Source organism: Scardinius erythrophthalmus (genome assembly GCF_964197995.2).
Source record: "Scardinius erythrophthalmus genome assembly, chromosome: 10".
In the NCBI taxonomy this organism is placed as follows: Eukaryota; Metazoa; Chordata; class Actinopteri; order Cypriniformes; family Leuciscidae; genus Scardinius; species Scardinius erythrophthalmus.
Window position 1 is genome coordinate 31237326 of NC_138230.1, and position 72089 is coordinate 31309414.

The 72089-nt window shown below is 38.7% G+C and overlaps 2 protein-coding genes across 4 annotated transcripts; both read left to right on the forward strand.

Annotated features, from left to right (window-relative positions):
* Positions 1-4345: 4345 nt before the first annotated feature.
* On the forward strand, positions 4346-39690 carry eya3 (EYA transcriptional coactivator and phosphatase 3). 3 transcript variants are annotated; one of them, XM_081377541.1, is made up of 19 exons: positions 4346-4532; positions 22759-22882; positions 23500-23549; positions 24657-24760; positions 26277-26363; positions 26463-26532; positions 28530-28639; positions 28863-29000; positions 29242-29321; positions 29825-30005; positions 30790-30959; positions 31886-31969; positions 32081-32170; positions 32251-32309; positions 32499-32659; positions 34194-34308; positions 35114-35235; positions 35788-35888; positions 36963-39690. In XM_081377541.1, exons 2-19 carry the CDS (start codon positions 22850-22852, stop codon positions 37041-37043), a joined length of 1836 nt encoding a protein of 611 aa, XP_081233667.1. In that variant the 5' UTR covers positions 4346-4532; positions 22759-22849; the 3' UTR covers positions 37044-39690. The 3 variants fall into 3 exon arrangements, with proteins under 3 accessions (XP_081233667.1, XP_081233668.1, XP_081233669.1); XM_081377542.1 differs by having other exon boundaries at positions 26280-26363; XM_081377543.1 differs by lacking the exon at positions 28863-29000.
* A 7636-nt stretch (positions 39691-47326) lies between these two features.
* On the forward strand, positions 47327-50906 carry LOC308697366 (XK-related protein 8-like; the record flags this gene model as incomplete). The annotated part of the gene is made up of 3 exons (XM_081376545.1): positions 47327-47688; positions 48781-48974; positions 50179-50906. The coding sequence occupies 3 exons, from the start codon at positions 47327-47329 to the stop codon at positions 50904-50906; spliced, it is 1284 nt and encodes a 427-aa protein (XP_081232671.1).
* Between the last annotated feature and the right edge of the window lie 21183 nt (positions 50907-72089).

Sequence of the window (72089 nt, forward strand, 5' to 3'; positions counted from 1 at the left end):
AATTACACCGTCTGTCAGACTTATAGATCAATAGCCACAGCAATCAGGAAGCCCTGCCTCCCTTTCTTCCCCATGAAGATTGTGGAAGCTGTACACATTGACACATTATTGTATTTCCTGCTGAAAGGTTTACAGACAAAGATTGCTGATGACATCGCAAACACTGTAAATCTTATATTGTTTTTAGCTGGGTGCATTTTGCTAAAGTGGGAAAACGTCCACGTCAAGGTGAGTTTTTCCATACCAAAGAGAATAAACAGCCTTATTTCCCGATCGAATACAATTTAGTTCATACTGAATACAGGGATATAAGAGTTTATTTTCAGAAATAATTCTGTATAGCACCGCTCCGGGGTAGTAAACCTACACATCACGGTGAGAGTTTACTGATCAAAGAGAGCGAATAGAGTTATGGCCACTTCTAGAAGTGCAGAGCATGGATGATGCTCCCTGCCACATGTGCTTGTGCGGTCGGGCTGCCACCTGGAAGCAGGTTCTCCTGACCAAGCTCTTTGGGTGGAGATTTGTGTGATAGCAGATCTGAATTTCCGGATGTCACATAGGGTGGTCAAGAGCTGCAGCAGGAGTATGGGGCTAACAGTGGTGGGAGAAAGAGCGCTATGGCTCAGACTCTCAGGCCTTTCTGAAAATGTGGAGTTTCTTGATGACCCCATGGATCCCAAGGCACTGTTAGGCTTTACAGTCATGGCCATACACCAACAGTGTCTTGGGGATGAATCATCTCGTTGGGTTTTCTGCTCCACCGCCCTTGGAGTTCAAAACTTTTCTTCCTTCCCCAGGCAAACGAAGAAGGTTGTTAATTGTAGATGGTCCCATTTCAAAAATTTTAAGGGCCAGTTCAGCAGGTTCACTTACCAATATAGGAGGGACAGTGGCACAAGTTCCCATGGTGCCCCCTGCGACTATTCCCCTAACGCAGTTGATCACACCTGAGGCATTCCCATAGTGAGATACATCACTTCTGTTATCAGAGAACAGAGGCTATGCAAGTAATCTAACGTTTATTTAAAAACAGATGCACGTAAGTAGATTCGTCCAGAGTTTTAATCATCAATCTGTGACACTTTCGGTGACAGTGATCTGATTTAGATGCAGGATAGAAATGGTGGCTAGCAAACAAAAACAAACAAGCGTTAATTTTGATAATGGCTTGTCTTGAAAAGAAAATGGAACAAAACAAAGACGATGTGTGTGGAGCAGGTGGTTGGTTATTTTTGTCACACTTATTGCATAACCAGCCAGGTTCTGTGATCCTATTGGTTTCTGATTTGACGGTCGTCGTAGGAGAAGTCACACTGCAGGACTGTGCTGCGTCAGGACTGACACTGGCAGAATTTCATCAGAGGTCAAATATGATGGCAATGGTCATTAATCGGCCATTGGCGAACATGTCAAACTAGCGATCAAAGATTCTCCATTGTCTGTTCTCCATCATTGATTCTCCATGGTCAATTCTCCAATGGTTCTCCCCTGTGACTACCTGTACTGAATGTCAATTTGCACAAATTTCCATGATCGATCATCATTTACATGAATTATCAATTAATCGATTAAAGGTCCCGTTCTTCGTGATCCCATGTTTCAAACTTTAGTTAGTGTGTAATGTTGTTGTTAGAGTATAAATGATATCTGTAAAATTATAAAGCTTAAAGTTCAATGCCAAGCGAGATATTTTATTTAACAGAAGTTGACTACAAAAAACGGCTAGATTGGACTACATCCCTCTACTTCCTTCTTTAATGACGTCATTAAAACCGTGTTTTGACTAACCTCCACCCACAGGAACACAGGCGTATTGATGGCGAAATGTCAACAGACATGGTTGATGTTTATCTATAATCGGGTACCGCAAAAGTTTAATTCGAAGTTGTTAGTTTGCTCTGTCCATCTCACCACGGACTGTTTTTCTAACCTGGGATAATATCAAGCAGGCTTCTCTCAGCGTTTCATACTGACGAAGGGGACAATTTCAACTATATTCCAGCAAGCGGTAAGTAATGATTCATTATGGAAGTAGCGATTAACTTCACATCGTTTCTCTTAGTAGGATGAAAATAATCTTACTTAAACTGTGATTAATATACAGAAAGCGATCAAAGAACAATCCCTTTCCAATCGCCCAAGCTGTCAATCACACAGCGCGAGTTTATCTGGACACTTGCCAAAACTCATTATAAAAATCAATGACGCTGTTACACTGCACAACGAATCTCTTACTGTATTTATATACCTCATGTTTGCATTGGTGAAATCATTAGTGAGTGCAGAAACTGCGTTGCAATGATAAGATCTTTTTTCCCGCGATCAACAGGCTGTCATCTGCTCAATGCTCATCACTGCAACCTCTTATGTGATGAGAATAGATCTAAATACCTAAAAAACTTCACACGATTCGTTAATCCAGATAGCTGTAATAGTAAAAACGTATAATAGCTGTAATAGTAAAAGTTTTCCAGATAGTTCCACATGTAATGCCAGATATTTCATATGAAGCATGTCAGCCAATCACAGCAGTGGGCGTTTACATTGAAGTCTCACAGCAGACACGCCCCTTCAAACAGAGCGTTCAAACCAGGGAATGAAATCAGGCTAGGAAATATGCCTTTTATTTTTAAATTATAACAATTTTTGATCTAAAAAACATACTAACATTATAAGGGCACCCCTGGAAACATTATAAAATAATAAAAATAATCCATGGAATGGGACCTTTAATCGTTAGTTAGCCTTAATATAGCCAACAGCATGACAAGTTGCAATGCTTCTCAAAACGCTATGTTCTTCACCAAATGAATGTGAAGGGTTTTTAGTCTAAATAAAGGGCTAGTAGGATTGTAAAATGAGTCGATGTGATTGATCCTTTAATTAAAATACTTATTTAATAATCAAATGACGACTAATACAACTGTCACCAACGCCACCTCAGATGCCTGCTAGTCAGAATGTGTAACTCCTGTTGTGGGAGTTAGTTGCTCCACGGCAACTAAACCCAATGAATTCACAATGATTTATTAAAATAGTGTTGTCATTATAATATAATGTAACATGATAGTCCCAATCATAGTTATTATAAGTCGTGCATTGCTGTTTGAGCTGTGCACACTGAAACTGAAGTGGTAAACACTGGTAAACTAAAGCCCTTTGCTAGTGGGTTATTTCAACGAAAACACATCCTATATTTGATTAATCAGATATATACAAAATAAACACAATATTATAACTTTCATTTCCACAAAACAACAAGGCTGCGAATGCACAAGCAAACTTGTAGTCATGAAGGTGTAACTATAGCCTTTTAAAAGTAAAATGATCCCAAACATAACACCGGCGAGTGTGTCGCGGTTGACCTGAATCGATGATCGATAAGTTTTATTGATCGCCGATTAATCGTTAGCACCCTAATTCCTACCACTCACCAAACTTTCAAAAAACCCTGCATGAGTTCTTCTTCCGTCTTCCCGTGACAATAATATAGGCTACATTTTAATAAAAAGTATAGGCTACTGTCAATGGTTTTTAAGGGCTTACATGGACTCGCACTAGACATGGACTTGCACTAGGGTATATTTCTGGCCTTTTACATCATTATCAAACTACTAGACCTTTAAGATCTGCTCAGAGTTTCCTTTTAATTGTCCTCAAGAAACATCTGAAATCCAAAGGAGATTGTGCCTTCGCTGTTGCAGCTCTTTGCCTCTAAAACAGCCTCCCTCTCCACATTAGATCTTGACACTTGTGCTTAACTTCTCATTTGAAGACTTTTCTCTACTCTGTTGCTTATAACTGTCATTGGACTGTCAATATAATGTTATATTGTACTGTACATGTGTTATATTGTGTGTTTAAATGTGCCTGTATGGTAATTTTGGTAGTGTAAGGCTGATAAATATACATAATTTATTATAACATTATAAATGTATTTACTGTCACTTTTACACTTTTACTGAATGAAAGTGTTTTTTTTTTTTTTTTTTTAAATCTTACTGACCCCAAATGTTAGTAAGTTTGTTATTTGCCAAGTTTGTTATTTGTACACACACACACACACACACACACACGCACACGCACGCACGCGCACACACACACACACACACACACACACACACACATAATAACAAACTTAGCTTGGCTTTAAGGATCTTTCTGTCATTTCCGTTCTCTCTCTTATTTTTATTTTTTTTTTAACAAAAATACTTCTTTAATTAAACTGCATTTTAAATATATGATGTTCTGGGGGAGCTTACAAAGTAAAGTCTAACCCCCATCTCTATGGTAGTTTACGAATCAGTAGTAACAGAAATGCTTACCTCAGCTCTCAGCAGTCATCACATTTTTGCAAGGGTTTACCGTTTTATGATTCGAAGGAGCGCTTGTCGTTTCTGCGCATGCGCGTCGGGAATTTTAGCGACTTCCTGCCAAATAGTCGTCCCTAACACTACACGGCGCCCCACCGAGGGAATTTCAGTTCAAGGAAACATAAAGTTTCCTCGAAAGTAGCACTTGGTGAGATGGTAAGAGTTTCTTTCCCATTTGAGTGTCATGCACTGTGAATTTGAGTGCTTTAATGAGCGGTTTAGTGTGAAATGGTAAGGTCAGTGAGCCGCGAGCTAAATAACACACGTTGGCTAACTGCTCAAACTGTGCTTAACGCTAACGTTCCATGAACACAGCGACCACTGGAAAACAGTTTATATTTCTCCTCCTATAGTATGTGCACCAGCAGTGATAACGTTATGCGTGTTTCCGAACATGGTCACATTTAATGTGTGTGGTATGTGGACATCTCCGGTGAAATAGTCACAGTTTTGGAGAGAAACACTGGCTGTGTCTCAGATCCTTTTGATCTTCCTAGCGTTACCTAGGCAGCACTTTTCGGCGTCATGGGAGCAAAACGTTTTTGTAACGAAATCCTAAGTAAGATGTGAGATCCAAATCTTCAATGATCAGCCGTCCTTGAGTCAGTCCTGTTTAGTGTATGTTGAGGATGCCTTTAAACTTACATTACTTAAGCTTCCTGCCATTGTGATCCTCCTGTGATTCTATCTGAACTGATCTAATGTTATATATATTTGTTTCAAACTAAAACTATATATAAAAATAAAATAGGCCTACATAAAAACAAGATTCAAAAATACAAATTGCTTTTTGTCATAATTTCTAAATGCAGGTGAAGTTTTAACATTTATTTAAGGTCAGTAAGACTTTTTTTAATTATTACTTTTGTTCAGCAAGGATGAAAAGAAACTGTAAAATAATTTATAATGTTACAAAAAAAAAATATATATAAATATATATATATATTAACAAATAAATGCTTTTATTCACCAAAGAATCCTAAAATAAATGCATCACGGTTTCCACAAAAATACTAAGCAGCACAGCACAGCTGTTTTCAACATTGACTATAATGAGAAATGGGGCTGGGTGTCAAATCAGATGTCCCAATTCGATTTCGATTCAAAATTCGATTTTCGATTTCGATTCCCTATTCGATTCTCAAATCGACTCAATGAATATAGATTTAATACAAATCTTATATTTATAAAAAACAAGAGTGAACACAAGTGTTAATTAATAAAAAGAAATTAAGAGCCACAAACCTGTTTATTAAACTCTTTTTATTTTAGGTACACTTGGGTACATTAAAACTGAACCCAACTCTATATTTCAAATGCATACAATGAATAGACAGGATTTTGATTTTGTAACATGGAGGCTGCAAGCCTATGAACAGTGTAGGAAAACTAATACTGGCTTTTGTGTGATACACGGCTTTTGGGTGATACAACTAATACACGGCCTTTGAGAATCGATTTTGAATCGACCACATTTTTAAGAAACGATTAATCGAAAAAGTTTTTTTTTTTTTTTTTTTTTTGGGCCCAGCCCTTATAAAAAATGTTTCTTGAGCAGCAAATCAGCATATTACAATGATTTCTGAAGGATCATGTGACACTAAAGACTGGAATAATGACTGCTGACAATTTAGGAATAACTAATCACAGGAATATATTACTTTATAAAAAAATATTAAAATAGAAATTATATAGCCTATATTTTTTTAATCAGATTTTTTTCAGATTCTTGATCAAATAAATAACACATGACACAAAAATGTTACTGATCTCAAAAGGTAGTGTAAAGGACTACTTGCACAACTACTTCCGCATTCTACTTATAGAGAGCCTAAGTCCCGCCCCTCCGCTTCCGGCTCATGGGACCTTAGTTCGGAAAAAATATGTATGGAAGTCAATGGCGAGAGATAACTTATCTTTTTATTCCGTCTGAACTGTGCCCTGAACTACACATATGATGTTTGTCAATTTAAAAGGTAATTATGAAAGTCAAGAAAGTCGCAGTTTGTCATAAAACAGAAGAGTAACGTTTAGTTTTATGTGAAAATCGCTCATTGAACTACATCTCTCGTCTCGCACTATGTACGTCACAAGATCCGTTGCTTGTATGTGTGTATTCTGGCTCAAAACACTCAGGCATGACGGCGTTACGTTACGATTATAATGTAAGACTATAGAAAAAATGACAGCCGTTAGCTTCAGTAAAGTTAGCTTCATTCATTGAGAGAAAAGGTATGATGTCGCATGTGCGCCTTCTGGGTTTGTAGTCTTTGTAATTACGTATTTTCACAGTCTTATACCTCAACAGTTTTACATCAAACTGCGACTTTCTTGACTTTAAAATGTATCTTTTAAATTGACAAACATCATATGTGTAAATCAGGGCACAATTCAAACGAGATCAAAATATTTGTTGTCTCTCGCCATTGACTACCATACAATATTTTTCCGAAATAAGGTCCCATGGTGGTCGACCGGAAGGGGAGGGACTTAGGCTCTCTATTAGGCCCTACATATCGGGAGTTTCCGGTATGCTGGGTACACACCAAAAGATAATCGGGCTGATTTTGGGCCGATTTCCCCCCTTCCGACAATCCTAGCTATGTCACGATTATCTTGATGCTTCTACAGATTATTTTAGCAGATTTTCCCTTGGTGTGAGGTGTGTTAAGAGTGTCCGAACCTGATCGGAAGAACGTCGGAGCCGCCCCGATCACGAATCGTAAATATTCAACATGTTTAATATTTACGATCAGAAATCCTGATGTGTGGGGGGGACCCCGAGGACAAACGCGTGTAAAAGCAATTTTTATCTCACTTGGAAAAACAGCATCACAGGTGTAAGACAACACTCAAAAAGGCAAAATTGTAATAAAGAAGAAAAAGGCTTTATTCTTTGAGGAATCTTTTCGCAACCGCAGCCACCCAGATGTGAAACAGAAAGCCTACTGACATAATAAAACTGAGACATTTTATACAGGTTTCTGACATTCTTGACTCCTCCTTTCCCAGTCTCTGTAATTTCCTTAAAGACATTCAGTATGGACTGGTTCTACCCCCCCCCCCGGGCAGGTCATGCTGTTCTTTGTCCCTGAGAAGCCAAAAGGCCTTCATTTACAGTCTAAATGACCTCCTGCTTTCCTCAGGAGGGGGCCTGGGACCCTACTATATGACATCCTGTATTCTTCGACTAAGATTCTTTCTCGTGCCTAGGTGTTTGTTATCTCCCCGGGCTATCTGGTTTATTACATCTGCTCTTTCCTACCCCCAATTCAGCTGTTAGAAATGCTTTTACACACACTCAAATGAAATCAACAAGTTTTAAATGAATGGACACAAGAACAATGAATTTTTCATTAACATCTCCCCCCTGTTTATCATTCTCTGATAACCAATAAAATAATAAAAATTCATTTCTGTTTTCTAATCAAACCCATTATACTATTAAATCTTTAAGAATAGAATTAATTCAAGTCTTAATTCAAGAACAGTTATACCCTTCATGTATATCAATACTAAGCCCTAATTTGATTCAATCAAATAAAATCGCAAAACTTTTCTTCAACCATTAATTGGTCAACATTTTCTCCAGATATGTTGATCATCTCGTTGCCTCATGGACGTTCCATCTTCACCAATATGACACTTTGCATGCCGTAGAGAGGATTTTTTCCAACGTTGGCAGGGGAGATTTGTTTCTAGCACATATCATTGATCCCCTACTTTATTCTTTGCGCTGGCGTGTGAGGTTGTTGATGTTGGTTGGTATAGTTTAGGTCAGATGCTTGGACCCAGGTCTAACATCCTTCAGTCATTTTCAAATCCTTACAAGATTTTCCCTTAGATCACGATCGCACCCCCACTGGAATGAGTCGTTTACTGTCTGCTGTCACCTGTGAAGGCAGACCTTAAGTGATTTTGTTAGTGACCGCTTGTCTTGTCGTGCCTTTGGTGTGACCTGTGGATTCAACAGCCTGAAACATTATTGTCACCAGATAATTTTTGCTCATTGAATAGCACTCAGGGTCCTTGTTCCCACAGGGTTAGGCACTGTTTCTTCACTTTGCTCATGCCATGCGCAAAAGTCTGCATCTTCTGTAAAGAAAAACAAATGTTGAGGTTATTGTCACATAGTTTTCTTTTGTCTGCTGTGCTGCCACATCTGCTCCGGCGTTTCCTGTCAAAACAATTCTTGTTATTAGCACACTTAAAATACAAACAATGCACACAATTAAACCCAATGTCCTCCCAACATTTATCTTCCCACCTGTGCGATGGCTTTCAGCAAATGTGAACCCCTTAGTAAACCAGATCTAGCTGGTTAATACAAATAAAGTTCTTCAAATAAACCCCTCCTGGACTTTTACTGTCCTCATATACCGATGAGGTCAAAGCTAGATAACCTCTCAGCCTGCTGTGAAGACAATGGGTTTAGCCCTTCCCCCCTGGATTTACTGTTTTTCCCACCTGTGAGGCCGAAATGTCTTTGTTTGTGGCCTGAATACAAATTATCCATACTAAAAAGTTCAAAGACTCATCTGACCACTTGTTTTACTGTGCGTTCTCCTGTTCCCGCCATGAGCATATTCATCCTCCTCTTGATGCACGACACCCATCTTGTGCATAAATTTAACATAATAAAATTCTCTTACTTTTATCAGACGCTTTTATCCATAGTGACTTCCATTTCAAAGTACACATTTACATTCTTATCAGTTCTTGCTTTCCCTCGGAAATTGAACCCATGACTTTGGCGTTACAAGCGCTAACGCTCTACTGTTTGAGCTATAGAAAACTGCAATATTTGTTCATATTTATTTGGTAACATTTGTTTGGATAAAGTTTGCTAACCCAAACGTTGTCCTTCAGCCAAATTTCCCATCTTTCTCGGCCTCTGAAATAAAAATATTACTTAAAGCCACAATTTCATCTTCTTATCAAATTATTTTTTAAGGCAACGGCCCCTAGTCTCACAGCGTTTTTTGATTTTCAGGCCTATTGTTTGGTCTCTTAATCAACTGTCATCTACGAACATTCTCCAGGTCATCAATTGGTCAGGTCAGGTCGTGTACACTTTGTCAACGTCACTACACTTCGTCAACGTCAGTCGAATAACAATCTTCCCCTTTTTACAATACATAACTGTTAAGGGCTCTCTGGATAATCTGATATTTACTTAGCCTACTGTACGTGTTTGTTGCTGTCAAATTTATAACTTTTTCTCAAAACATGACTGACGGCTATCTACGACTTCACAATTCTAATTTATCAATACTTAAACCTGTCCAGAGAGTAATTCAAATCTACTGCACATCATGAATGACCAAAATAATAATTAATAGACAGAGCTCGATGATCAATCAACTTAAAGCTCATCCTGTTCTGTGTTGCCTTCTCATCAGATTGACTCACAATCCTCAGCTTTGTGAAATTTCAATTTCAAAAATTTCAAATTTGTCATTCGCCTTAACCCATCTATAATGCTAAAACACTCTTTCCAGAGGTTAATGACAAATTTATACACACTATTCAGACAGAATAGTTGTCCTAAACTAACACATACTGTACAAAACATGAATTCACACTCACACTCTTCCCTGACTATGAACCGCTCATATTTCTTATTAATATCTTTTATCTAAAAGGATTCAAATTTTAAATGACATTTTAACCTTACATTTTCCTGTATCTTTTATCTAATGTTTTTATGGCCTCTTAACCAGTTTCAAAGCATGTCTGTTCATTATCCATCTGATTTTAGAAAAGTCAGCTGGATTGTTTTGGTTCATTATCTTATTTTGCTCCAGCTTTCTTTGGCTGACTGATAACAGAAGAACAGACAGAGTACCATCCTCTTCCTCCACTCAAGCAGTCTCTTTCTCTCTCATTATAAGCAAATAATCTTTTCAACAGCCTCCTAGGACTGTAACTAAAATAATCATAGTCATATTCAATCGTTCTATGATCTTTTCTAAGGTTATCTTTAGTTTAAATACTCAATTTACCTAACCTTTGTTTTCCAGAAAATTCTCTTGAGTCATCTTTAGCCACCACCATGTCTTATAGTGGTCCTTTGTCATGTCTAAATGATCTACAGGAGTCAGAACTGACACATTAGTTCAGCATCGACACAAATCTCTGTGTTTTCCTTGCTCATCAGGCAACTAACATTACAACTTTTTTTTTTTTTTTTTTTTTTTTTTTTTTCAAGCTGTCTCCACAACAGATAACCACTAGTTCAATGGTCTCTGCTGGCTCCTGAATGCCCATTCAGATCAGCTCTTAACCTATAATTGTCTTTTCTTCAGGGTGTTGTCCCCTGGCATAGTTGCAGACACTTGTCAGAAAAACAAGCCATTCAATCAACGCGGTTTCTGGTGAGTGGTATATAGAGGAACTCACATTTTCTGGGTCAGACGGCCGTAACTTCTTACAGCTCATCTCGCCTCTCAATGGTTTGCTGATGCTGCTGGCCTCACAGTCACCGCTCAACTCTAATACCTTTCTCACATAAAAAAAACACCTCCATCAGGAAATGCCCAGTGTTTTTGCGTGACCCTTCTGTCTTAGGTTGTCCTTTTGGCCTAAAAGATCGTACCCGTCGTTGAAGTAATCACTCGTACACACTGGTAACCGCTTTTTCCCATCACAGAATCTGTGACCGTTTTCTTCAACATAATCTGTTGTTTTCTGGAGCTTAGGAAAAGGCGCATTCAAGAGTCATCAGAGCCATTCTGACCTAATAGTGTTCACAGGGAGACAGGTTAATAACAACAGTATTTAATCACTTAAATTCATTAATCATCTTAAAGGTAGCAACCTGCTTAGATTATGGTCAGTGAATTTAGATCACAATCGTACATTCAGTGTACTGTTACTTCTGTAGCCGGAGCCATCAGCCCTGTTTTATGGTGGAGGCTAAAATCAGACAAAGAAGCGGTCCTAAAATAAACTAGTCAAAAATGTCACTTCTATCATTTAAGGTCTGCATTATTATTTTAAAGACTTCTTTAAAATCATTCAGTTTTACCTTTAAAACATTTACAAATTGTCCTCTAAATTTGTCAAATCTGAACTGCCTGTAGCATGATTTGTTTTAGCTCTTCCGCATCTATGAATCTGTTCAACTGAAACACTGTGCTTTACACAGCCTCAGACAACAGTTTTCAGCTGACATTGAATGAGAGAGAGACTCTTGAGGCATCAGGACTGGTACACTGCATTCTCATAAACCTTTAACTTCAGACTTTATCTGCCATCTTTTCTTTAACTGTAGCCCATCTTAAGGCATCTTTTCCATAAATTACATGTATTGTAATTTAGACATTACAAATATCCACTCCGAATGAGTCTCTGTTGCACTGAAACTGTGGCAGTTTCAGTTACAGCACATGCCAGATTTAGATAAGCAAACCTGTTTTGGCCAAATCACATTCTTATCTTTTAAAATCAACATTAACAAGCCTTTGTTTTTAATCAAATGCCTTTTACACATTTTACATTTAGCAACTGTTAATCCTGTAACACTGCTTCTGTTTATTTTATCTTAAAGAAATAATACGAATTATTCTAGTTCTTAATAACAATTTCATTTCAATTTTACTTCAATGTTTTCTCTAGGAGTTTATCAATCTGCTTCTATGATTCACTTTTGAGGCTGCTCCCTGCTTGTGATACATTTTTTTTTTTGATTATCATTATAAATCATTCATTAGATTTGTCTCTCCATATCATCTAAAACCTTATCAAAGCATTTCATTCAAAAACACAATCATCCTTTTAGTGACCGGTACTTTTAAAATATTTTGCAACTCATTTAGTCTTATCCGTAATTTTATGTCAACCGGTACTTTTTATAGTTCTTTCCTTTCAAAAGGAATTCCTTACACTTAAATCTTTCAATCTTCTTACAACTTTCAAAAGTTCCAACTATCAACTTTATTTCTCCCTCATTTACTTTTACAGTCATACAGTGCGCATACAGTCACTGAATGACCCAGCTGACTGCAATAAAACACTCTCTGTTATTCTGCCTTTTATCTTTCTAACAGCTTCACCCTATTTTGCACTTCTGAAACATTGTGTTGTATTCAGGAAATGCAAACAGAGCCACTGATAAGTTCTCTGCATTCTCCCCCACTGTCCCAGCTGCAAATTCAATTACAATAGCCGAATTATAATCTTCATCATATTAACATTGATCTACTTTCTAACCCATATTAACACAGACTTTTCTTCAAATTTGTGTCATTTTGGCACTTTCTTTCTTTGGAGCCAGTTAAGTTATTGTTTATCTTTCTAATTACAATCAAACCTTTACTAAACATCATTTGCAAATCTCTTCAGAGCGTGAGCAGAACTGCTTACAGCATTTGCTCTTTTTTATCTCACTATTTATCAGGACTGTTCAGTTACTCTTCATACAGTATTAAAACTTTAACGTGTCATTAATTTCATCAACACTGGTTTTTAAAAGCTTATTCTTCTATCAAATGGTTAGTTTGCAGATTCAACATAAATCACAAGATTGTATTATAATTATTCAGTCCTACTTATCTCTACTGTTTCACAGAGACCACAAGATTCCCTAATTCTTCTCAGTCTCTAAATTACACAGACAGCTATCCTCAACTCAAAAATATGGCAATCTATTCTTCAATACTCTTGTTTTCATGTCATTAATACAATAAAGCATTCACATCGTAATTTCAATCATTATTTTATCTCCAAAATATAGAATTTTTCCCGTTTTGCTTACATTTGCGTACATGATTCCTAATCTTTATATCATGTTAATCCCTGTTAATCATACTCAATGCCTTATTTTATCTAACACTCTTTCCCTACATGCCACTTCCTTCTGTATCTGTTCAATCCAACAATTTCCATCAGGAAAAACATCCTATCTTCCCCTACATGCCAGTTCCTTCTGCATCTGTTCTCTTTTATCTGCAATCCAACAATTCTCTGTTTATAATTTCCATCAGGAAAAACATTCTATCTTTCCCTATCTTCTTTAGTTCAACAAACTACTGTCTGTTCACAGTTTTCTTCCATATCTCTTTCTCATAGCACAATACTTTCACGTTCCTATCGATTCTTTAACCACTTTTAATCTTGTTGTACTCAATGTTTCCTCTTCTGGAAAATCATGATATTTTATCAATTTCCCTATGTCAGTCATAATTACCACCATAATTATTTCTCCTTTGACAGAAAATTGGTGTAAAAAAAAAAAAAGATCTACTTTACTGTTAGATGACCCCATTTTGGCTGAGTTCCTCTCTTCTGGATTTCACAATTCGACACGTGTCTTACAGAATCTGTCAAACGTCTTCGACAGACCCGATCTTTTACTCCGAGATCGGACGGACCTCTGCTTGTTTACGTTCCACTCAAAGTTTTCTCACGTGCGCTTATTCGCTCGCTCAATTCTTTTGACTTGATTAATTCAACCTGGTCTTGTAATTACGTTCCACTCAAAGTTCCCCCACGTGCGCTTATTCGCTTGACTCAATTCAATGTGGTAAAACTTCGAGTAGAGCACAATCACCCAGAAACTTCTTAATCCTGTTTTAAACTTTCTCTAAGGTTTACATAAATTTCGAGTAGAACGTAATCATCTCAGCAGCTGTGATTTCTCTGAATCACCAGTGGATCCCCTGTCCACTAACGAGCTAAGTGAGGCAGAAACTGGTCTGCTTTGTCAGATCAATTTCTCCCCATAAAATTTGTGATTAACTGACTCACCTCTCGCTCGTACCAAAAAGCAAAACTCAGCCAATATGGTTCACGTTCACTCACAATTATCAAATTACACTCAACTTCAATAAAACAATTTTGCCGTTTCTTACCCAGAGATGCTTTTCTGTTTTTCCCGCAATCGTCGCGGATTTTTTTTAATCCTGGTGGGAGTTTTTCTTTCACTGGTCCTGAGTGTGGGGTATTTGCCTCTCTCTCTCGTAATCTGTTGAGTTTCTATCTCAAACCGTCGAGGTATAAGACGGCTGCCTAGTGCTGCCGAGGTTGTGCACTTTCCCGTCAAATCCGTTCTCAGGACCAGGAGAAGAAGCGTCCGCACAGGATCCCACTTCTGACACCAGCTGTAAAAGCAATTTTTATCTCACTTGGAAAAACAGCATCACAGGTGTAAGACAACACTCAAAAAGGCAAAATTGTAATAAAGAAGAAAAAGGCTTTATTCTTTGAGGAATCTTTTCGCAACCGCAGCCACCCAGATGTGAAACAGAAAGCCTACTGACATAATAAAACTGAGACATTTTATACAGGTTTCTGACATTCTTGACTCCTCCTTTCCCAGTCTCTGTAATTTCCTTAAAGACATTCAGTATGGACTGGTTCTACCCCCCCCCCCGGGCAGGTCATGCTGTTCTTTGTCCCTGAGAAGCCAAAAGGCCTTCATTTACAGTCTAAATGACCTCCTGCTTTCCTCAGGAGGGGGCCTGGGACCCTACTATATGACATCCTGTATTCTTCGACTAAGATTCTTTCTCGTGCCTAGGTGTTTGTTATCTCCCCGGGCTATCTGGTTTATTACATCTGCTCTTTCCTACCCCCAATTCAGCTGTTAGAAATGCTTTTACACACACTCAAATGAAATCAACAAGTTTTAAATGAATGGACACAAGAACAATGAATTTTTCATTAACACGCGCGCACGCTCTGGAGATTATCACGTGAAACGAAACAATATCCAATCTTAAAGCGAGATGCTGGAAGACGGAAGCATAACAAACGCAGTCATGGCGCAGCACAAAGTGAAATTGATGTGGACCGCAGAGATGGAGGATCAGCTTGTTGATTTGTGGCAACAGCACAAATGTTTATACAACGTGTTGTGTAAAACCTTTCCAAACACTATCATCGCAATTTCTTCCTGCATATCGTCCGCCATGCTTATTCTGAGGTCTCACGAGATTTTGCGCGATTTCCTGTGTTCACAGTCGAGACTCTGGTTGAAAATCTGTTCGTGTTTGGTGTGCTGTCTTTGTCACATCATGGCACACCACACACTATAAGAGCAAAACGCTTAAATCTAGGATTTTTTTTGTCCTCATGTTTGTGGTCTATCACATTTTGAAAATCTCATAAGATGTAAAAAATCTTTTGGTGTGTACCCAGCATTAGAGCATTCTGCGCACCTACATACATGAGAATGCAGATTATCACTACGTTTTATGCCAATTGATTAAAACAATGAATAATGATCTCTGTATTAATTATCTTGAGCCTGCTGAAATGTCCCTATAAATATATTTTCTTTCCTGTGCATTCTGAATAATAAATAGGCTAAATATGCCCGTCTTCTCATTAACAGTGTTTTTCTCTTCCTGATATTTCATACCTGTTGAGTTTACATTTTTAAATGAATTTGACTAATATAAAGGATTGCTTGTGTGCGTTGGTGCTTTATTCCAGTCTTTTAAAATAATTGAATGAATGAATGCACGCGAGGTGCCTGTAACGATATTAAATAGGTTATAGGCTATTTAATTAATCTTAAACAGTAACACACACAGCATAGAGGATAATGGCAGTCAACTACTTTGAATGTTAATTAAGCATTTTGGGCATAAACGTAGTAAAAAGATTGACATTGAAAAATGACAGAATGATAAATGTTCGTGGTTCGTACTGATGTTGTTCACCTGTTCTCGCACACTTCAGCGTCGCGGTCACTAGTTTAGATGAACACTGACACCCTGTCGTGAAATAATGGGGTATTTTTAACAGCCGCAGATTTCTCAGATCGGCTTGGTTTGGATTAAAATTTTGGATTAATAATTCTGCACACAGTAAACATCAGAATATCCATTCTCCTGTTAATAAAACTTTCCAAATTTTTTAATCATAAGCCGCTTTTCCACCGAAATTACCCGGAACAATTTGTCCCAGGAACTTTTTTCCCAGGAACCTTTTTTGCCCCAGACCGGTTGCTTTCTGCGTTTACACCGCGGTCTAAAGTACCGGGAAGGTAAACTGCGCGCAACTGCTCCTCCCAGTCTGCGACGGACAGTAATCAGTTTTGAGCGCCACATTTATAAGTATGGAGGAGATTCAAACTGTGCTGCAGTTATTGGTTTACTAACGAGGTAATTAACATAACAAAATAGACGAGCACTGATACTAAAGCGTGTTCAGAAAGCTCGTATGCGTATAAAATTAGACAAGGTACGTTGTGAGATGACTGGGACGAACGCGCAAAAATTTCCTTTTGCGCAAATACTCTTAAAAAAAGCCTGAACCCCGTCTATCAATCATAAATAGTGACAGTCTTGTAAATAGTTGTTTGTTACCAACCTCAATGCGCTATTTCAATCCTGTTATAGTAAATTTGTAACATGGTTTGCCTTGCAATAGATGACAATGTGTAAACATAATGACTTAATATTAAAAGCTGTGGCAGAAAAGAGACGAGCACTGATAAAGCGTGTTCAGAGCTCGTAATGCTAACGTTAGATATAAAATTGTATGTTATCAGCTATTGCGGACATTGGCCGTGAGATGGCTGTGACGAACGCGCAGAAAGTTTCCTCTTCCACAAATACCCAAATAATAAAGCCTGAAACTCGTCGCCAGTCCCCCAGTTTTTTTAATTAAATTCCATATTTGCAGACAGACAACTTTACTGCATGAAGCCACTTTTTAAAAGGGAGGTTAAAAATAAAGAAAATGCTGCGTGGAGTCATCCAACCAAAATGCGGCGTGAACACAACCAATCAGCTTGTGCAGCGCACAAGTCCCACCCCTGAAAGTTCCTGAACTTTGAAAAAGTACTACTAGGCCTGTCGCGATAGTCGATAAGTCGATTAATCGCACGATAAAAAAAATGAGCTCGATAATTTTTCCGGCCGCGATAATTCCATTTGCATGCTTGTTTGTTTTCCTCGTCTCTCTCTCTCTCTCTACCAAAGAGACTGGATGACCACTCTCGCTCGGTTCTTTAGCGTATAGGAGGAATGAACCCTCTTGTTGTCAGTTGCATGGTCTTTGTGTGGGGAGGCGGCGCGCGGCGCTTGTCAGTCACGTATGGGAAAGCGCCGGCGGGAGTGTTTGCGGCTACTGCCGGGAGAGAGAGAAGACGCTAGTTGTGAGTTGCGACAGCGAGCCCTATCACATGAAAATGCGTATCTATACCACGAATGTTATTTCTCGTGCCATTTATACGCCAAAACTAGTTTTTGCGTGCATATGATACGCTCTTTATGGCGTGTAATACGCACGCACTCCTCACCCCTAATCCTAACCAAGTATTTTCAGTGCGTATCATACACGCAATAAAGTGCGTCTCCGTCTTCCCGACAGTACACAATCACTTGACAAAGTAACAGGAGGACAAAGTAACAGGAGTAACAGTGCAAAATTGTGCGATATGGCTTGTTGAGGCTTTTTTTTTTATTTGTTTACAAAGGTCCTAACTGTAAGTTTTGCCTGTTATGGAATGTATCACTATTTAAGCCTAATGTCTAAAGCCTAATGTTTAATATTTTTTGAAGTGCAATTTTGTTTACATCCATTTTATTTATTAACAGACATTTATTTTGTTAACAGACACTAAGAGTCCATTGCTTTCATTGTTTTTGGTTGTTTTGTTCATTTTTTTGGATATTTAAAATGTTTTCCGTTTTCAATGTTTAATATTCTTTAGAAATAAAAGTTTATAGATCGTTGAAAAGGTGTACCTGCATTATTATGCCATTATAATTATATTAAATGAAAATGGTCTCAGAACGGCAATATTATCGTTTATCGCGATAATTTCTTGGACAATTTATCGTCCAGCAAAATTTGTTATCGTGACAGGCCTAAGTACTACCTCGTGAGCAGGGACTATCGGAGGGGGAAATATTTACCCGGAACTTCATTTAGACCCTGGTTCCTGCGGTGTAAACACATCGAGTACCAGCCCAAAGTTCCTAGTTCCTGGGGAAAGTTCCTGCGGTGGAAACGCGGCTTTATTGCGGACACTCGTTTGTTCAACTCATTGACCACAGTACATTGAAAGTAAACATAACCGGAAATAAGTGAGACGTACTATTTCCAAATGGAAGTGCATTACGAAGATCAGTGCAAGTGGTCCATTACTTTCTATTTTAATTAAGTCATATTATGCCTTTGAAATAGAGTGGTGCAGGTGTGACGTCACTTTGTAGGCCAAAACGCATTTAGCACTTCGGGTTCCATCGTCCCAAAGTCAATGGGTTTTTTGAATGGGGTTTTGGTTAAATGGCAGAAATGTAAACTCAGTCTGCTTTTACAGCATTGTTATGGTTATAATTGTGCTCTAGCAAACTAATTCTAACTCAAATGTTCTGGGAAAATGTTTTTAGATAACTGAAAGAGTTGTCGGAAGCTTCGTGATGGTTATGACGTTGAATTCATGGGACCATTGTGTAGTTCGTTCATAGCCTACCTTTAGCTTTTTACTTCTGGCGACTGCATTTAGGCTTCAAAATTCATAAAAGCTGTGTTCATCTGTGATAATTATCTCGATGGACAAAAACTTTTGTGATCACAGAGCTTGTTTTTGTGATAATCCAAAAGCCTATGAGACAATCATGTTGGGTTTTTGTCGAGGGGTCCAGTCTAGGGATGGACGATATGGCCAAAATTTATATCACAATATGTTTCTTAATTTCGGTCGATACGATATAATTCCGATATCGATATATATATATATATATATATATATATATATATATATATATATATATATATATATATATATATATATAAAAGCCTCAGAAAAACTGATGAACACAACGGATGTCTGTATCTACAAACTTCTGAAAAATTAATTTGCCAAGTCTATGAAACCTCCTCCTATAAAACTAGGCTATATAATATTTTAGAAATAAACAGTAAAAATTTAATGTTCACCTTTTATTTGTATTTAGCCTTCATACAAACAAGAAATGTAAAATCATCGTCAAATAAACACAACACTCTCAACTTATTAATATTAATATCTTTAACTTTAAACTATAAAATAGGCTGATTATATTATTCTTATAGATTGAAATAAAAGTGCTTCAGCCAGGATAAAAATTATGAAAAGTGCTCAGAGTTGCATAAAAAAGAGTGATCAACAAAAGAACACATGTTGCTGGGGTAGGGACATACGTTTACATGCACAACTTTTGTTTCAATCGGACTGAATTCATTCCGATTGATAAATCTAGTGTTTACATGAACGTGAAACATGTGATCGGGTTGATGTGAATTGAAAAGCCTGAAAATATCACTGTTACCTTTAGGTATTGTGGTATTCCGCCATGTTTCTCAGTGAGACGCCCACAACTCATAAAGATCGGGGCTTAGAGAAAATCCAGAGCTCCCCACTGGTATTTACGACATTGTGGTGGCGTTCAAGTGTGTTCAACTCGTAAATACATACGAGATGACTTGAACGCACCAAAATTGAACTTGTTAAATTAATTTGTTATTTACTGAATTAATTGTAGGTAGCAAACTATTTTAATTAAGGGGACTCCTGCATCTGCATTTTATACATGCATACATTAGTAAGTAAGTGTTTATGTGAACATTGACTTTGCTTGCAGATGTATTAAAAACTTGGAGCCTGAAGCTGAAGTTTTATGTCTGATGCTTTTGTATGTAGAGTTTTATTGCAAACTTGTTACAATTTTAAAGGGTAACTTCACCCAAAATGTAAAATTCACAATGAAGATATTTTTAATGAAATCTGAGAGCTTTTTGTCCTTCTATTGACAGCCTATGAAACTACCACTTTCAAGCCCCAGAATAGTGGTAAAAAGACATTGATGTTAAAAGTAATAAAAAGACATTGACATTGATGAGAGCACCATGACACATGTGTGTTACTTCATAAAACTGAGGTTAAATAATCCAAGTGGTTTAACCTCAATTTTCTGAAGTGACACGAGTGCTTTGTTTGCGCAAAAAAAACAAACATAATTTGCCACTATTTACAAAATAATAATCTCCAACATGCGTTCACACAACGTCTGCTCATGACACGCATGTGTTGTGCTCTCATGAACGCGTCAACAATATTCTGTTTAATGACAATTATATAGAACATTTTTTATTTTACTAAACTGGAATTATTGCCAATTAAATTCATAATGTTTAATACAAGTATTATAGAGTAAAATGTTGGTAAAAATAAGTGTTTTCATACTTTTCACAAAATTAACAAGAAGTTTTCCTCTATTTACAGTAATATAACAACAATAATTAAAACATTTAATCATGAAAAAAAAACGGAATAAAATTTGAATCAATTAAATTGAAATTGAAACCAATTCCCCCTTATGCCATTCCAAACATATAATGAAACATTTTGAAAAATGTATGTTTGTTTGTCTGTCACTGGTCCAATTTTGTTTTGGACATTGACTTTCATTGTATGAGTAATAACAGAATATTTAGGTCATAAGCAGGTTTGGAGTGACATTGGGTTGAGAAAATGATGACAGAATTTTCACTTTTGGGTAAACTATCATTTTATAGGCCCCTTTTCAGTTTTTTGTGGGCGGAGCTTAGGTGGAGGCAGAACGATTCCTCTGGCCGCTTCACTTGCTAATTAGCAAGTTTTGTTAGCTTGTTTTTTAACAATGACTGGAGAAAATCTGATTTTATCTTAATGTGTAAGGTCACTCACTGTCCATTACAGTGCAATTTTAATGATGTGAATATTTTCTAGAAATAAAAATTCCAGATACAGCAAATTCATCTTTTAACTTTGATTATTCTTTCTTAAAGGTATAGCAGAGGATTTTCTTTTTCCGGGTGGGTAGTGTAAACTATTGGTCCACCTAAGTGTCAATCATTCTGGTGATATGTTTACGTAAGGCCGTCGTACGTGCTCGTCCCTTAGTTTTCGCTTTCTGCGCATGCGCACTTTCAGGTGTTTATGTGTGGTGAGCTAGAGCTCAGCCATTCATTGAAGCTCGCCGTTTCACCGGGTCCTTTGAAAATGTCTGAGGGTCGCAAGAGAAAAAGTTTGTACGAACTGTATGAGAAGAAGAGAAAGGCCTCAGAAGAGAGAAACAAGATCAGAGTGTTTTTGGGAGATTGTTTCACACGATGGCGTGCGCTGAAAACACAGGTTGGGCTTCCCACTGATGCCTCAGTCGCGAAGTTTCTACTTGACAGGTAAAGTTTGGCATGCTATTTGGAGAAAAAGTGCAAATCTTCTTTTGGAAAGTAATCTTGTATGAGCGATGCCGACAGCAACTTGTAAACAGAGCGTGCACGAGGAGAACCTCGCACACGTTTAATAGGCGTTCCCTCTCGGGAGCAGGTAGAGTGTTGCGCATGTGCATTTTTTCAAAAAGTGGAGAGGGCGGTTCTTATCTAAAATTCGGAAAGATCCTCCGCTATACCTTTAACAGGTTTTTCAAAAAGTCTAGTCACAATCAATCACAACAATGTATACAATCATAGATGATTCACAAATAATCAAAATAGTTTAGAAAACATTATGCGATAAAATCTCAAATTGGAGCCTGTACACCGTCGATTCTTGCACCCAACAACACAAGATGACATTTTAAGCTCCTTGTATAACTGAATCTGTGCTGGTTTGTATTGGCTGCCTCTAGTTTTCCCTTTGTTTTTGCCTCCGTTTTGCCTCTGCCGTTACGTAATTGTGATGTCGCCGCAAAAAGGGTCTATAGATGGTCTGTGTAACTTTCTAAATTTATTTCAAAAAGTGTTTCAGATTATTGTTTCACTTGTTTTTTTCATTTCCACTTTCCTGGGACATTGGGCTGTACGTTGCAAAAGCATCGCTCAGGGCTTCACGTGTTTTACTAAACATTGTAGTCCCAACATGAATGACGATTTGGTAAGCGTCTGCTAAACTGGCTCAAGTGTAAGTGAGCGTCTGACCTGCTTTTCCCTTTCCTGCTTCATATACCAATTAAATAAATGCAGTTTAAAGAAGGTATGAGGTGAATAAAATTAGGTTAGATCTTATCCTCGCCCACCCTTTGGATGTGACAGCTTGCGCAGAAACACCTAATGCCTTTTTGATATAATCAGGAAAGAATACAAGCTTCCTAGTTTTCACCAAATGTAGGTTAGTAAACATGTAAGGAGAGGCTGACATCTAACCCAGGCATGTGCGCTGAAGAGTGGGAGGGGACGGTGGAAACATCTGGTGCTTTTGTGGGGCACCTCACGTGCCGAGCTCACCTGCCACGAGGGTGAGAGTGGGATTAGGCCCCGCAAGCCCCACTTGTTCTCCTGACTTTCCCATGATACTCAGCACCATGACCGCGCACACAGACTAATGACAAGGATCAACCCCAGTGAGGTGGAGAGCATATATAAAGATGTCTCACAGTGTTGGCTTATGTCTTTCACGCAGGGCCTTGGCCAAAGCAGAAGCAGCGGCAACTGCAGAGACTGACGGCACGGATTTACTTTGGCCGACTGTGAAGACGTCATCTTTTGCAGCCATGAACGAATCGCAAGAGGTGCCTGAGCTACCTGTGAGTACACTGCACTGATATCGTTCATATTGTCCATATGACTGAATTTGTTCAAAACACAAATTTCATCATTCATTTGAAAATCAATTTTTTCAAGCATGAAAGTTTTTAGTAAAAAGAAATGCATGTAAATATAGCCGTTTATTAATATGTACTGTTACATTGTTTCACTTAATCATACCAGTACAGGAATAAAGACAGATTCACAAGTAGCTGAGAAATAGAATGAATTTCTTCTTGTTTGGCATCCAGACATTTATTTTAGGTGCATTTTAATCGGCTTTTAGCTTTTGTATTAAAAATTTCAAAAATAGCCCTGCCGTCTGACAAATGGGAAATTGATGGGGACTTTTCTTGAGTGAACTGCTAAAAAGACTTGACTAGTCGACTAGTTGATTGCGAAATTTCTGTTTAACGTTAATGAAATCAGTCGTTGTGCACAACCCTAATTAGTAGTTTTAGATTATGTAAAGCATGTCACACTACTGCATGCTTCTGTCACTGCATGAAATGCTTCACATTATTATGCCAAATGCCATCAGCCACTGTAAATAAACACGCTGAGAGACGTAATATATAAATGTATGCTCTTTTTCTCTGTTGTTTTGATTGAATAGACAAAGAAAGCTCGGCATGATCCAGAAGTGAATCAGGAGGGAGATTCACGGTAAGTTCATGTGCATTTTCATTACAGTGTATGGTTCATTACATATTTTCATATGCATTTTCATTATAGGGTGTGGTGTATTTCATATTTTTATGTGTAGCCTGCATATAGGCTATAGCATACTACTTAAAGGGATAGTTAACCCAAAATTGAGAATTTGCTGTTAATTTACTCACCCTCAGGCCATCCAAGATGTAGGGAACTTTTTTTCTTCTTCAGTAGAACAGTAAATAACATTTTTAGCTGAAACCGTGGTCCTGCCCAATCTTTAATGTTATGAGACAGCATTTTTTTGATCAGGACAAACTTTAAAGGACTTATTTATGGATCCAGATTTTGCACAACTACATTTAAAGAATATTTTATAGAATTGTACTCATTTTGTACATGCACTTATTTCTGTGTTTGTTTTGTTTTTTGTCCAAGTTTGTTTTAATTATGTTTTACTTATGATTTTATGTTGTTAAATGTTTAGTATGTACAATATCTGCCATGGAATAGCCAGTAATGCTGATATGGCAATAAACTCCTATTACTACTACTCCTATTACTAAATACTATTACTACTATTGAAACCGTGGTCCTCAGTGATTCATATAATGCAAGTCAATAGGTGCCATTACTTTGAGATTTTAAAAAAAACATATGCAGACAAAACAAAATTAAAACCTGTGGCTCCACCTGTGACAATACAGTGAGGTCTTAAGAAGCTAAACAATTGGTCTTTGCAAGAAACTGAACATTATTTACAACATTATTTTTTAAGGATTAGACTGCTAGGATGTGAACATGCTATTCTAAGCAGTACAGATACAAGGAACTGGATATAAGATCATAATCTTGCTCTGTTACTGTTGTGCCCTTGAGCAATTAAGGGGAAAGAGAAAGAACAAAGAGTGTCTTGTCAGATTAAAGCATGATGTCATATTTAACAAAATGTCAGAAAATATTTAGTATCAGAACGGCTAGCTACTCTTTTGGCCACTCATGCGAAATCTGGAAGCTGACTTTTCAAACCAAAACTCAGAGGCTCATTTCATGTTTCATTGTTGTTGTTATACATTAAGAGAACAACAGGATACATTTCTAAAAGTCGATCTTTTGCAGTGTGGTTGCTAATGACAGCAGTGACTCCCCAAACCGGGACGAATCAACAGCACAGTCAGAAGTCAATTCATATCCACCATCATCTGTTGCTCACTTGCACTTAAGTAAGTAGGTTTCTGCTTTAATTTTCATCATCTGAAATACTTTATTTTAGGGTGGTAAAAGGTGCGTGTGTGTGAATTGGGCAGGGCAATTATATCAAATATATTTTGTTGACTGTTTATAGGGCTGTCTTGATAACAGCAATATTGTAATACTGCAATACTGACAAGCCAATAGCAGAGGAATGCAAGCAACCGCTGCAACCGTGATGGTCACGTTTTTTCATAATGCTATACCCTTCTTGTTTTACACTTCATGCGTGTATTTTGAATATTAAATAAGTTAATAACAAGAATGAAGAATGTCATTTTTTCCCCTCCATCAACTGACCCTGTGTTTCAGTTGTTTTAGGTCGGTTCTTGTTTATTCATTGTGCGGTTTGCGTTATTCTCCTGTCTGTTCATTCAGAGTGTTTGTATGTTTAATAAAGCCGGTTTTGTTTTTGAATCTCAGTCTTTGTGTCTGCTGACCACATCGTTGCACTTATTTATATAGCAAAAAAAGAAAAATAATCTTTAAATATGACGATAATATCGTATATCACGATGTTGAGCCACTCAAAATCCACGCAAGGCAAATTCCTTCACCGCAACCCTAAATGGTAACCATTTACCAACATTGTGAATATTGCAATGATTTGAACACCTTTTTTGGTCCCACTTTATATTAACAGGCGTTAAGTACTATGTACTTACATCAAAAAATAAGTACAATGTACTTATTGTGTTCATGTTGTATTGTAAAACACTTTTGCTGTTATTGAGGTGTGATACGGGTAAGGTTAGGGACAGGTGTGGTGGATTGGGTAGGTTTAAGGTGTAAGGAAAGGGTCAACTGTGTAATTATAAATGTAATTACATAAATTAATTACAGCTGTAATTACATGCATGAATTTTTAAAATGTAGGTACAATGTAAAAACATGTAGTTACACTAGTACATTGTATCAAATTATTAATTTCAATGTAAGTACATAGTACTTAAAGCCACTTAATATAAAGTGGGACCCCTTTTTTATTTGTCCATTAAGTATGAGAGTGATGGTAACGAGATCACATTTCTGATTTACACAACAGGAGCAAACTTTTAGCTGTGGTTCAATTTTTTAATTCATACTGTCCATATGATTGAATTGGTTCAAAACACTAATTTCTTTGCATGATCATTTGAAAATCTATTTTTACAAGCTTTAAAATTTTAGTAAAGTATATGTAAATATTGCTGTTTATTATGTATTGTTATATTGGTTCATATAAATTCTAATATTATATACCTAATCATAAATAAAAAAGTTGTAAAAACTTTTTTAATTAAAACAGTTTAATTTGTACTGTTTTGCTTATTACACATTTTAAATATATTTTGTTGTTATAATTGCTTTATTTAATTGATGGTTCATCTGATTGTAACACTTATGTTATTTTAGATAGATATTGAATATTGTCAAAAGACTGTAGTGCCCCACGTGTATTTGTGTAAAAATACGTGTAAATATTATCCACCCCCTCAATGTCTCCAGCAGTGCCTGGGGGTCCAGAACAGTCAAATCAAGAGACAATATCAAGATCCCAGGGCTGTGTCACACAAAATGCATATACTCACAATGGTAAGGCCCATTTACTATATCAGGACAAGAGATGCTGTCTTGCTCAGATGTTGATTTAAAGCATAATACCATTGTTCCAAAACTCCCTGTTTTTAACAGCAGTGACGTGCAAAGACCTCACCACAACCACAGCCACTGAATATACCTCACAGATCTACCAAGGAAGCAAGTAAGTACTGAAAGTTATCTTAAAATGGGTTAGTATTTTTTATTTTTTTTTACAATCAGTCATCTGTTTAATAAAACCTGAACTGAATAGTCTAGCATGTCATTTGGAATCAATATGGGATCATAATCGACCCGAAATGGTACTCAGTAGTTTGTATGGCCCCCACGTGCTTGTATGCATGCCTAACAACGTTGGGGCATGCTCCTAATGAGACGATGGATGGTGTCCTGGGGTATTTCCTCCCAGATCTGGACCAGCGCATCACTGAGCTCCTGGACAGTCTGAGGTGCAACCAGGTGATGTCAGATGGACCGAAACACAATGACCCAGAGGTGTTCTATTGGATGTAGGTCAGGTGAGCGTGGTGGCCCTTCAATGGTATCATTCCTTCATCCTCCAGGAACTGCCTGCATGCTCTCGCCACATGAGGCCGGGCATTGTTGTGCACCAGGAGGAACCCAAGACCCACTGCACCAGCATAGGGTCTGACAATGGAGTCAAGGATTTCATCCCGATACCTAATGGCAGTCAGGGTGCCATTGTCTAGCCTGCAGAGGTCTGTGCGTCCCTCCATGGATATGCCTCCCCAGACCATCACTGACCCACCACCAAACCGGTCATGCTGAACGATGTTACAAGCAGCATAACATTCTCCACGGCTTCTCCAGAGCCTTTCCTGTCTTTCACGTGCTCAGGGTGAACCTGCTCTCATTTGTGAAAACCACAGGGCACCAGTGGCGGACCTGCCAGTTCTGTTGTTCAATGGAAAATGCCAATCGAGCTCCCTGGTGCTGGGCAGTGAGCACAGGGCCCACTAGAGGACGTCGGGCCCTCAGGCCACCCCCATGAAGTCGGTTTCTGATTGTTTGGTCAGAGACATTCACACCAGTGGCCTGCTGGAGGTCATTTTGTAGGGCTCTGGCAGTGCTCATCATGTTCCTCCTCGCACAAAAGAGCAGATACCGGTCCTGCTGATGGGTTAAGGACCTTCTACGGCCCTGTCCAGCTCTCCTAGAGTAGCTGTTTGTCTTCCTGGAATCTCCTCCATGCTCTTGAGACTGTGCTGGGAGACACAGCAAACCTTCTGGCAATGGCACGTATTGATGAGCCATCCTGAAGGAGCTGGACTGCCTGCGCAACCTCTGTAGGCTCCAGGTATCGCCTCATGTTACCAGTAGTGACACTGACCCTAGCCAAATGCAAAACTGGTGAAAAACAGTCCGAAAAGATGAGTAGGGAAAAAATGTCAGTGGCCTCCACCTGTAAAACCATTCCTGTTTTGGGGGTTGTCTTACTGTTGCCCATCTAGTGCACCTGCTGTTAATTTCATTAACACTAAAGCAGCTGAAACTGATTACCAACCCCCTCTGTTACTTAACTGACCAGATCAATATCCCAGGAGTTTAACTGACTTGATGCTATTCTCTGATTAACAAGTGTTCCCTTTATTTTTTTGAGGAGTGTATTTAAAATAATGTATGACACTTTTTACTTGTGACATAAGACATTTGGCACTATTAGAATCCATAAATATTCCCCCATTGCATTATTATGCAATATATTCAACATTATATATAGTAGTTTAATGTAGTACTGACACTAAAACTCTGTAAACTTTAATTTTTTTTCCTCACATAGTAATTTTTATTTTGGTTGCACAAGACAGATTGTCACTTCCAATAACACATTTACATTTTTGTATTGCAATATATTGTTACACCCCTAGTTAAGACATTTTAATGAAAGTTTTTAAGCGCATTTGTTTTTCTTTGAAATAACATGCACAGATGAATTGTTCATAAGACTAGTACCATTATTAAGGAAGTAAATGGTGTCAGTTTTGAATACATGTTGACTAAGATAATACCACATATTGAATGGTTGGTTTAAGTCAAATTAAATGTGTTGTCTACCCTGACTAAAGTCTATAGCAGCCTCCCTAAGTACAGTGGTGTTTTTGAATGTTCTGATATTAACTCTCCTCCATTATTCTTCAGCACGGCTGTCACTGCATATGCCAGCCAAGTGGCTTTCCCCTCCCTGGGCCAGTCGACCGTATACAGCGGCTTTCCTCAGTCCGGCCAGACGTACGGACTGCCACCATTTGGTCTGTGCTTCACCCAGTTGCTGTCTGTGCTTTAATTCATCTGAACACTCATTCCACTTAAACTCTCACCCTGCATTCACACTATACGCTGGCAGTCAGATCAGTTCACGTCTACATTACATCCAGTTCTTAACCTCCCTCTAATCACCACTTTCGTCTCTGCATCCCTTTTCTCTTCCACTCTTTGCCCTCTCTTGCGCCATCTATCCATGCACGGCCTCAGGCTCCATGTGGCCGGGCTTAAAGACAGAGTCGCGGCTGCCCGAGGCGCCCTCTGTTGGCCAGACGGGGTTTCTCAGCTTCAGCTCAGCCTATACCTCAACCCAACCCAACCAGATCCACTACTCCTACCCCAGCCAAGGCAAGCCTGCTATTGCTCTCTGTGTGTCTCTCTACATGCTCTCTGCACCTCACAGCCTTATCAATACAGGACCGCTGAGGACAAAGATCTGTCCAGTTCCATCCGCCAAAACCTTTTCATTAACACTCATTCAGCATTTCATTCAGAAATATTTATCGTAATCGCCAATAATTTTTAGTACTGAGCTGTTCACTGCATGTCTTTTTGGCATCCTTTATAATAATTATTCTTCCCCATTCAGGTTCCTGTTTCACGACATCCAGTGTGTACACTAATATCCCCCCAGGAACTGCTGTGACCACAGCCACTGGCACACATCAGGTGAGTGTGGAGGCAGGAACTCAATACTGGAAAGGACAGAGTAACACACTTTGACCTAATTTGAAGTTATATTTTGTTATACAGGTTGTCTCACTTTAACTACAATTTCTGTAGATGCAATGCTCTGCTCGTATGTGGAGATGTCATGACTAAGACATTATACAGTGTAATACAAAGTTAAAAATGCAAAAACATCATGTTCTTGATCATGATATGTTACAATATACATTTTTTATGAAGTGATTAAAAAAATAGAAAAAGAAAAAATGGATTATTTTTCTGAGAATAGATTCAAACAGTTAATTATTTCAACCAGTACATTTTGACAGACTTATTAGACTTAAGAAAAGTAGGTTGGTTTACATATGGAAATGAAAGCTTGAAACAATCAGTTTGCTTTGGTTACTTTTTGTTGAACAAACAATGAACAAGATTTTAATTTATATGAATGCTGTATATTGTTGAGTGGTCACATTTCTGATGTCCTATTTTAATTTTTTTAGGAGTTTTCAAATTACAACTCTCTTGGCCAGAGTCAGTTCTCCCAGTACTACGTCCCTCCTCCCAGTTACCTGTCCGCTGGGCTGCCCAGCAATGATAGAGATGGAGCAGGTGTAGTGGCACCTGGATATCCAGCCATTAAGACAGAAGGCAGTGCCTCTGCAAACCTGCCCAACACAACAGGTGTGTTATCATCTTCTCTCTGTAATTTGCAGTAAACCTTTTCAATTATTTAAAACGTTCTATATACGAGTACTAGACTTTTTTTATATATATATATAATTTATAATGGTGTCAGTATTTTTTTATTAAGAAAATATTTTTATTCAACATTGGCACATTAAATTAATCAAATTACAGTAAATAAACTTTTAATGTTACAAAAGCTTTCTAATTCAAATAAATGCTGTAATTTTTTACTTTTTCATCATCAAAGAGTCTTGAAATTAAGATTTTCCACAAAAATATTAAGTAGCTGTAAACTTATAATAGTAAGAAATGTTTTTTGAGCAGCAAATCAGCATATTAGAATGATTTCTGAAGGATCATGTGACAACGAAGATTTGACACTACAGGATTAAACTAGATTTTAAAATTGTATTAAAATAGAAAACAGTTATTTAAATTCTAATATTTCACAATATTATTGTTTGTACTATCTTTGATCAAGTAAATGCAGCCCTGGTGAGCTACAAAAGACGAGATGTTTAAAATAAAACATAACTCCCAAACTTTAGTCAAAATGAATATTTAAAAAAAATGTAATTAATATATGAAGTCATTCATATAATAATTTTAATGTAAAAAATAAAAATAATTTCAATAGTAATTTTTAAGTTTTAAAAGTAAATGCAAGCAAAAATGTTTCTCTGTACAGGTCCTGGTCTAGATCATGTTGTCATTGCATGAATGCTCCTCATTCTTCTCTGGCTCTCACTTAAGTTCATATTTTTGCTTATTCCTCCAGATGCATCCCCAGGTGTGACGCTCCCAACTGGTGTGGCTCTGCCTGCTGGGATGGCCCTTCCCACAGGAGCACAAGACCAGGATGAGCCCAACCGCAAAAACCCTCCTAGCAAAGCTAAAGGCAAAGCAAAGAAACCAGACGGTTCCCAGTCCACAGACAATGACCTTGAGGTAATGCAGCAGCTTACATAGTTTTAGAGACACATTCTAACCTCTAAAAAGGTATGCCCATGTGGAAACTAAATAGAAACCCCTTGCAACAGCACTGAAAAATTCACTTGTACTTGCATTGCATTCTGACACAGTAAAGGTATAGTTCACCCAAAAATGAAAATTCTGTCATTTACTCACCCTCAGGTTTTTCCAAACCTGTATGAATTTCTTTCTTCTGCTGAACACTAAAGAATATATTTTGAAGAATATGGGTGTTATGACCTCTTGTGGTCTAGGGTTAAAAGAAGTAACATTGAGATTATGATTTGGAGTGATGGTGGTGGCAAGAGACAACACGAAACAAAGTAATGCAAAAGAAAAGTAATTTATTATACATAAGTGAAAATAACTACAAAAAAATTTGGATAATAGTAATAATAACGAAAATTAAAATAAACAAAATATTTACAGATCAAAGAAATATCAGATAAATAAGTAAACCCAAGAGAAACAGGGATGCAATTAGTGACGCCAAAGAAAAGAAAAAAAAAAAAAAAAACTCAGTCTAACTTGTAATTTAACCTCTAACCAATCAATTAATGGGCCTCATTGACTAGCATAGTGTGGGGTAAAAAACTCTTTGGAAGTCAATGGGTTCCATCAATTATTTGGTTACTGCCATTCTTCAAAATACATTCTTTTGTGTTCAGCAGAATAAATAAATTCTTACAGGTTTGGAACAACATGAGGGTGAGTAAATGATGACAGATTTTTCATTTTTGGGTGAACTATCCCTTTAAATTGAGCTTGCTTAGCTAAATAGAGGGTCAGCTTTACGATTTATTTATATTTGCTAAATGTACAAAATAAAGTGATTAATCAGGAGATGAACATACTATGTGTATTGTGCAGCAAACATGACACAAGTCTTTTTCTTTTATCAGCGTATCTTCTTGTGGGATCTGGATGAAACCATTATCATTTTCCACTCTCTTCTTACTGGTTCATTTGCACAGAAGTTTGGCAAGGTACAGCAAATTGCTTTTTTTGTAATCTGAAAGGTATTTGCAGTTGATTTGTTGATCTTTTATTTTCTCTTTTCACATTCTTGTTGTTTTCTGATGGTTTTATTTATTCAGGACCCAGCAACAGTTCTCAATCTGGGTCTTCAGATGGAGGAGTTGATCTTTGAGCTTGCAGACACGCATCTCTTTTTCAATGATCTGGAGGTAAGTGTAGCGGAACACAAGGGTCAGTTTGCTGTCTGTTAGGTTCATGAAAATAACATTTACCTCTGCTGTCAAAACAGGAATGTGATCAAGTTCATGTTGATGACGTTGCCTCAGACGACAATGGGCAGGATTTGAGGTAATGAAACGTGAGCTTTCCAGCAACTTCTTACACCAGCAAATTGCTTTTCAATTGTGCTTTGCTTATATCCTCAAAACACACATATTGCTGTTATATTTATGGCAAAGGCTACGTGTGAAAGCTCTTTTTTTGTAATAGTTTTTTGATTAGTCTATATTGTATCTAATATTGATCATTCTGGCTTAGCAACTACAACTTCTCTAGCGATGGCTTTAGCGGGCCCAGTGCGGGCGGTGGTCCGGGTTCCACCGCAGCGGTACAGGGAGGAGTAGAGTGGATGCGTAAGCTGGCTTTCAGATATCGCCGTCTCAAAGAGATCTACAATGGATTCCAGGGGAATGTGGGAGGTGAGAGTGTGTCTCGTATCTCTATTTCAAAACCCACTGCATGTTCACACAGGCAGGGTCCTCGCAGGTACTTAAAACATCTTAAAATAGGTTTTATCTTAAATCTCATCATCATCTTCCTCCACTTATCCGGGGCCGGGTCGCGGGGGCAGCAGTCTAAGCAGAGATGCCCAGACTTCCCTCTCCCCGGACACTTCCTCCAGCTCTTCCGGGGGGACACCGAGGCGTTCCCAGGCCAGCCAGGAGACATAGTCTCTCCAGCGTGACCTAGGTCTTCCCCGGGGTCTCCTCGGCGTCCAGGAGGCATCTGAAACAGATGCCCGAGCCACCTCAGCTGACCCCTCTCGATGTGGAGGAGCAGCGGCTCTACTCTGAGCTCCTCCCGAGTGACCGAGCTTCTCACCCTATCTCTAAGGGATCGCCCAGCCACCCTGCGGAGAAAGCTCATTTCGGCCGCCTGTATCCGGGATCTTGTCCTTTCGGTCATGACCCAAAGCTCATGACCATAGGTGAGAGTAGGAACGTAGATTGACCGGTAAATCGAGAGCTTCGCCTTGCGGCTCAGCTCTTTCTTCACCACGACAGACCGGTACATCGACCGCATTACTGCAGAAGCTGCACCGATCCGTCTGTCAATCTCCCGTTCCATCCTTCCCTCACTCGTGAACAAAACCCCAAGATACTTAAACTCCTCCACTTGAGGTAGGAACTCTCCACCAACCTGAAGTGAGCCAGCCACCCTTTTCCGACTGAGGACCATGGCCTCGGATTTGGAGGTGCTGATTTTCATCCCAGCCGCTTCACACTCAGCTGCAAACCGTCCCAGTGCATACTGATGGTCCTGATTTGATGAGGCCAACACGACAACATCATCCGCAAAGAGCAGAGATGAAATCGTGTTGTCACCAAACCTGACCCCCTCCGGCCCCTGGCTGCGCCTAGAAATTCTTTCCATAAAAATTATGAACAGAACCGGCGACAAAGGGCAGCCCTGCCGGAGTCCAACATGCACCGGGAAGAAGTCTGACTTACTGCCGGCAATGCGAACCAAGCTCCTGCTCCGGTCGTACAGGGACCGGACAGCCCTTAGCAAAGGACCCCGGACCCCGGACCCCATACTCCCGGAGCACCCTCCACAGGCCGCCGCGAGGGACACAGTCGAATGCCTTCTCCAAATCCACAAAGCACATGTGGACTGGTTGGGCAAACTCCCATGAACCCTCCAGCATCTTAAATCTTAAATATCTTAATCTTAAATATCTCTGAAAGGTATAATAAAAGTCTTAATTATCATTTCAAGAGGTCTTAAACTTAAATCTAGTCGGCACTATCAACTTTTACTAAGGACTAAGGAGTATACTAATCTAATTTTGATTTCTTATTCGTTTTTTAATTTCTCGACATGTGATATTATATTTCATGACATGTGAAATTATATTATACAAAGTCCAGTAGTATCTTTAAATTACTGCATATTATATATATATATATTATAATATAATTTGTTTTAATGTCAACATTGCTGTTTTTTTAGGTCTGCTGAGCCCAATGAAGAGAGACCTACTTCTCAGGCTTCGCTCAGAGATTGAGACCGTTACAGATGCCTGGAGGAGCACTGCCCTCAAATCACTCTTGCTGGTACAGTCAAGGTACGACTCACTAAACCTGCATCTAGGGCTGGGCAAAAAAAACGATTTTTCAATTACCGTTTGTTCAGAATATATATTTTTTCTTTTCTTAGAAATGCATCTGAAAAAATAGGGTCATCTTATATTCAGGGTCTAGACTTTTACATGTCAATAATACACCCGCCTCAACAATAGGGAGCGCAAGAAGTCAGGCAGCCAGCAGCTAAGGAGAGGTTATGATGCAAACTTTAAAGGGGTGGTTGATTTATAATTTCACTTTTCTAACTTTAGTTGGTGTGTAATGTTGCTGTTTGAGCACATCTGCAAAGTTTCGACGCTCAGTTCAAAGCAAAGGAAGATATTTGCTTTTAAAGAAATTGTTTTTTTAAGGACTACAACAAACGGCTGGTAGGGACTACACGACATTCCCTCTGGGTTAGTAACTCACAAACCCTAAAATTTACATAAACCCCGCCCCGGGAATGCGATTTATAGATTATCATGACCGAATATGCTAATCAATGACTAGAAGATAGTTAACTCCACATCAGCTGCATAAATTCTTCAACTAACCATTCAGAAATGTCCTGTTGCTTTCTACATGTTTTCACTTCTTCTTGAGTCTCTCCATCATTGACTGACTCTGGTTTGAACATAAAAGGCTAAACGTTTTGAATTATCTTATATTTAAATCATCAGATCTGCCTCTAGGCATTAAACACTGTGTGTGAAGTGCTAGAACAACATGCTAAACAGGTTTCTCTGTGCGGATCTGTCAGCTTAAATGTGGTATACACGCTAACATTGGCTATTTGTTTGTTCACAGGGGCAAATGTATGAATATTCTGGTCACCACCACTCAGCTAGTTCCTGCTTTAGCTAAAGTGCTTCTCTATGGCCTGGGTGACGTCTTTCCCATCGAGAACATTTACAGTGCTACTAAAATAGGTAACAGTTTTGGTTTACTAAAAATTTAAATTCAGATCCTCATGTCATTCCAAGCCAGATGGTCCAGACATGCAGAACAAAAGGAGAATGTTGAAGATTAAAAAATTGTTCAAACTGCTGTTTTTTCTATACAGTGACCAGGGGCTGTCAAGCTCCAAAAATGTAAACTAAACTACAACCGTATAGACCTTCAGCTGTCAAAACATTGTAATTAAACATTTCCACATACATACTTTTGACAAAAAAAATCTGTGTAAAAGACTTGGAATGAAGGTTTAGCTCATTTTGGAGATTTCATCCACTTTCATTATTATATAGAAGAGTAGTAACAATATTCTTTGAAAATTCACCTTTTGTTTCAGGGTATTAAAAGTTAAATGATTTTGAACAACCATGAGGCTTAATAAATGATTCCAGTTTGTTCATTTTAAACATCCTCTCCTTTTAAAATCATTGGTATCAAACTGAAACTGAGCACAAGGGTAGGGTACATTAACACATGGTATATCTAACACTTGTTAGAGTAACGCTGAATGACTCGTCTGTTAACAGGAAAAGAGAGTTGCTTTGAACGCATCATCGCTCGCTTTGGGAAGAAAGTGACCTATGTTGTTATAGGGGACGGCCGTGATGAAGAGTTTGCTGCAAAGCAGGTACAATACCAGCATTTGGACATACAGTATTACATAATCCTGTCAACGTGATCACATCACAACACAATACCTCATATTATGCAATAGGCTTTATGCCCAGCTCCACTACTTCCTGAACTTCAGCCAGCTCCTTTGTTTCCTGTCTTCCATTATTGGACAAACTGATTAATCCAGGTGTGCCTGACCTCAGTAACAATAATCAGACACACCTGGATTAATCAGTTTGTCCAATAATGGCAGACAGGAAACAAAGGAGCTGGCTGAAGTTCAGGAAGTAGTGAAGCTGGGCATAAAGCCTATTGCAAGAGATTCCTAATGATGCTGCTATTCAGGGGTTTCCAAACTCATTTTTTATTTTTATTTTTTCAAACTCTGATCTAAATTATTTACTTAAAGTATACCCTGAGGTACACTACCATTCAAATGTTTAGAGTCAGTAAGATGTTTTTGAAAAGTCCATTATGTTCACTGAAGCAACATTTATTTGTTTACAAAAAATCAGTAATAACAGTTGTATTGTGAAATATTATTACAATTTTAAAATAACTTTTTTCTCTTTTTATATATATATTAGAATGTAATTTATTCATGTGATGGCAAAGCTTAATTTTCAGCATCATTACTGTAGTCGTCAGTGTCACATGACCCTTCAGAAATTGTTCTAATATGCTAATTTGCTGCTCAAGAAACATCTCTTACTATCATGGTTGAAACTGTTGTGCTGCTTCATATTATTTTGGAAACCATGATACTTTTTTTTCAGGATTCTGTTCAAAAGAACAGCATTTATTTGGAATAGAAAACTTTTGTAACATTATGAATGTCTTTAATGCCGTTTGATGCAACTGTGCTGAATGAAAGTTTTTTTTTTTTTTTTTTTTTTTTTTAATCTTTCTGACCCCAAACTTTTGAATGCTAGTGAATTGTCATGTTTTGGCTCTCCCAGTTTAATAGGGCTGACACAAAGTTTCACAAGTGTTGCTTTATTGTATTGATTTTACATTTTATTGGACAATTCTCTCAAATTTATTCTATGTATTTGTAATCTAACAAGTTTGCCCTATCACTGTTTAGCACAACATGCCATTTTGGCGAATCTCTTCTCATGGAGACCTGATTTCCCTTCACCAAGCTCTGGAACTGGACTTCTTATAGATTGAGTTGGAGCTAAGACAAGGATCTCTCCGTTTGCACCCATCAGCAATCCCATCCACCCATCTTTACCCATCGAATCAGTGGAGAAGCTGAAGTAGAGTCTGGAATATTAGCGTTCATAGACAAGAACTCAAGAAGATCTGTGACACGACACGATCTCAAAAGCCCTCCACTCCCTCAATGGCAGCTATCCTCCCCCTAGGTTGAACCTTGCACTGGGACAACACCACCATACGTGCAGAAAAGAGGAAAGCACTGTCTCCCATTCTCACTGCATCTTTCTCTTGGAAAAAGGATGTAGCTTTACCATCTTCAACAGAACTGGATTCACCAAAGGAAAAACCCATGACCAAAAGTCTGCACTGACACAGAAACTTAGGAGTGAACTTAGTTCTCTTTTCTTTTTCTTTTTTTCAAACTTTTCAAAGGGCTGAAAAGTAAGCTGGAGTCATTTTGATTTGCGCTCATTCCAAAGGTCAGGATATTGGTTCTTATGAGATGGCAGGTTACATGCTTTAAACGCCTCCAAGAAATGATGCATTTATTTCAGTTCTTAAAGCGGATCACAGACGTGTCCCGTTTAATATCTGTCTTCAGATGGTACCTACAGGGTTTAGCATAGATCACATTTCATTTTTACTGTATCTGAATTTTCCTCAGTTCCAGGGGTCTGCATGCATTTTTACCCTTTATACACACTTAATTTCTGCTTTAAATTGGGAAATATTACAAATTAGAGAGTGACAAAGGGAAACCTTATTTCTTTCAGTACATTTTGTCTTCTTTCTTGAAAGAATTAATAACACAAAAATGAGAATTGTCATCTTTTGCCTTGCTATTATTCCAAACCTGTTTGACTTTCTATCGTGAAGCACAAAAGGAGAATATTTACGCTGCTCTTTTCCATACAATGAAATTTGAATTGGAATTGGGGCTTTCGAACTCCAAAAAGTCAAATACGTCTACCATGTTATATGATTGAAGTCATACGATGAGCAACCTGCCTAAATCTTTTATTTTATTTTATGAATTAAGTTATTCACAAACAGCCTTCCCCTTTGCTGTTGCTCTCAAGTCTATTTCAGTTATGACACTGAATCAACTGACTGAACACAAATTCAATTGAGATTTCAGAGCTATGACAGAGGGGAGGATTTTCAATGACTGGCTTACTAAATTTGAGGCTGTTTTGATGACTTTTGGATTGCAGTAGAGTAGACTCGCTTTCATTAAATGGAAAAGAGCATCTTAACACCTCCTGTTTTGCGTTCCACAGAAGAAAGTTACATAGGTTTGAATTGACATGAGGGCAAGTAAATGAGAATTTTTAGATGAGCTATTTCTTTAAAATCAATATACAGGTGTTGTTTTGAGCGAAACTTAAGCTCCTGGAATTAAACGTCCCATTAGAAATGTATCTGTTAAATGTGTCTAATGCAGTTACGAGCCACATGAACTTACTGCATTATTGTCCCCTGAGGCAAGTCGTGTTGCTGACTGGCATTTTGTAATATTACCTCTTGCATAAAGCCAAAATTACCCATGGATTTGAAGCTACGGGGCCCCAGCCTGTGACCTTTTTCTTTCGTTCATACGTGTTTGGGAGAAAAACTGTGCGATAGTGTGCAATACATTTCTGATCAGTGATAAATGATTGTTTCAGTTATGGCTGAAGGTGGTTTTACGAGCAGCTTGGGTCAAATATTCCCGGCTGCTGTGAGATGACTGAACATTACTGAGCCTGAAGAAAAAGCATTTTTACTCAAGCAGCTTTGACAATTAAGAATGTGTACTCTTCATTTGTTTGCGTAGATGTGTGTGTCTGTGTGTTTCTTTTCCTGTACATATTTATATTGTGCCTTTTAAATATAATCACCATTCAGTAAATGTATTATCTTAAAGGGAATTACTGAGATATGACAAACATATGCAATATGACAAACATATGTTTGTATTGTTTGTTTTGGTGAAGTGTTAACTTTGACTCAAAGGCCTATGCCATTATTCGTCATTTTCTTTAAGTTTGGTACTTTTGATGTCCGCCGACTTCATCTCTGCATAAATAATTTTCCTCCATAACCCAGCCAATCAGATGCTGTTATTCTTTCACTTGAATCTCAAAAAAATGCTCTTCTGGTGCTTTTTTCTTCTATGTCCTACTTTGTTTCCTGCATTTTTCAGGAAAAACAAAACAATGATCTAGTCCCTATATACTGTCTATTATCTACATCTAATTGAAGATGCATGACTGTATCATGAGATTTAGGGATTTGTTAATAATGCATAGACAATCAAGGGATGTAGTAGCTCTAGAGAAAAAGTGCTCGATCTAGCCCTGGAATTACGCTTGAGCTCTTAGGTTAGTAGGAGAACCTCTGGCATATTCAAACTGAAACTGGCTGGAGAATTAAATATCTGTACCTACACTGTTTCTGGTTTTGTGTAAGTGAAGTTCATTAAATACTTTGTGGCTGGCCTACCCGCTTGGCTTGTTTATCTCTGACTCATAATTGTCTGACTCAAAATGTCTTTAGCATAGAGTACTTATAGAAATCATTTACTTTAAAAGAACAATGTAATGTTTTTGGACGCTTAATTGCATGTTAGATGTATTGTTGTTTAAATGTATATTAAATGCAGTTATCTGAACTTTAGGGTGCTTTTTGACCCACTTACTAAAGTACATGTATGTAAATTCTTAATTATTGTTTTTGAAATAAGGATGAAAAGCACTATAAAATGTACATTTAAAATATATTACATTTAAATGGAATAATGTGTAACACTAAAAATTATAATTTAGTTTACATGTTCTTTAGTATGTTAGTCAACACCTAAAAATAAGTACTTTAAAAGCATGACAAGAAAAAATATTAAAGCACTTTTGAAAGTAAATGTGTAAACCGGTAAGTCTAGTCATGAAAGTGTAATAAAGTGGTCTTCTAGGATTTAAAGTACTCTAGAAGTGCACATTCAGTACAATTAACCACTTCTTTTTCACTAGGGATATGTTTCAAGAATGATTTAGTTTACATCCACAGTATCTACGAAAAGAAAAGGTTAATAGTACATTTCTTGAATTAGCAGAGTTGGATTGAACAGAGCTAATAGAATACTTTATTCCAAGGTAGAAATAGTGTAACACTTTATTTTACAGTGTCCTTGTTACATATGTTACATGTACTTACCATAGTAATAACAGTAAATTTAGCATAATTACATGCAACTAACCCTCAACCAAAAGCTAATCCTACCCTAACCCTATAAGTACACCTTAAAATAAAGTGTAACCAAATAATGTAATGTTTCAAGGACTTTTTCCTCTTAGCCACCAAAACAGACATGAAAATTTATGAAATTAACATTGTCTGGGTGTATGTTGTATAACTTTGCTCTCCAATAGTCATCCAGAATTAGTAGGTTGGTATATTAACATTGTATCAGTTATTATATATATAGATATATTGTATATAACTAGTGGTAGAAATTAGCAGCCATGTTCCTCCCCCTCTTCAGAACACCAGTGACACGTTGAGCAGGAGCTCTATCTTCAGATAAGAATAGAATAGAATAGAATGAATAGAATGAGGCATTTATATAGCGCTTTCATATGTACTACTGTACACCCAAAGCGCTTTACAATCATATCAGGGAATCTCTCCTCAACCACCACCAGTGTGCAGCATCCACTTGATGATGCGACGGCAGCCACAGAACAACGGCGCCAGTGCGCTCACCACACACCAGCTATAGGTGGAGAGAGGAGAGAGAGTGATAGAGCCAATTCAATGTAAGGGGATTATTAGGAGGCCATGATTGGTAAGGGCCAATGGGTGGAATGTGGCCAGGACACCGGGATTACACCCCTACTCTTTACGAGAAATGCCATGGGATTTTTAATGACCACAGAGAGTCAGGACCTCGGTTTTACATCGCATCCGAAGGACGGTGCTCTTTGACAGTATAGTGTCCCCGTCACTACACTGGGGCGTTAGGACCCACACAGACCACAGGGTGAGCACCCCCTGCTGGCCTCACTAACACCTCTTCCAGCAGCAACCTGGTTTTTCTCAGGAGGTCTCCCATCCAGGTACTAACCAGGCTCAGCCCTGCTTAGCTTCAGTGGGCAACCAGTCTTGGGCTACAGGGTGATATGGCTGCTGGCATCCATAAGGATTCCATGGAGCCTGTATTCATGCTATAAAATTCTTCATCGTGTCTCTTCTTCTGATGGTCACTGGGTTTAGCTATTTTCTGTTCATCACAGTTAGGATGGCACCATCTGTAGTATATAATTTCCACAAGAATTCCAACAACGTGCAAACCTACTAGTGTCACTATCACTATGTAAGGATTTAAGGAGCTCCAACAGCCTGTATACTCAAACACCTTCCAGCACCAGAAGCCCAGCAGCATCACTGTGTCCAACCCCATGACACAATTATAGAGAACAGCCTTTAATGTTATGCTTCCTGTTAATACTTTAAACCAGCTGAAGTACCAGATTATTCCAACAGTAGCTCTGAAGAGCCATTCCAAACCAGGACTTTCCATGTGATCTGTTTTTTGGCTCCAGACCCCTAAAACCAGCAGCATCCACAAAGACAGGAAGTGGGCGATGATGTAGCATGGCAATACACTGCAAAAGAGTGCCAGAGCGGTTACACGGGGAATGATCAGCAACAAGTTCCACAGAAAGTAGACGCCAGTGGGGATCCAGCTCATCTCACGATTTTTGTGAAGAAAGGAGCGCATGCTGCGGTGGTACAAGGCTTCTGTACTGGCTATTGAAGCAGCTGATGAGAGGATTTTTAAACCTGAAACAAAAAAACATTGCATATTATTAAACAATATCACACAAGCAATAGTGTTGTTCTGAATTAATGTGTGAGATGTATATAATCACAGCCATGCTGATGCTGAGACTCTGAGAAACACACATTGGCACTGCTATGTGGAATTAACAGTTTTTATTCACATAGCAGCGCAGACATAGAGCGCATTAAATATGGTAAACATGCTTGACACACAAGAACCAATTAGGTTTGTTCTCTGAGTTCTTCAAATTTAAACCGTCCTTCGGATGAGACGTAAAACCGAGGTCCTGACTCTCTGTGGTCATTAAAAATCCCATGGCATTTCTCGTAAAAAGAGTAGGGTATCCCCGGTGTCCTCGCTACATTCCACCCATTGGCCCTTGCCAATCATGGCCTCCATGATAATCCCCTTACATTGAATTGGCTCTATCACTCTCTCTCCTCTCCACCTATAGCTGGTGTGTTGTGAGCGCACTGGCGGCCTTGTACTGTGGCTGCCGTCGCATCATCAAGTGGATGCTGAACACTGGTGGTGGTTGAGGAGAGATTCCCTGATATGATTGTAAACCACTTTGGGTGTACAGTAGTATATGAAAGCGCTATATAAATGCCTCATTCTATTCTATTCTATTCTTAAAGTCACCATTGAATCAAAATTGATGATTGAGATTTTTTTTATGGAATATTGCAGTGTTTTCTGTAAATGGTTTATACGTGCACATATTTTTTGTTTACATATTTACATGTGACCTTTTAGTCTTTAATCAAAAATAACCTGTCACTCACACACAAGCAAGCAGCATCCAACAATCCAATCAATTCCCGATGGACAAAATCAAGTCCCTACACTTTTTTATCTTGTTTCTTGATAAACCATTTCACTCATACATACAGTAGTGACGAAAAGACGAAAAGGGATGGTCCGTGTAACGCTTCACAATTCAGTTTTCAGACCATACAATGCAAATGCAAAAATGAAAAATTGAAACCAGACATTAATTTTTCTTGTTTTTCCAGTTACATTATCAATGGATATTTGCCTTTTTCTCCCCTTTTTCAATTTTACTTTTGCTAAATTGTGACTTCAGAATCAAACATTCGAATAAATGAAATCTAACCGATTTTCTATTTTTCCATTTTTCGTCTTGTAATTTGTGCCGTGGGCGGTACCATTAGCACGGGGGTGTGGCCGTGGACTAACTTTACTATCATTTCATTGATGTAACTGCTTTATTTACACTGCATGCACGTTTGAGGAGAAGTTTAAAAGACGGAACACAGGACAACATTTTTCACCCAAAGTGCCATCATTTTTATTATTAATAGTCTGTGCTAAATTATAAGGCAGTCTCGGACCGGCCATCGTGAGCAGCCAGGAAAAGTGAAATCCCAGTGGCCTGGGTATGATTTGGCACATTGCCCTTGTTTGTATTTACCTATCCATTTTTACTTTATTTTATTAATATATAGCTATCCTTGTTGTTGTTCATTTTACATGGTAGGCCTACAGTAGCCTAGGCAGCCACAACCATGAGATCCCAGACAGTTCATTTTCAGTGCAGCAGAACGGGGGTGGTTCGCGAGATCCTTCACGGGAATCTAGAATAACGATAAAAGTTATAGCCTACTAAGCAAAAATATAGAAAAAAATAACCATACCCCCCCCCCCCCCCCCCCCTCGTTTGTAGGCTAATACAATATTTAATGTCTATAGTACTGATTCATTATCGAATGGCGAATTTAATGTGCTCGAATAAATAAATAAAAAACAAGCTGGGCAATGTGCCAAACGTAGCAAGATATTTCTGTTTATTTATTGAAAATAAATAAATATTATTGCTCTTGATTTGCAGCATAGTTAGCTATAGCCTATCGCCTCATATCCCAGCGAACTGCTTCTATTGTAATGAAAGTTCTACAACTGTGCTAGATTTAAGGGCATTTTACGGGAACGAGAAGCACAGAAACTCGAAGCGGATGCCGTGGTAACGAACAATGCCCGCTATAGTGAAAACATCTGCATCTTTATTGTATTGTAGGCTATTACAAACGAGAGCTAAAAACCTAACAAAAAAAAAAAAAAGAAAAAAAAAGAAGCTTTTTTCCTATATTTTCGCTTGGTAGTATTTTTATTAATAAGGTCAATACAAACAGGTAGGGCAATGTGCCAAATCATATCAAGGCCACCGGGATTTCACTTTTCCCGGCTGCTCCCGATGGCCGGTCCGAGACTGCCTTAATTTAGCACACGTAGACTATTAGCCTAATAATAAAAGTTATGGCACTTTGGGTGAAAAATATTGTCCTGTGTTCCGTCTTTTAAACTTCTCCTCAAACGTGCATGCAGTGTAAATAAAGCAGTTACATCAATGAAATGTTGGTAGTTAGTCCACGGCCACACCCCCGTGCTAATGGTACCGCCCACGGCGCAAATTACAAGACGAAAAATGGAAAAATAGAAAATCGGTTAGATTTCATTTATTCAAATGTTTGTTTCTGAAGTCACAATTTAGCAAAAGTAAAATTCAAAAAAGGGGAGAAAAAGGCGAATATCCATTGATAATGTAACTGGAAAACCAACAAAAAAGAATGTCTGGTTTCAATTTTTCATTTTTGCATTTGCATTGTATGGTCTGAAAACTGAATTGTGAAGCGTTACACGGACCAGGGATGATCACAATTTCCATTTCATGCAATATTAAAGGTACTTTTTGCTTTTTTGGTGCTTGATAGCATCAGTTACAATCCACTTTCTTCATATGAAAAAAAAGGTAAAGATCTTTGCTAAAGATCATCTTTTGTGTAAATAGAAAAATCACAGAATGACAAAAATTTATGTAAATGATGACAGAATTGTTGTTTTATTTATTTATTTTTATTTTTGGCTTAAATATCACTAAAGTCTGCATTAAGTGGAAGTTGCAATCGTCTTTTTTCCCTTTGACATATCAGAGTGAAATGCCTTCTCGGACAAGAAATAATATATATTGCGGCCCACTTGATTTTGTCCATCGGGTATTGATTGGATCGTTGAATCATTGTGGTTTGCTATTGCTGTGATCTCATTTGATTGACAGGTTGTCCCGCACCTCTGCCAGTAAACACATCATCAGAGAAAAGATGAGATGCTGTTGCAAGAGGGAGGGGAATGTATAAGTGGTTCAGAGACACATCAGAACTATAATCTGAAAGAAACAAAGATTTAAAGTGTTCTGGATTTGAGACATACCTGTAATAAGCTCCAGTTCTCCTCTCTGTAAGATTCTACACATCATAAGAATGAGTTGTGGGGCACTTTCAGAAAATGCCTCAAAGAAATTAAGCATCTGAAGGTCCTGGTTCAGGAACACAACCACACCATTTCTGAATCTATTCGTTTTTTTAAGAAAAAGCATTGTGGAAATCTCTATCACCCCAGCATACCTGTGAACACAAGGTACATGCATTTACTTAAACAACACTTAATACAGCACAACTTTACAATAATATATATTAGGGCTGGGGGAATTAACGCGTTAATCTTTGCGATTAATTTGAAATGTTTAACGCGTTAAAAAAATTAACGCATTTAACGCAGCACACTTTTTTTTTTTGCCTCGTTTTTATGATTTCCTGTTCGGCGATCACGTTTCATTCTCGCGCAGCTTTCATGAGCTGGTCTTTTCCGCTCCGTGTGTGTGTGTGTGTGTGTGTGTGTGTCGGCGCGCTCTGTCGTTAACGGCCCAGCGGCGCGCTCTCCGTTCCGTGTGTGTGTGTGTGTGTCGGCGGCTCTAACGGCCCAGCGGCGCGCTCTCTGTTCCGTGTATGTGTGTGTGTCACGTGTGTGTGTGTGTGTGTGTGTGTGTGTGTGTGTGTGTGTGTGTGTGTGTGTGTGTGTCGGCGGCTCTGTCGACAACGGCCCAAACGCTTCAATCATGTACCGAGCACTGGAAAAGTAAAGTCCACTCAAATAACGTAAAATTCTGTTTGCTGAGCTGGTATAGCCATGCTGGGCAGCAATGGTAAAATTACCTGCTCTGATTACATGCTCTGGTAATAATAGCTTTGTAGGACTATATTTTATTTTGATAATTAGTTAAAAAAATAATAATAATCTGTTAAATTGATTATGTTGATTGATTATTGAAAAAAAAAAACATATTGATATTGATGTTTAATATAGGGCTATTTTCTGTTCCTTTTTTTCCCTGTGTTGTTTAATTAGGTGATTCTGAGTTAAAAGGAATAGTTCACTTTAAAATGAAAATTATGTCATCACTCACCCTCATGTTGTTTTAAACCTATATGAATTTCTTTCTTCTGCTGAACACAAAGGAAGATATTTAGAAGAATGTCAGTAATCAGACAGTTTCTGGGTCCCATTGTCTTCCATAGTAGGACAAATATATACTATGGAAGTCAATGGTACCAGAAACTGTCTGGTTACTGACATTCTTCTAAATATCTTCCTTTGTGTTCAGCAGAAGAAAGAAATTCATGTTTAAAACAACATGAGGGTGAGTGATGACAGAATTTTAATTTTAAAGTGAACTATTCCTTTAAATATTGATGATTACAAGCTTGGGGGAAACGCAATTAATTGCAATTAATTACAGAAATTGTGCAATTAATTAGTTAATTTTTTTTAATCGATTCCCAGCCCTAATATATATATATTCTTGTATATATAATATATGAAATAAAAGGCCACTTAATTAAATCTAATACACTTTCATGACTGTTCAACAGACTTAAGTACACTTTTTGTAATAATGTCTTGTAATTAAAGTGCACTGTAATTACTTTAATAAAATAACTTTAAAGTAGGCTACGTATTAAATAAGTATGTTTTAATAATGTTGTGTTGTGCTTTAAATAAGCACACTTTTTTGATGTTGACTAACATACTAAAGAACATGTATGAAGTACTTGATTAAAATTTTAACTGTAGTGTGTTATTATTTTAGTATTTCATTTAAAGTTAATATATTTTAAATATTGCTAAATTCAATCTATATCTATCTATCTATCGTTTGTAATAATATGATTTGCAAAAATGAAAACTGCTGCTTCTGTGTAGATTAGAGAATCAAAGTGTATGCGCGTTGTGGAACACAACACAACAGTCCGAATGTCCAGCGCTATATCCAGCAGGAAAAGTTACAATCCCACCCAAGTAAACAGATATTCCAATAAAGAGTAAGGAAAAGGGAAGCTTTCCTCCATGATTGATCCAGTGTGAGAGAACTTTACAAGCATGACAAAGTTATACAAAAACCTCCTTTCTACGTATACTGCTAAAAAGATCTGAAAGAGAAAGTAAACTTTACACCTAGACATGGGAGGAGTTTATGTATGGGTGTAAAGTTGACTTTCTCTTTCAGGTCTTTTTAGCAGTATACGTAGAAAGGAGGTTTTTGTATAACTTGCTGTCATGCTGTCATTTTGTAAAGTCATGCTGTAAAGGTTTCTCACACTGGATCAATCATGGAGGAAAGCTTCCCTTTTCCTTACTCTTTATTGGAATATCTGTTTACATTGGTGGGATTGTTACTTTTCCTGCTGGATATAGCGCTGGACATTCGGACTGTTGTGTTATTTTATCAGCATGGGGACTATGTGTATATGGCGTTGATGATCTTTCTGCTGCTGGGCTCTTCAGTATTGTTACAGGTGTTCAGCTGGCTCTGGTACTCAGATTCCCTGGATGAGCTTAAGATTAAGGTGGAGGAGACTAATCTTGAGACTAAGGTGGAGGAGACTAAGCTTGAGACTAAGGTGGAGACATTTGCTGACAGGCATAAACTGATTAAACCACTCCACATCCTTCAGCTTGGACTCTACCTGAGGTCTGTGATATATTTGCTTCTCAATTTTCCTCGAATAGTCTTGTGGGGGAAAAAGTAGCCTACACTTTAGTACTTTTTAAGGAAATAATATACTTTAAAAGAATATAAGTGTAAACTGATTGGAATGTTTTTAGATGCTTCACTGCATGTTAATTGCAATTACATGAAAATGCATTATAGTTTTTTTATGCAAATAGTTTGTTTTTTGACCCACTTAAATAGGACTTAAATACATCTTTGTATGTAATTTCATAATTATTACTATTATTATTTAAATATGGTTAAAGTGTACTTCTGAATGTACTGACAAGCATTTATGGTAAACTACAGTATACTTTAATGTAATTTCTATTGTCTTAAATGTCACATATTTTAATATATTTGTAATTACACATTTGTAATGATATACTGTAGTTTCAATTTAGCAATATTTAGAATATATTAACTTTAAATGAAATACTAAAATAATAACACACTACAGTTACAATTTTAATCAAGTACTTTACATGTTCTTTAGTATGTTAGTCAACATCAAAAAGTGTGCTTATTTAAAGCACAACACAACATTATTAAAACATATACTTATTTAATATGTAGCCTACTTTAAATGTATTTTATTAAAGTAAATACAGTGCACTTTTATTACAAGACATTATTACAAAAAGTGTTAAGTCTGTTAAACAGTCATGAAAGTGTATTAGATTTACTTAAGTGGCCTTTTATTTCATATATTATATTATATACAATAATATAAGTTTCCGCAATAATCAGCAAGGTTTGTTCTCGTGTCATTAGAAAAATCATCATTTGTGTTTCAAAGAACAGCATGAGGGTGAGTAAATGATGACAGAAAGTCATTTTTGGGTGAACTAACCCTTTAAAAATCATAATTAAATCAAAACTAATCAGAGCTATTTCTTAATCCTTATTGAGATCAATTGATTTGGTCTGGAGTCAAACCCTTTACACATTTAAATAAAACAAGTACTTCGTAATGTAGAACAAAATCCAAATTGAGGCTTCTGTTGGTTATTGTAAAGTTTTGTTGTATTAAGTGTTGTTTAAGTAAATGCATGTACCTTGTGTTCACAGGTATGCTGGGGTGATAGAGATTTCCACAATGCTTTTTCTTAAAAAAACGAATAGATTCAGAAATGGTGTGGTTGTGTTCCTGAACCAGGACCTTCAGATGCTTCGTCTATTTGAGGCATTTTCTGAAAGTGCCCCACAACTCATTCTTATGATGTGTAGAATCTTACAGAGAGGAGAACTGGAGCTTATTACAGGTATGTCTTAAATCTAGAACACTTTAAATCTTTGTTTCTTTCAGATTATAGTTCTGATGTGTCTCTGAACCACTTGAAACCACTATGAAATCAAATTTGACAAATCATATTTTTTATAGAATATTGGCGTATTTATTATAAATGATTTATCCATACAAATTATTATTATTGTTATTATTATTTTTAATTCACTCATTGTCTTTAATCAAAATACATTCCTCACCCTCTTGAAACAAAATCTCATCTTCTCTCTGATGATGTGTTTACTGGCAGAGATGCGGGACAACCTGTCAATCACATGAGATCACAGCAATAGCAAACCACAATGATTCAACGATCCAATCAATACCCGATGGACAAAATCAAGTGGGCCGCACTATATATTTTTCCTTGTCCGAGAAGGCATTTCACTCTGATATGTCAAAGGGAAAAAAGACGATTGCAACTTCCACTTAATGCAGACTTTATAGTGATATTTATGCCAAAAACAGAAACTGTCATCATTTACCCACCATCTTGTCATTCTGTGATTTTTCTATTTACACAAAAGATGATCTTTAGCAAAGATCTTTACCTTTTTTTTTCATATAAAGAAAGTGGATTGTAACTGATGCTATCAAGCACCAAAAAAAGCAAAACGTACCTTTAAAGTTGCATGAAATGGAAATTGTGATCATCCCTTTTCGCCTTTTCGTCACTACTGTATGTCTGAGTGAAATGGTTTTTCAAAAAACAAGATAAAAAAGTGTAGGGACTTGATTTTGTCTATCGGGAATTGATTGGATTGTTGGATGCTCCTTGCTTGTGTGTGAGTGACTTAAAGATTACAAGGTCACATGAATTTAAAAATAAAAAAAATATGTGCACGTATAAACCATTTACAGAAAACACTGCAATATTCCATAAAAAAAAATCTCAATCGTCAATTTTGATTTAATGGTGACTTTAAATTTGAAGAACTGAGAGAACAAACCTAATTGGTTCTTGTGTGTCAAGCATGTTTACCATATTTAATGCGCTCTATGTCTGCGCTGCTATGTGAATAAAAAACTGTTAATTCCAGACATATAGCAGTGCCAATGTATGTTTCTCAGAGTCTCAGCATAAGCATGGCTGTGATTATATACATCTCACTCATTAATTCAGAAGAACACTATTGCTTGTGGGATATTGTTTAATAATATGCAATGGTTTTTTGTTTCAGTTTTAAAAATCCTCTCATCAGCTGCTTCAATAGCCAGTACAGAAGCCTTGTACCACCGCAGCATGCGCTCCTTTCTTCACAAAAATCGTGAGATGAGCTGGATCCCCACTGGTGTCTACTTTCTGTGGAACTTGTTGCTGATCATTCCCCGTGTGACCGCTCTGGCACTCTTTTGCAGTGTATTGCCATGCTACATCATCGCCCACTTCCTGTCTTTGTGGATGCTGCTGGTTTTAGGGGTCTGGAGCCAAAAAACAGATCACATGGAAAGTCCTGGTTGGGAATGGCTCTTCAGAGCTACTGTTGGAATAATCTGGTACTTCAGCTGGTTTAAAGTATCAACAGGAAGCATAACATTAAAGGCTGTTCTCTATAATTGTGTCATGGGGTTGGACACAGCGATGCTGCTGGGCTTCTGGTGCTGGAAGGTGTTTGAGTATACAGGCTGTTGGAGCTCCTTAAATCCATACATAGTGATCCTGACACTAGTAGGTATGCACGTTGTTGGAATTCTTGTGAAAATTATATACTACAAATGGTGCCATCCTAACTGTGATGAACAGAAAATAGCTAAACCCAGTGAACATCAGAAGAAGAGACACGATGAAGATTTTTATAGCATGAATACAGGCTCCATGGAATCCTTATCTGAAGATAGAGCTCCTGCTCAACGTGTCACTGGTGTTCTGAAGAGGGGGAGGAACATGGCTGCTAATTTCTACCACTAGTTCTATATATAATCATATATAATAACTGATACAATGTTAATATACCAACCTACTAATTCTGGATGACTAATGCTGCCTGGATTATAATCATACACTGTTCGCTCGTTGGCCAGAGGAGAACTGGCCCCCGACTGAGCCTGGGTTCTCCCAAGGTTTTTTTCTCCATTCTGTCACCTGATGGAGTTTTGGTTCCTTGCCACTGTTGCCTTGGCTTTTGGCTTGCTTAGTTGGGGACATTTAATATTCAACAATATTATTGATCTGCCTTATTATGGGTGGACAATGATGCAATTTTCTTCTAGAAACAAACTTTGTTGTATTATTTTCATGTTATCAATGTGAAGCTGCTTTGATACAATCTGTATTGTAAAAAGCGCTATATAAATAAAGGTGACTTGACTTGACTATTGGAGAGCAAAGTTATACAACATACACCCAGACAATGTTAATTTCATAAATTTTAATTTGTCTGTTTTGGTGGCTGAGAGGGAAAAGTCCTTGAAACATTAGGCTACATTATTTCTACCTTGGAATAAAGTATTCTATTAGCTCTGTTCAATCCAACTCTGCTCATTCAAGAAATGAACTATAACCTTTTCTTTTCGCAGATACTGTGGATGTAAACTAAATCATTCTTGAAACATATCCCTTATGAAAAAGAAGTGCAGTTAATTGTACTGAATGTGCACTTCTAGAGTACTTTAAAAAAAAACTGTACTTACAGATATTGAAAAAATAAAAGTCCACTTTATTACACTTTCATGACTAGACTTATACACGTTTACTTTTCAAAAGTGCTTTAATATTTTTTAACAAACAAGTTATGTAACAAAGTTTAATACTTAAGGTTAATGTTTTGTTCAAATTTATAACATTAAGTTGAACAACAGTAGTAATGCTTGCCTCAGCAAATACCACTAGTAATAAAAAGTCAAGTCAAGTCAAGCACCTTTATTTATAAAGGGCTTTTTACAATGCAGATTGTTTCAAAGCAGCTTTACAGTGATAACAGGAAAATAATGCAACAAAGTTTGTAAAAGGCACATATTCTCTAAAGCTCAGTTGTCTAACAGAGGGAGGTAAAGGCATAGCTGAAGTGCAGCCATGATTTGAATTATCTAAAGCTTCATGTCTACAGTAGATGGAAAATGCAGGTGCATATGAATCTTAATCAATAAAGTCTGCTGTCAAGCAACCAAACAGGCAGTACAAGCTAATAGTTACTCGGAAACAAATTATGCAAATAAACACAAGAACGCAGAATAACCACACATGAAAGACTCGTCTGGCTAGTTTGTTAAAGGGGTGGTTGAATATGATTTTATTTTTCTAACTTTAGTTAGAAACATCGTCGTAACATCTGCTAAGTTACAACGCTCAAAGTTCAAAGCAAAGGAAGATATTTGCTTTTAAAGAAATCGCTTTTTAAGGACTACAAATGACTGGTTGGGACTATACAAGCTTCCTCCCGGGTTAGTGACAGCACAAACCCTAAAATTTACATAAACCCACCCCTGGGAACGCGATTTCTAGATTATCATGACAGAATATGCTAATCAATGACTAGAAGATAACTACACAATAGCTACATAAATTCGTCATCTAACCATTCAGAAGTGTTGTCTACATGTTGTCACTTCGTCTTGAGTCTCTCCATCTTTCTGACTTCGGTTTGAACATAAAAGACTAAAAGTTTTTGAAATTTTCAGTGCATGTCTTTGTGAGTGCCAGCGCTTGAAGCTCCGCCCCCTGTACTGGGAGCAGCAGCTCATTTGCATTTAAGGGAACAGACACAAAATGGTGTGTTTTTGCTTACCCTCAAAAAGTGACAACTTTAACATGTTATATAAAAATATCTGTGGTTTATTTTGAACTAAAACTTCACATATACACTCTGGGGACATCAAAGACTTATTTTACATCTTGTGAAAAGGGCATTATACCACCCCTTTAAACATATTCAATGGAGACCTGTAAAAAAAAAAAAACTGAACAGAACTGAGACATAGTATCATAACCCATGATGTATTAGCTTGCATTCCACACTCATGACAAGAGGAAACATGTTTGAATTAACTAACAAATATTTAAACCTACAGGCTTTTCATGACATCCAATTCTAATGAAACCACAGCATGAAAAACAAAACAAAAACATGAACTTACAGTAGGGGATATTTCCAATTGAATACTAAGAACTTCTACAGTCAGACATGTGTTCTGACAAAAAGGTGTCATTTAATGTATTGAAAAATATATTGAAAGTGTAGACCATAATCATTAGCAGTGCTGTTCAGATCAATCCATAGTGAAAAGATGAGGACAATTTATATTTTCACAAGATATGTGACCCTGGTTCACAAAACCAGTCACAAATAAAACTGGTATATTTGTGGCAATAGCCAACAATACATTGTATGTGTAATGAATTCACTGGAGGCAAGCTGGTAGAGAACCCAAATGCAACTTTACTTCAAAAACATAATCAAGCATAAAACAATGGCATGGCAAGGCATGAAACTCAGAACTCAAAACAAGAACCTGGACAAACATGCAATAGCCTACTCAACAAAAAAAACCTGACAAAAAAAGCTTCTCAAGAGCGGCTGCACTGGGCTGCAGGAGCTCTGATGACGACACAGCTGTTCCACGATTGGCCAAATCCATTGCATGACAACGATCACATGTGTTGCGTGTTTATTCAAACACCTTTTGTTCCTCTAAAGCGCACAAATCAGTTTTTAAAAACAGTAAACACTCTTTTCATGTAGTTGTGATGTTATATTGTGTCATGTTTATCAAAATAAAACTGATTAAAGCTGGGGTAGGTAAGAATGGTCCAAAAAACTTATTTTTCAAATTTGTTTAAACTTTATGTATATATCAATACATAATTAAAATGTAAGTATTCTGAAAAAGAAAGTATAAAAATCGAGTTTATGTAGACCTCTAACGACTGTTTTAAAGACAGCTCATTATTTCCAATCAGTCCACCCTCTCCCTTCTGGGGTCCTTCCAAAGCCACGCCCCTAAAACACATGAACGCGCGACTCCGACAGCTGAGCTGGAAGACGCATTATTTACCTGAGACGAGCGGAGAGGAAGGAGCGCAGTGCATGTAGCATCATGTCAGAATCACATGTAATAAAAAAAATCTAACTTTATCATTATGAATATAAACAAATAAGATGTATTTTAGTAGCCTACTCACTATCAAGCTATCATATCGATATTGGTAAAGTTTAAAATATATATTTTTTGATTCGCTAACGAGCTAGTTATAATAACTAAGGCAACGCTAAAAACAGGTTGCATTGATACACGTTTTTCCATTTCCATTAGTTGCACTGTGATGAAGATGAATTTCGTAAAATAAAATATAGTCAAATCGAGCCGCAGCATAAATGAATGCGCTCACTCACAAAGATGATGTTCAAACAAATATTTATTTAATTGTTTATTTATTTATTACAAAATATAGTGAAAACTAGGGATTAGATTCAGGAGTGGACAAGGCCAACAAACAAAAATAACTAGTTTCAGTACCTTCTTAATTCCCTGAAAGAAATAAAACACATCAAAATAATAATACAACGCAACTTCCCTAACTCCTTAACCCAAAACATAGAATAAACATATGCAAAAGAAATGGCGTCACACTCCCTATACTTGCCTTAAAATTGATTATTTACAAATAATATTTACACAATATACCTGAAGGCCAGAGTAATTCAAAACCTAAGAGTTATAAATCATATGAACAAAAGCAAGTTTTACAACATGCAACGTTTTTCCAATGAGCCTGTGTTTCTTTTTTGTGTATTCTGTGGGCGGAATACTGACTAAAGTTGAAAAAGTGGAAAAGCATAATAGGACCTCTTTAAAGCTAAGGTGATTGTTAATGAGCTTGTGAAATTCGGCTCTACGTTTTCATTGCCTAATATAATCCAAACTGATAGAGGCACCAATTTTACTTCTAACGTGTTCATATTAGAAGAACTGGGTGTGAAACACCAGCTGTCAAGTGCTTCTCCCCCTTTGTTGCCTTTGGTTTGCTTAGTTGGGGACTCTTAATATTCAACAATATTATTGATCTGCCTGCATTGACACCATTATATGAGAACTGAACTGAGCTGGACGATGACATCACTGTTTTCTCCAGAGCGGCTATATATAAATGAACCAAATTAATAACTTGCAAAAGCACATCTTGTAAGAACCCAGACTACAATGAAATCTCATTAGCTTTCAGCCTGGTGATAAGGTGCTTGCCCTACTTTCTGTTCATGGCTCAGCTTTACAGGCTAAATTTTCGAGTGGTCTCTGCTAGTTACATTACATAGCTCGATTTCTTAAAGGGGTATTGGCAGGTGCCTTTAAAATTACGGGCCTCTGATCTTTGAATTCGTCACCCCTGACAACTTCCTGCAATATTCTGAGATGAGAAATGCGCCTGCAACTTTCCAACGTCTCATGCAGAGGGTTAGGTCAGGAGTGACCAATTGTGAGGTATATCTGGATGACTTGGTGATTTATTCTATGTTATGGCAGGATCACTTAACTTGGAACTAGTTTTCAAAAGATTGGCTGAGTCATCATTGACTTAAAACTTAGCAAAGTGTGAATTTGCTAAAGCTATGGTCACCGATCTCTTTAAAATTATTGGATAATTAAGGGCAAGTCAGGCCTGTTGAGGCCAAAGTGAATGTCATTGTTCATTTTCCCACCCCAACCAACAAGAGCTCAGACGATTCCTGGGGAAGACTGGATACTACCGTGGGTTCTGAAGGAACTTTTTATCAGTAGTTTCCACACTGACAGACCTACTTAGTACGTCCAGAAGATTTGTGTGGAGTCCTGAATGTAAACAGGCCTTTAATTCTGCAAAGACACTCCTCAATAATGCACCATTGCTGTCTGCTCTTAACTTTTCACTTCCTTTCAAGATACAAGTGGATGACAGTGCTTGAGGAGCTGGAGCTGTATAGCTGCAGGATGATGACTCTGGTATTGAACACACCCTGTTACTTTTCTAAAAGGTTTTCAAAGAGTCAAAGACAATATAAAGTAGCCTATATGTAGTACACATTTAAGTATATGTTGGGCAAAGTTGTAATCCCATTGTGGTGTATAAAGACCACAATCCTTTGTGTTTTATTTATTTTTTTGTCTCTGATGTCTTAGTCAAACCAGTGCTTAATGAGGGGGTCGCTCATTATACAGGAGTTCAATCTAGACATTCATTATAAGAAAGGTGCTGAGAATGTTATTGCAGACACCCTGTCTCATATTTATGATGGTACTGTGTTGTGTTGTGTTGTATTGTATGGTATACAAACCTCTGGTTTGTAATTTAAGGGTGGGGGTGTTAGGGGAGACCGGGGACAGTTGCAACAGGGGATGATTGCAACGTGTCATTTTTCTCCAATCAGAAACAAGCTAGAGTGATGACACTCACACTGAACATGCACAGTTAGACCCTCCCCCCACCAAAAAGACAGTAGACATATTAAACATCTGATGCTGCATTTATTGAACAAAACTTGTTTTGGAGGTATGAAAGTACATTTTTTCATGAGAAATATTTTTGTCATACTTTTCTGAAATTTTGTATGATTTAATCAAAACTTACTTACTGAATTATTGTTTTGTTGACTTCTAAGTGACATGGTTAGCATGTGTCAAAGTCAGTGTGTCTAGCAAGAATATGATGTTCTGTCTTGGGTGGTAGGGTTGGGGACGGTTGCAACAAGTTATAAATTGCATGTTTAAAGGGGGGGTGAAATGCTCATTTTCACTCAATCTCCTGTTAATCTTGAGTACCTATAGAGCAATATTGGATCCTTCATATCTCCAAAAAGTCTTTTGTTTTATTATATTTTTAATTGAAAGATAGACTGTACCGAGTCTTTCCGGAAAAAAACGAGCGGCTTGGGGCGGGCCGTGTGGGCGAAGCTTAAGTTAGCTGAGCTTACCCGCCGAGCTAACAACACACAGAGACATTTGTTCAACAGTTTTACTCACCGTTCCAACGCACGACCGCGAACCTTTATCATTGTGACTGCTCGATCCTTAAGCATTAGACGGTCTGCAAATCCGTCGATCTGGGCTTTGTTTATAAAACAAGCATCGTCGAAATGCAGGGAACAAACAGTCTTACACAACTCCATTTATGCTCAGGAAAACAAACTCCATCCACGGGTTCCTTAACGCCGGGTTCTTTGGGAATCTGTGCAGGGTTGTCTTGCCCTGGCAACCAAAAACACACTTCTTTGGTGACATTGACTTCCCAAAAGCCGGGCAGGGCGCTTTGATGGCGAACTGCTTTCACTCTCTTGCTCTGGTTTACGAGTGCGCGCGCGCCCGCGATCTTACCGGAGAAGTGCCCTTAGGATCCATATAAGGAAATTCCGTTACATCTGACGTCACACATACCCATACTCGAAAAAAACTTTCCGAAACTTGTGACAAACCGGAGACAAACCGGTATTTTTGTTCCAAAAATACTCCTTCAAACGTACAACTTAGTTTTTGAAACTTTGTCCATGTTTAGCATGGGAATCCAACTCTTTAACAGTGTAAAAAACTCAGTATGCATGAAATAACATTTCACCCCCCCCCCCCCCCCCCCCCCTTTAATAAAAGTTTGTCATGTCTGACACAGAAATATGTCACACAAGTCAGTTGCAACATCTGACTTCCATTCAAATAAATACTGTGAACGATATGTCATATATAATCATCTTTAAATGGTATGGGTAATTAGCAGACAGATGCAAGTTTCACTGTTGCAGGTCTATATGAATATAATTCTGAAGTTTTAATACACCCAGGCAGTGTTCAGTTAGGCTAATTCAAGCGTTTTCATGCAAAGAATAAAATTGTCATTACACTGATTGTTGTTAGAATTTTAATTATATTATTATATATAATAACATTTTATACATTTATTTTAATTAAAGAGCGCTTTTAAAGGCCAGTGAAAGCATAGGCTACTGTCAGTTAAGTCCTATTTGGACGCTAATATTGTTTATCATGGGCTCGTACGGTATTTTAAACATGTAATAGAAATTTTTGATTTTCAGTGTTACAGTATTGATTTTCATTTATTTCAGCATGACATTGAAATGATCCTTGACTGATGTGTGTGTGTTTTTAAACAATGGGAAACAGGTGAGACGTCAGGAGGAGGCAGATTGAAAAGGCACCCCTGACCCCTAGGGTCAGAGGCCGTCCAATTTAGAACTTGTGAGTTTGTAAGAATAAACTCAGCAGGATTAGGTCACTAGCAGAGAAACCTTCCATTGTTTAGATAAGGGCCTGTGAGCAGAAGACCTTGAAAGTATTATAAAGGCTCCTCTGCCCTCCCTCCCTTAGTCACACTTGTTTCACAGACTGTACTGGTGACTTCTGTGTGGCAACTGGGCCTGCTTGCAAGAATAAATACTTTTAAAAGACAATTTGATTTCAGAAATGTCTCTTACGCAGTGATGGTTGTTTAATGAATATTTTTGCCACAACAATTGGTGTCAGAACAGTGGGATTCCTTGGATGTGCCCTTCGGACCCAAGAGCGGACGGTGAATTGGCCTCCTGGACTCAGAGTCACAGCCCTACCCCGAACAGTTTTGAGGGACGAGGGGCCGTTCCGCCGGGGTCCGGAGGAAGCAACCACTGGAATTAAGAAAACGAATCCGAGTGGCAACAGAAAATCTAATGAGTATTTTTGCCACAACAAACATTTACAGGGGTAAGTCGGTTATTTTAGTGCCGTCCACGTGAGCCAAACGCCGCTTTCACTTTCGCTTTAAATTATTTCGTTTTGGCTTGTTTATAGTTATTTTTTTATTCTCGTTCTGTTCTGAATATCATTAAACTTAAAGGATAAATCATTCATTAAATCAAATTTTTGTGTCATGGCTTAACATTATCGTGACTTTGCGCATAAATTGTCTATGCACACAAGGTTATGCGCATGACTCAAACACTGGCAGACACAGCAGCAGTTGTAGGCAGGTGTTATGTGGTGGTGCTTTAAATTGCTGAATGTTAATTGTTCTATCTGAGATCGCAGGTGCAGTCATGTCAAGTCATGAATGACGTCATGGGAAACCCCGTATTTAAGCCGGTCCGGAATTGAGGCGGGTCTCTCTCGGTTCTCTCAGCTCTCGCGACGCTCGCTGCTCTAGCTGCCTCCACCCTTCTGATCAGTGACAGCTGGGGTTTCTTGCCTCATGGCGAGCAGTCCACGATCTTCGCCTCGGCTGTTCCAGATCATGGACTGAGTTTTTATTTTGGTTATTTTCAAGCCAGGTAGTGGGTATTTTCTTTGATCACTTTTATTATTTAGTTAATACAGCGTAGGAAAGCAGTGGCCCGGAAGACCCACTCTGTTTGTTTTTTTCTTCGGGAGCAGATAAGATCTTGCCTACAGAGTTAGATAGTCAGGCTTTCTGTTTTCCTTTTGCTGCCCTACCTGTGCTATTAGTTTGATTTATTGTTTATTGTTGGTGCGCTCTCTCATATGTTTCATTAAAAGAAACGATGTACACTTTGAAACTTCACCCAATCGTCTGTGATTCTTAATATGTACGGTCCTTGTCTTACATGTGTTTTAACGAGCCAAATTAGATAAAGGGCCGTAACATATTTGGGGGCTCGTCCGGGATCGAATTTTGTGTGGCTTTGCTTGATCTTTTGATCTGCTCACACTTTGTATTTGTTACTTGAGTAACTTCAGTAACTTTGTTGAATCACAGTCGATTGGTGTGTGTGTGTATATTTTCTCGTGTAGTGCTCGTTAAATATTTTCCTTATAATAACCAGACGTTATTTTTAATCATGTTTGAATTAGCGAACTTCATTGCGAAACCGACGCAAGCTGAGCTGTTTCAAATTAATAGAGTAGATCTTACGAAGATTGCTGCTCATTTTAAAGTCAATTTTCGTAAGACTTCAACTAAACATGAGCTTCAGATTCTGCTTGTTGATTCATTGCATGAACAAGGCGTTTTTGGTGATGAGGAAAAGATGACGGATTATCCTGATGTTGAATTTGAAGGTAGTTCCGAAGATCTTGCGATGCAGATTAAAAAATTGCAGTTGCAAGCTAAAGAGCACGATATAGTTTTGTTGAGAGAGAGAGAAGGGTGGGAGCGTGAGAGAGAACTAGAGATCGTGAGAGACATGAACTTGAACTGAAAAAGCTCGAAATGGAGCAAGCGTGCCGTCTAAAAGAGATCGAGTTAAGCGCTCGTGAAAGGGGTTTATCTGACACTTCTGATTTCGACGTGAGTCGTAATATTCGTATTGTTCCTCCTTTTCGAGAACAAGAAGTTGATAAATTTTTTGCTCTTTTTGAACGCGTCGCTGTCAATATGAAATGGCCGAAGACTTTTTGGCCCATGTTGTTACAGTGTGTTTTTGTGGGTAAAGCCCAGGAAGTTTTTTCCTCTTTATCAGTCGAAGACTCTCTTAATTATGAGCAAGTGAAGACATCCGTTCTCAGAGTGTATGAGCTAGTCCCCGAGGCTTATCGTCAGAAATTTCGTAATTTACGGAAAACTGATGAGGCTTACGTTGAGTTCGTTCGGGAGAAAGAATCACTGTTTGATCGTTGGTGTGCTTCCATGAAAGTGACCAATTTTGAAGAGCTTCGTGAACTGATTATTTTAGAGGAATTTAAAAACTGCTTACCAGAACGCGTTGTAATCTATCTTAATGAGCAAAAAGCTTCTAAATGTTCTGTTGCTGCGACATTGGCTGACGAATATGTGCTCACACATAAGAACGTGTTTAGTGTTGCACCGAAGTTTCCTTCAGCTAACAGCACTCGGTCTTCTCAGCGTAATTTTGAACGCCCTCTGCCTGTTGATAAAGCGGCGCTAAGTTCTGATAAGTCTGTGTTCTCACCCGTTTGTTTCTATTGTAAGAAACGCGGACACATTATTTCTGAGTGCAGTGTGCTCAAAAAGAAAAACCGTGTTCCTAAACCGGTAGGTTTATTGATGACGTCCATGCCACAAGTGGAAGGACTTGAGTTGTTAGCTTCGGAAGCTGACATGTGTGAAAATGAGGGATATGTGCCGTTTTTGATGGACGGATTTGTATCTTTGTCAGGTAGTGCTTCGCGCAAACCAGTCAAGATACTTCGTGATACAGGCGCTGCTCAGAGTTTTATTCTGGAAGGAATATTGCCGTTGTCTGATGAGAGCTCTGTTGGTTCAAGTGTCTTAGTACAAGGATTTGAGATGGGCTTCGTTAAGGTACCTTTGCACGAGATCGAAATTGAATCTTCCCTTGTGTCTGGCCGCGTTGTTGTTGGAGTGCGACCATGTCTTCCCGTTCGAGATGTCACGTTTATCTTAGGGAATGACTTAGCGGGAGGAAAAGTTTTTGCTAGCCCTGAGGTAACTGATGATCCTTTTTTGTGTCTTACTGTTGCTGATGTCTTAGCTCAGGAATATCCTGAGGTTTTTCCCTCATGTGCTATTACTCGCGCTATGACTCAGAGACTAAAAGATAAAAGCCTTAGTGAATCAGAAAGTGAGTGTAATTTTGATTTGAGTGATACATTCTTTTCTAATTCTGATTTTTGTGAAGTGAAATGTTCAAATTTTGTTGACGGTTCAGATAGTGCCGTAAAAAAATTAGATGAACATATTATGGGGCCTACTAAATTGTCTCTGTCTCGCGAGCAACTTATTGTTGAACAGAGGAAAGATGAGAAATTGTCATCCCTCTTTGAAGCTGTTGTTCCTGCTGAGCAACTCGAACACGTATCGCAAGGATACTTTGTAGAAGATGGAGTGTTGATGAGGAAGTGGAGACCATCTACTGCATCTGCTGATGATGAGTGGCAAATCGTCAAACAGATAATAGTTCCCTCCTCGTACCGCTCTGAAATTTTGAGTCTTGCGCATGATAGCCCGTTTGCCGGTCACTTAGGAGTAAATAAAACGTACGATCGAATACTCCGAAATTTTTTCTGGCCTGGCCTGAAAACTGATGTAGCAAGTTATTGCAGAAGCTGTCATGTGTGCCAAATGACGGGAAAACCGAACCAGAATGTTTCACCTGCTCCGTTGCATCCTATTCCAGCTATCGGTGAACCATTTGAGCGTGTGATCTCGCACGAAGTCGGGAAACCAATATCTGCTCACTATAATGTGCACGTCAACGCGTTTTCCAGAGGCCATTCCTCTGCGTAAAATCACTGCACCAGTGATTGTAAAATCACTTATAAAGTTATTTTCACTGTTTGGACTTCCACGTACTATTCAGTCGGACCAAGGCACGAATTTTATGTCCCGTGTGTTCAAGCAAGCTTTAGATCAGCTGCATATCCAACATTGCACCTCAAGTTGTTACCATCCGGAAAGTCAGGGAGTACTTGAGAGGTTCCACCAGACTTTAAAATCAATGCTGCGTGTGTTTTGTCTTGAGTTTCAAAAAGATTGGGACGAAGGAGTGCCTATGGTCATGTTCGCAGTGAGAGAAGTAGTGCAGGAGTCGTTAGGTTTTAGTCCGGCCGAGTTAGTGTTCGGGCATACTGTTCGTGGCCCACTGAAGCTGATCAGAGATCATTGGACTAGTGATATACCTCAAAATAACATACTTGACTATGTCTCAAGCTTTCGTTTTAAGTTGCATCGTGCATGCGAATTGGCCAAAGAGAATTTAGAGATTGCACAGCAACGAATGAAGCAGCGTTTTGATCGTCGTGCTAAACTTCGTAGCTTTACTCCTGGTGACAAGGTGCTTGTGCTGATGCCAGTGCCTGGGTCTGCCTTGCAGGCTCGTTATTATGGTCCCTATCGAGTGAAAGAAAAGGTGAGTGAGCTTGATTATGTTATCTCGACGACAGACAGAAGAAAGAAAATTAGTCTCTGTCACATTAACATGCTCAAGCCGTACTTTGAGAGATCGCCAGATTTCTCTGGAAAAAAGTCGGCTGTGTTAACCGTTTCACCCACAGACTTTCCGGTGGCCGGAGGGCAGGCGCTGTCCAGTGCTGATATACCTGACACCGAGGTGCTGTCCAGTCCTGAATCTTCGATCCACCCATTGTGTTCTGCTGTATCGGACAGCGGTGATGATTCTTCTTTCGATGAGGATGTAGAGTTTCCTTCTACCGAACTGGTTGCGGGAAGATTGAAAAATTCTGAGATCATTCGAACCTTAGACTCGCACCTTTCTCATTTGACCGTTGCCGAACGAGCTGATGTGACTAATATTGTTCGGACGTACAGTAATTTGTTCTCTGATATTCCATCTCGTACTTCGTTAATAGAGCATGACATCGATATTGGTGACTCGTTGCCTATTAAACAGCACGCATATCGGGTAAGTCCTGAAAAGAGAATGTTGTTGCAAAATGAGGTGACCTTCATGCTTGAGAATGACATCGCAGAGCAAAGTTTTAGTCCTTGGAGCTCACCCTGTTTGCTCGTAAAAAAACCGGACAGTACATTTCGTTTTTGTACTGATTTTAGACGCGTTAATGCTGTGACCAAACCAGATAGTTATCCATTGCCTCGCATGGAAGATTGCGTGGATCACGTAGGAAATGCTGTGTTCGTTACGAAGATCGATCTGCTTAAAGGATACTGGCAGGTGCCGTTGTCAGATCGTGCGAAGGAAATAAGTGCGTTCGTAACACCAGATCATTTTCTTCATTATACCGTAATGGCTTTCGGTTTACGAAACGCCCCGGCAACCTTTCAGAGACTGGTCAATCGCATAATCGAAGGCATGCATAACGTTGAAGCATATTTGGATGACTTGGTCCTTTATAGCGCGTCTTGGTCAGAACATGTGGAGCAACTCGATGCGCTTTTCCGTCGTTTGTCTCAAGCTAACCTTACGGTTAATTTAGCGAAGTGCGAATTCGGCCGAGCTACGGTCACTTATCTGGGAAAGATTGTTGGTAGCGGTCAGGTTCGACCCGTTGAGTCTAAGGTAGAGTCCATCACTCATTTTCCCGTGCCCAATACACGTCGTGAGCTTCGTCGATTTTTGGGTATGGTTGGGTACTACAGAAATTTTTGTAAGAATTTTTCTGTAGTTGCTTCGCCCTTAACCGACCTTCTTAGGCCCCGATCACACCTGACGCGTTTTTTGCAGTGAGAGGCGCCTGTTTTCAATTGGTTTCCTATGGCAGCGAGCGTTCTGCGCGCTGTTTATGCGCCTGCTGCGCCTCGCGTTTTACCGCCTGCTGCGCCTCGCGTTTTTGAAGTTGAAAAAAAAGCAACTCCGAGCGGAAAAGGCGCCCGACGTCATCGCGTTTTTTTCCACTGTCCAATCGAGTGAATGGAGAGGCGGGCCTTCCGTTGTAGTGATGAACGCTACAGTTGCTTGAACGCCCGGAGAGTGCGATGATGGAGGATAAACTAGTGGTTACCAGGAGCTTAACGACTTCACGAACCGTAACTACCACAATGATAACAGAAAGTATATAAAGTTAATAAAAGGCTGATTTGACGTTTACTTGACTGACAGGACAGCTGTTTCAGTAGTTGCCTAGCAACATAAAAAACGCAGCGCACTGCTCGTTCCTTGTGATGGTAAAAACTGTGCACCTCGCGTTTTCGAACCTGAAAAACGCGTCAGGTGTGATCGGGGCCTTAGTCCTAAGGTTCCATTTAAATGGTCTGAGATTTGTCAATCGAGTTTCGAGAGAATTAAAGCCCTTTTAGTTAATTCTCCTGTTTTGTCTGCTCCTGATTTTACCACTCCGTTTTTTCTTGCTGTTGATGCAAGTAACACCGGTGCTGGAGCTGTTCTCCTTCAATCAGATCACACTGGCGTCGAACATCCTGTTTGCTATTTTTCACGTAAATTTAATAAACCTCAACGACGTTACTCGACTATTGAGAAGGAGGCGCTCGCCCTTGTTCTTGCTATTCAACATTTTGACGTTTACGTTGGTTCTGTTTCGTACCCACTGACTGTTTACACGGATCACAATCCCTTGATTTTTATTGATCGGATGAAAAATAACAATCAACGTTTGATGCGTTGGAGTTTATTCCTACAGCCTTTTGAGCTTGACATTCGTCACATTCGGGGTAAGGATAACGTGGTTGCGGATGCTTTATCTCGCATTTAAATTAATTGCAGGCTCTGAGGTAAGATATATATTTTTACCCTACAATTAATTATTAGGGTGGAGGCTGCTCTAGCTGCCTCCACCCTTCTGATCAGTGACAGCTGGGGTTTCTTGCCTCATGGCGAGCAGTCCACGATCTTCGCCTCGGCTGTTCCAGATCATGGACTGAGTTTTTATTTTGGTTATTTTCAAGCCAGGTAGTGGGTATTTTCTTTGATCACTTTTATTATTTAGTTAATACAGCGTAGGAAAGCAGTGGCCCGGAAGACCCACTCTGTTTGTTTTTTTCTTCGGGAGCAGATAAGATCTTGCCTACAGAGTTAGATAGTCAGGCTTTCTGTTTTCCTTTTGCTGCCCTACCTGTGCTATTAGTTTGATTTATTGTTTATTGTTGGTGCGCTCTCTCATATGTTTCATTAAAAGAAACGATGTACACTTTGAAACTTCACCCAATCGTCTGTGATTCTTAATATGTACGGTCCTTGTCTTACATGTGTTTTAACGAGCCAAATTAGATAAAGGGCCGTAACAGCAGGTATATTGATCATGAAATCTGAATTTTCTTGTCTTGAATTATTAATCCATTCATTCATTTATGTCACTTGTTTAAGTTGATTAATATGTAAAAAAAAAAAAAAAAAAACTCGCTTGGGGGCCCCCTGGTGGCGAGGGGGCTCCAAGCAGCCGCTTAGTTCGCTTGTGCCTCGGGCTGGCCCTGTCCACATCTTTGCGTTTTCAAGAAGAGATTCAAAATTCACTGTTTAAATCCATTTGATCACTGCCGAGCACCGTACGTGACGTACACTTTTATTACTGAAATGCTTAAAAATATATACAAGAACAATATTTCATCGCAGCTCCACCTCAGCGAACAAAACTGGGAAAGAGAAGCACATAAAAACTTTAAATGGTTATTATGGCAACAATTAATGATACAGTTTTAAAATTTGTAGGCAATGCTATTATAGGCTATTATAGTTTGGATTATTTTTTATAATATCCCATGAGTCCTAATAAATGCAATTTCAACTATTTCTAAAGTGCTTTTTTATTAAGAACACCGCTTTCTCACATAAACAGCCCCGCAAGAGAGAATAATTGATTCTCGAGCCATCGATATCAACCAATTCAGCCCCATCGCAACGGACAGCGCTGGGTAACGTCGCACATAAGAAGGTATATCTTAAGCGGCTTCCTAAGGTATAGTTCGGGGAACACGCCTAGAAATGGTATACCTTCAGTTAAGTTATACCTTAAGAGTCTTCGTAGCGCGCTAAGAGACAACGTTATCGGGAAACTCAGCCATGAGCGTGTAACGCAAAGAAGAGGGTCAGATTACCAGCTCTCTCTCTATATATATTTAAAATTACTGAAATTACCAACAAACGGACTCTGTCCTTCTTGAACTGTCTACAAACAACAGATGGCATCTATCAGCTCAAGTAACTCATTGATGGCTGTCTATAGACACCTCTTTTATGAGTTTACACGGGAAGCCACGAGCGCAAGGCGCCACAATGTCTGAGATTACGCAGATCCCCTAGGGATATTCTCAGACACTGATTTATACGTCAGAAAACAACAAGACTTTGTCCGGCCAGATGTGCTGGCTAATGATCTCATCAAACCAAACACACACACACATAGGCAAGAGAGCAAAAGTTCAGCGGCAACATGAACTCTCAGTCCTGGTCACACACACGCACACACACACAGAAACACACATTTATCCTACCACGCGTGATCAAAATCATTTGGTACAATGTTCAAAATGTATTTTCTTGATGTGTGCATGATCCCTTGTCCCAAATATTATGCCTATATAACTTTATTGGTTTGTAATCAATGTGATGTGACTATAATCGTGTATTTGTGTGTAATTATGCCATAGCAGTGCCATTCATGGTATCGTCTTGTTCCAGATATCCCAACGGTCTCGAATGTTTAACGCAACATATCAGAGGATGCATTGTTTTATTAATACCAGTGATATTAATGTTACGAACGAATCTATCGTTCCAATTTCTAAGAGGAAGGGGGGTATAGATCTCGAAACGTCAGGAGGTGTGCCGATCCGTTGTTAAAGACGGTTGGCCCACATCCGTGAGAGGGCGTGAGTTTTGGCCCCTTCAAAATATCATGCTTCCCTTCTCTCTCTCTTATCATCTTCTCTTCTCTCTTTGCTCACCTCTTCTCCCATCGATCCCGCTGACCTCCTCCTCCTCCACGTGCAGCGCTGCTCCAGATGAACCGGCCTTGCCTTGGCCTCTGGGACACATGGCCCGCACCATGAAAAAGCCTGCCGTTCTTTGCAACTAAGCTCATCCGTGCCTTTCCCCTCAAAAAGGGAAATGATCTAACTTTCTCGGTAACTTAAATTCAAGTAAGCCTTTACATCGTCTTGCGAAACAACCCAGAAGACGAACTGAACCTTCTCGGTAATGTTACATGCAGTGAGCCTTTAAACTTCGCGGCACCTGAAGACACAGCAGAAACAGGATCGACATCGTCACGCTGCCCTGCCTCAGCCTCACGCCGAACAGAGAACAAACGTGCAAGTAAAACATTATTCTGATAAAACTGCTTTCCAGGTTGTCTCGTGAACTTAGGTTCTATTTGTATGTAATAATTACTAGCTTCCCCATTCTCTGCCTTTCTTTCTATCTTTCTTTCATTTCATGTTACTTCTGATCACGTATTTTTATTGTTTGGTTATCTGTTTGTTTGTTTATTGTGTGCATTTTTACGTACGTTTATGTTCGTAGATCATATAATCATAGTTTTGCATTTATTAAAATTCATAAATACTTTTCACTGCCTCTGTGTTTGAAAAATCCACCTTTTAAGTCAATGAATCTAAAAAGATCTTAAGCTACAAGCTCGATATTAGACTACATTCAGTAGTTTTAATTAATAAACTCAGAAGGGTTTGATGTCCGTGGTGTAGAACATTGATTATGTTCTTAGTTATATCTGAATCGCAATTGTACTTTTGGGGAATCCGTAGTTAGGACGCGGAACACTGGTTGGTCTAAAAAACTACATGTGATTAACATCCAGTTCTCCAGTAAAGAATCAACGTTATACAAAACCAAGTTGTGTGTGACCATCATTCAACATGGTGTCAGAAGACGGTTTGTGGAAAAGAGAACGCCTTTGAGTTTGAATTAAGTCAAGTTTCATCGAAAAGACTTGATAAAAGAAGTTTTACATACCTCGTCAGAAATGGAGGAAGGCTTCCGAAGACCCGAACCGCTAGTGTTTGATGGCAACATTAGTGAGAACTGGCGCGTATTCGAGCAAGAATACGATATATTTATAGCAGCTGCTCACTCAGACAAAGATGCTAAGACGCAGGCATTTATTCTCCTTAATTTGGCCGGCTCAGAAGCCATCGAGCGGGAGCGCGCGTTTGTGTATGCACTAGCCGTGTATACGGGAGAAGGAGAGCAACGACGGATGATCGCGGAGGCTGAAACAAGAGAGAAACCAGAATGTATAAAACGGAAATTCCGTGAGTTATGCAACCCACAAACAAATATAACTATGGAACGCCATAAGTTTAATATGAGAAACCAAAAATCTGGTGAAACTATAGAAGCATATGTGAGTGATTTAAGGAACAAAGCAAAGACGTGCAGATTCGGTGATCTAACGGATGAACTCATAAGAGACAGACTCGTGTGCGGCGTGACCAATGATGGTATGAGAAAAATTCTATTGAGAGACAGTGAGTTAACACTAGCCAAAGCGATAGAATTGTGTCAAATCCACGAGCTGACTGATCTGCACACAAAGACTCTTGCAGCGCCTAAAAGCAACACTAACGTGGACAGTGTGTACCACAAGACAAAGACTAAAATGACACAAGGATTTAAACAAAGATCCAACTCCGATCGCACAGGCTCTCAGATAATATTGAATTGTAATAGTTGTGGAGGCAAGCATGAAGCAAAAAAGGAAAAATGCCCAGCATATGGTCAGCAGTGCCACAAATGCAAAAAATGGAATCATTTCAAAAAGTGCTGTAAAACTACACCAAAGCACACGCCGAATAGATGGAGAAGAGCCGTAGACCAGCTCAATCCTAAAGAAACTTCCACAGATAGCGCAGATGAATCCTACTATGTGGATGGAGTGTCACTTGAAAAGGCTGCTGTACAAACAGTGGGAAAGAACACCCCTCAAAAGACTGAACTAATTTGCACTGTGTACATCAATGGACATTCAGTTGATCTTAAAGTAGACACAGGGGCCAAATGTAATGTCATTTCTGAGGCTTTGTTCAAGAAAATAAAAAATGGGGAGGATTTAAGCTCATCAAAGAAGACCAAGCTCATAGCCTTGGAGGTGAGGAGATACCCACAGCAGGCTTTGCTACTTTCACCTGCCACACAGCAGAAAGGGCATATAACCTCTCGTTCTACGTGATAAAAAGAAACGTGCAACCATTGATAGGACTGCCAGACTGTTTACAAATGAAACTAGTCTCGTTCAACAAAGAAATTCATCATGTGACAACAGATGAAGTTTCAAGCTTTGCAAGCAAAATTCATTCTGAATATTCAGACCTTTTCAAGGACGAGATTGGTAAGCTTCCAGTAACGTATTCAATGAGACTGAACCCAGCAGTGCACCCAGTCGTAAAACCTGCACGCAAAATTCCAGCAGCCATGCAGCACAGGGTCGAAGCAGAGTTACGAAGAATGGTCAATATGGGTGTTCTTACCCCAGTCTCGGAGCCCACTGAATGGGTATCGTCATTAGTGGCAACCCACAAAAAGAATTCTGAGGAGATAAGACTATGCATTGACCCAAAAGACCTTAATAAGGCCCTCCTTCATCCACACCACCCCATGCGCACTGTAGAAGACGTTGCATCTAAAATGCCGAATTCCTCTGTCTTTTCCGTCTTGGATGCGAAAAGCTCTTTTTGGCAAATTTTGAAAAATCATCAATGTTGACAACGTTCAACTCCCCATTTGGGAGATACCGATTCCTACGCATGCCATTTGGAATCAGCACAGCGAGTGAGGTGTTCCAAAGGACAATGGAGCAAATATTCGCTGGTTATCCATGTGCTATTATAGTGGACGACATCCTTGTGGGAGGAAAGGATGTGGAAGAACATGACGAGAATCTTAAAAAAGTGCTGGATCGTGCACAAAAGGTCAACCTCAGACTTAACCCTCTCAAATGTAAGTTTCGGCTGTCAGAAGTATGCTATGTAGGACATGTGTTCACAAGCGAAGGACTGAAACCAGACCCCTCAAAGATCAAAGCCATCACAGAGATGGAAGTCCCAGAGAATGTCACAGCTCTACAACGCTTCCTAGGGATGGTTAACTATCTTGGAAAATTCATTCCAGGTTTCAGTGACCTCTCAGCACCATTACGAGAGATGACTCACAAAGATACTGAATGGTGCTGGCTTAAACAACATCAAGATGCATTCAACAAGCTGAAAGAGGTCATCACAAGCCCACCAACGCTGAGATATTATAACGTCCAAAAACCTGTTACACTGACGTGTGACGTTTCACAGTACGGACTTGGTGCGGCATGCCTTCAACAAAATGCTCCCATAGCATATGCTTCACGAACCCTGACACAAACCGAGAGACAATATGCTCAAATTGAGAAAGAGCTCCTTGCAGTGGTGTTTGCATGTTGTAAGTTTCACGACTACATATATGGGAAGAAAATCCACATTGAAACAGACCATCAGCCATTAGTGACGATACTCAACAAGCCACTGCACATGGCTCCAGCACGATTACAACGCATGATGTTGAGGCTCCAGAAGTATGACTTCGTGATAAGCTATAAAAGAGGAAAAGAAATGTTTCTGGCCGACACTCTTTCACGTGCCCCCATGAAAAACACAGAAGTGTTAAGCAGTGAGAAGTCTGACTTTGAGGTAATGTCTGTTGAGCACATTTCGCTATCAAGGCTCACCGAGTTGGAAGAGCACACAGCCAAAGATCCAACATTGCAACAGCTTTCTAGGACAATACAACAGGGCTGGCCAGACAGACAAACAAAACTTTCACTTGAACTCCACCAGTATTACCCATACCGAGATGAGCTGATAACGAAGGATGGGGTCGTGATGAAAGGCCCAAAAGCAGTGATCCCCAAGTCACTGCAAAAAGAATACATCACCATTCTTCATAGAGGGCATCCTGGAGTTGAATCAACAAAACGCAGAGCACGAGGTGTAGTGTTTTGGCCTTCAATGAACAAGGACATTGAGAAGGAATGTGGTTCATGCTCTGTCTGCAATGGTATGAAACAGCACCAACAAAAGGAACCACTGAAGCTACATGATACTCCAGAACTTCCATGGTCAATTGTTGCAACTGATCTATTTGAATGGAATGGCCAACATTATCTTGTTCTGGTGGACTCATATTCAAGTTGGTTTGAGATAGATCTTCTTCGCAGTCTGACATCAACCGCTGTGATTACAAAATTAAAGAGACACTTTTCAGTACATGGCTGTCCCCAAAAAGTGATCACAGACAAATTTTCACAAATTCACAAATTTTCCAGTCAACAATTTAAGAATTTCGCAAGTTCCTGGGATTTCGTTCATGTAACAAGCAGCCCAGAATATCCGCAATCCAATGGATTAGCTGAACGAGCAGTGCGAAGCGCAAAAGAGTTGATGGAAAAATCAAAGCGAGACGGAACAGATGTCTTCCTCGACCTACTCAATTTGAGAAACATACCTCGGGATGGAATTCTCGGATCACCAGCAGAAAGACTTCTGTCAAGACAAACACGGACGACGCTTCCAATTGACAGAAAGTTGCTAGTCCCTTCCACCAAAAGCCATGTCATGGTCAGAAAACGACTTGCACACAAGCGTCATCAACAGAAGCTGTATTATGACAAAAGCAGCAAGCCACTCCGTCCTCTTTCCAAAGGTGAAGTAGTCAGGTTACAAACACCTCAAGGGTACAATAAAGTGGGAATCATCAAAGACATCTGCAAGGAACCAAGATCGTATATGGTGGAATCAGAGGGGAGGGATTATAGAAGGAATCGTAGACACATCTTACCAGTCCCT

Bases quoted from the DNA above. Each gene is read 5' to 3' on its own strand.
- eya3 (XM_081377541.1), top strand. From the start codon at position 22,850: ATGAACGAATCGCAAGAGGTGCCTGAGCTACCT. The intron at 32,171-32,250 runs GTAAGTGTAGCG...CTGTCAAAACAG, and splicing joins TCTTTTTCAATGATCTGGAG to GAATGTGATCAAGTTCATGT. The intron at 34,309-35,113 runs GTACGACTCACT...GTTTGTTCACAG, and splicing joins CTCTTGCTGGTACAGTCAAG to GGGCAAATGTATGAATATTC.